Source organism: Carya illinoinensis, chromosome 3, assembly GCF_018687715.1.
Source record: "Carya illinoinensis cultivar Pawnee chromosome 3, C.illinoinensisPawnee_v1, whole genome shotgun sequence".
Classification (NCBI taxonomy): Eukaryota; Viridiplantae; Streptophyta; class Magnoliopsida; order Fagales; family Juglandaceae; genus Carya; species Carya illinoinensis.
The window spans coordinates 29,685,314-29,757,402 of NC_056754.1; the positions used below are offsets into that span (position 1 = coordinate 29,685,314).

A 72,089-nucleotide genomic window follows, 5' to 3' on the forward strand; every position below is an offset into this window, starting at 1 on the left:
AAAAATTAACAAAAAATAATTGAGAAATATTATTTTAATAAGATAGAGAAAAGATTGGGAATGTGATATATGAGATTTTTGAAAGATCAGTAAAATTTAAGAGAAAATTTTAAAAGGTGTGTTTTTTAGCCAAAATTTAGGAAAACGTATAGGGAAGCGAATGTGAATTGTAACACTCTGGTCCTGGATGGGGTCAAAGAGTTACCAATCATCATCTAAAATCATATCTCACAGTATAGTTAAAATCTCTAATATCTCAAGTACACATCGATCTTAGTGTTTTAACTCAACTATTCCAAATAATTAACTAGTAACACCACAAATTCTTAATATAAATACCAAGCTCTCAACATACCACGTCATTAGAACCTAAAAGATTTACTGAATAAAATTCTGCAATAACTATGGCATCCTTTTGTGCTTAATCTACTTTGCTCACATAGCCTTACGCATGCTTTATATATTTTTATCTTTAGCTGAAACATCCAAAATATTTGAAAATATTATGGAGATAAGGGGTGAGTTATCAATAACTTAATAAGCAAAGAATATTTACTAATATGTAAATATAAACAGTTTCATAGAGTTCAGAATGCAAAAATAAAACATTTTCGTTTCAATATGCAGATCTAAAAAACTTGTTATCAGGATATCAGAGCGACATTTCAAACTGACATATTCAAAAACCCTTTAGCATAGCTGACTGAACATTATGATCTTATCATAGCATATTATCTCATATCACTATATCATATCAGAGATCATATTTAACCTTTGTGATAGGATTGTACTATCCCTGGTGGCTAAATTATGTAGTATCATAATACGAATCTTCCCCTTATTCATTCTTGGAGGTCCAAGTGTGTACACAATAAAGACCACGTAGAAAAACTACTTTGTTTTTAAAGTGGGTGCACTCATATGAGATATGTTGGTATCAGCCCTATAACAGAATCATAATCATTGTATCAAAACCAAAATCAGAATCAGAATCAGAAAGTCAAGCCAAATGTTTTTCAGATACCACATTAAATCAAAACATAGTACTAAACAAATTCATATCATTTCCACATAATCAAAACAAATTCAGAGCATCGTCATATAACATGTACATAATTCCCAGATTTCATATTCACTCTTTCGGGCAGTTCAAAATCAGTATATCAAAATTTTGCTCATGTTTACACTAGTCATGTCAGAAAATACTTTCTCTTTTATATAGATTTCATAAATAATGCAGAACACATAATTGAGGTTGTTTCCACATTTCCTTCCAAAACATAATATGCATTTTTTTTTTTTATAAAACCAACTTCAATTCATTTTCTTTTTATACAAAGTCTAGCATAGAAACCATTTTTACCTGAATTTTTTAACTTTTCTGAATCTTTCCACAATTGTGTCGAATGAATATTAATCGTCACCTATACAAAATACTAAATGTTACTAAATTTCTAAAGGACTTAGTAAATTCTCCATTTACTTAAATTCATACTACATAAATAGATTTAATAATTATTTAGTTACCATAAATCTAATAAATACTATCATCATTAAATATATTCTTTAACTTATTATAATATAATTTTATCAAATATGGAAAAACAACTTAAACTCATTTTAAAAATTAACTTATCATATTTAAAACTCGTGTTTATAAACTATTATTGAAATCATAATTTAACATTACTAACAAATAATGTAGTAGGAAAACGTAAATTTCTTAAACAATAGTAGTTCATAAAATATCATTAATAATACTTATATTAAAAATCATTTTTTTTTTAAATAGGGTGGTGGGAATCAATCCTTAATTGGTTATCTTAGTGAGAAATCAAGGTGTTGCCAATTGATCTAAATGACCTTGGCCTTATATTAAAAATCATTGTATACTACTAATCATATCTAATTTAAGACCATCAAAGATTTATTTCATATAATAGGCTCAAAGTGATTAAAATAAAAGATTAAATGCTTGCAATTTACTACCAAAATCTAATTGTAAAATTAATACTAAATGATATAATTAAAGCCTTTAAATATTTTATGTGAAATCAAGTTTATGGATTAATATATTTATCCAAGTAAAATTATGCCTAATTTAAAAATGCTAAACACAACCCAAATTAAAATAATACATCAATTTCTTGATACAATAAAATAAATCCCATTTAAAATTGCTAAAATAACTTCGGTAAAGTATAACAAATCCAATTTAAACATCAAGCTCACATGAAGTCAACTTATTTAAAATGTTCTAACAATTTTTGAATTATAATAAGCTTTAAACCCAACCTGATTTAAAAACAAGCCCATTTTAGAGATTTACAAACAAGCCCATTTTAGAGCATTCTTACTTGATTATCTACATGTAAAATTCTTGTACCTTTTAGCTATTATGACATCAAATACGTCCACATTGGATTAAGGAAACACTCACTACAGTAGCAAAACTAAAATCAAATTTGATAATTATTATACTTATACCAAATATTTGTTTTATTATTTTTTATAACACTCTCTCTCTTCTCACTATTTACATCTACAAACTTTTATCAGTCTCTTTAAATTAAATAGTAAAATATGATAAAATAAAATAAATTAATAATTAATAATTAAATATGATAAAATAAAATAAATTAAGAATTAAAAAAATTAAATATCTTTTAAATTAATAATTACTCATTACTATATAATAAATAAATAGATAATCCAATTTAGAGATTTGATATGAATAGCCAAAATCAAATTCATCTTATATAATTTTATTGTTATATAATAAAAAAATAGTTATTCCAATGTCGAGACTTATATAAATAGAATACCCAAAATCTAAATTCATCTTATATTCATCAAAATTATCCTTTACATATTCATAATCCATTAACAATGCTCTTAAAACTAACGACATCCCACAAAACTCAGCATACTGTATGGGTGTTTTGGGAAACATGATAAATGGACATGGGCATTTTGATAATTAGATTCACCCTTGTAGATGCTAGGATTACGAGAGGGATAAATCTCTTCCCATTTGAGAAAAACAAATGTGAGAGAGAGAGAGAGAGAGAGAGAGAGAGAGAGAGAGAGAGAGAGAGAGAGAGAGAGAGAGAGAGTTTTACCATGGGAACAACATAAAGGAGTGGCAATGGTTGTGACTATGGGAGGAGCACCAATCGTGTTCTTCTAGCAAGGAAGTTCCATGAGTGGTGGTTCGTAGAGTTGGGTGTAGTGGCTGGTGGGCTTGCGTTGTGGGATGAGGTGGTCAAAGTGAGGGTGAGAGGCCAACGAAAGGGAGCTCGGTGGTGTATAGATAGTGAGGAACCTGAGATGGCTTCTAGTGCTGCGTGGAGGTTGTAACTCATGGTGTGGAGGAGGGGTGGTTGTCTGCGGTGCATGCTTGTTGCCCTATTTTGGGTTGTCTAAAACAAGGGTTTGTGCATGAGTTAGGCCATGTGCCTAGGTTGTTTTCATGGTGGTTCCAGTGTGAGGCAGTGCCTTGTGGGGTGGCTTCCATGGTTTGCTTAGCTGTGGACGTGGTATCGTGCCTTAGGGGTGCTACCCGCACCATGTGGTGCGAGGTAGCCCCCTCCCCGCACCTTGCCCCGCATGGTGGGGGGTGGGGTTTTCCCATCCACTCCCCGCCCGCCTCATTTTCACTTTAAATATAAATTACATTTTATTATATTTAAAAATTATTTATAGATCCAAAAGTGATCAAAAATATTTTTTAGATCTAAATTGTAAATTTAAATTTTGTAAATATGACTATAATTTAAAAATTATGTAATTTTTAAATTTGCTAGTGCATATTTTATGTAAGTTGTAGTGTAATAGTTTTAAACTATATAGTTTTTTAATTTGCTAATGCATATTTTGTAAACATGTCTAACAAATTGTAATATATGTATTTGTATATATACAATTTGTAAAATATAAAGATATATTTATATTGATATATATAAACATATATTTATATTTTTGTATATATATAAATATTTATGTTTATAGGGGGCGGGGCGGGGCGGGGAGGGGCCCTCCCCACCCCTAGCCCCTAGTGGGGGGACTAAATGCGAGGCGGTGTTGCTAGTCCCGCCATGCGGGGGCGGGGCAAACTGGGGCGGGGTAGCGGGGTGTGGGGCCCTGTTACCCACCCCTATCGTGCCTTGTTGAATAATGCATAGCTTCTGCGTTGGGTTGGCGAATGTGCCTGGAGGAGCATGCGGCAGAACAAGGTGGCTTTGGGCAGTGACGGAAAGGAAAAAGCCACAGTGGGGTGCTTCATGGTGGAGACTGCAATGTGCTATATGTTGGCTTTCGATGTGTGCTACCCGGTTGCTTTGGGTGTTATGGCCTGAAGGTGCATGGGGTTGGGTAGGGCTTGGGCAAAGAGAGAGAGAGAGAGAGTGAAATATAGAAAGGGAGAATCGATGGGGGTGAGGAATTAACTGAAAAGACGTGGGAAAGTTGATAACAATGAGGAGAGAAAATGGAGGGGGGGTTGGTGGAGCAAACTGTCGTGGTGGGAAGAAGAGGGAAAAAGATTTTAGCAAACGACACCGTTTTGCTTCTTAGCTATTGGGTTCTTCCTGGGCTTGGGTCTAAATAGGCTGATTCCCATATGAATGCTCTTACATGCCATAATGTAATGCCCCGGTTCAGCAGGAGTCGAAGAGTTACTTCCTATCACTTAAACCCACATTTCAATAATATAATTATAGACTCCAAATTCTCAATATCATAAGGAAATTATGATTCAAACTAATTTTCTCAATATAATAAATTTTCAAAATGCTAAGTCTTCAGAACACAATAAAATTTTTTAATAAACTTCGTCAATACACATATAGAAACTCTGTAAATTTAAACCATTATTCTTAAATCATCTCACCCAATGTTTTATAATCTGATTCTCAGTTGAATATCTAAAATCATTTGAAAAATATTGTGGAGATAAGGGATGAGTTATCAATAATTTAGTAAGCAGAGGACATATACTAGCGTGTAAACATAAGCATTTACATAGTACAGTATGCAGCACAAAATATTTTTCAGAGTTATCATGCAGAGCAAAACATGTTTTCAAACTTAACAAAGCAATGGTTTTAGAAATATTCATATTCAAAGGTACTTTGACATAACATAACATAAGTATCATCATCACATCAAAATAGAGCATCTCATAAAGTAGAGACCATGTATAACACCCGTAGTAAGGTTGTGCTATCCTCGATGGCCAAACCGAGCAGAGATAGAAATGAATTTTCTCCTTATTATTCTCGAAACTCCGAGTGTGCACACAGAAAAGACTACATTCAGTCTGTCCAGTTTCTCCGGTCCGGACCGGCTGGCTTATAGCCCTACTTGTTAGAGCTAGGCTCACTAATTTAACGCAGGTTAAATTTGCTTTAGTTGTGGGCCCGTTCGGCTATCAAAGTTAGATTTGTCGCAAACGTGTGTAATGTGATTGGTGGGAGAGTTTCTTTTTATCTTTTTGGTGATGTGGTAAAGTTAGGTTAACACAGATAGAAGAACAGGACACAACTCAAGTAGAGAGAACTAAAGTGGACTTTAACCATTTAAATGAAATAAAATAATTTACAAAACTTTATATGATTCATTAAATTTATTTTATAATAAAAATAATTTTACAATCAGATCAAACTCCATCAAACTCATATGATTATTTTTGTCTAATTTGATTAGTGTATTTCTCTTTAGTTTTGATTCCTCGGCCCTTTGCTATAGTCTACAAATGGAAGCTCAAGTAATGATACCTACACAACATATTTCATAATATGTTTCACAACACATATTATAATATATGGATATTTTTGTTAATAAATATTACTTTTATAAAATAATTTACAAAAATATCTCTCATTTTAAAACATTGTCTTGTAAGAGCATTGACATTGGTTTCATCCAAAGCCCAACCAACTGCAAAATATAGCCCAAATCTTCCAAAGGCAACTGCATTGGCTTCATCAAATGGATATGTTGAAAATTTTGAGCTATAGTAAAGCAGACACACTCTTCAGATCATTAGCATTGGACTAGTCAAATGCCAATGCAAGTCTATAATTTGGCTACATGTAATAAATAAATAAATAAATAACTTCCACATTGGACTAGCCAATGTCCCAAAATTCAACATAAGAGCTATAGAAAATTATGAGACCTCTCCATTTTTGGCGAGTTACTATTTACCCTCCATCTTATTATTTTTTTTCTTTTCATCAATGTCTCCCTCTCTTTCCCTCATTCTTTTCTCTCTCTTCAGCCCACAAGCTTCCTCACTCTCTTTTCTCCCTCGTTTGTCTCTCTTCAACCCGTAAGCTTCCAGAAGGTTGTGCGATCTTTTCCATGAATCGGCTTGGCTCAACTCTATTTGGAAACTCTCTCTTGATCCTCTGTGCCTGACTGTCACCAACTCCTTCTCCATTGCAATCGAAGCCATTTCTCCACTACAATGAGGTATTTTCTTTACCCCCTATTATCTCCTTTTTTTTCCCTTGTTAAATTCCTCTATTTTCCCCCACTGCAAATTGGTTGATTCCTTTGGTTTCCCCCACTGTAACAAGTTACTATAAATCGGCTTGAAGGATTTTTGTTTGTGAGTTTTTGTTTGCAACAAGTTACTATAAATCTTATTCTTTTTTCACTGTGAGTTTTTACATTGGATTTGGGTTTTTTGTGCATGCATAAGTTTGATCTTGGTATATAACCATGGTCTAGGTCGAGGAAGGCCATGATTTTCAAGCTTTGATGCTTGTCAAAGTTGGGTGTTTTATGTTCCTCTTCATATGTTTGTGGCAACAAATTTGGTTAAAATACATGGGCTATTCCGTTTAGAGACAGCTTTTGGTGCTTTCATTCCTTTGGCAATTTTTTTTTTTAATTTTTGTAGAAATATTCGCTGTTTAGCAATGGTTTTCTTTCCAACATTGGTTGTTGTGTTCTGAAGCTACCATATTTGGTTGATTAAGTGGTCCTTCTTGTTGTTAGCCTTGTTACTTTATTGGGCGGGACTAGTATTAGTGTATGAAATTTATTTTTGGCTATGACTAGGAGAAAAACGAATGCATTGAGTGTAAGCCAAGTTTCTTTTTCATTCCCACATTCATTTTTTTGGACAATTAGCATTGGTTTTATATGACTTGGTGCTCATTGAGATAAAATGAAACCGATGTGTTAAGTTCCTTTCAATGAATAACTTGTTCACTTATTTGCATAGAAGCCTATCCATGATTTGCAGCTTTTACTTATCTAACATAAATGCCAATGCATGAGAGGTATTTCTGAGTCATCTCCTACAACCCATTTATATGTATTTATTCCACATGGTGTGGCATAATTATTATTTCCTTGTTAGTTATTTTTAGGGGGATATTAATTTCATTGTCCATGTTGAATTTCTTTAATCCACTCACATGTTCTTGCTGTCATGTTGAATTGGTTGTCTCAGCTTATTCACATTAAAGAGTACATTGCATTCTATAGATAATCTAAGGAGGCAGTACATAATGTTGATGAATTGGCATGGTGGGTGCAAAAAAGCAGGGAAACCAGTGATTACCTGTTGCTTCACTGTGAAGTGGCTAGGGTTTTGGGGACAGCAATTTCCAACTTCTTGGGACAGAATGGGTGATGTCATTTCAACTGATGCAAAGTCTTACTTTGTTGTTATTATTATTATCTATGTGAATTGTGATGTAGAAATTTGTGGCATGAGTTTTCGGTCTTTTTTTTTTTTCTTAGAAGTATAAATCTTTATATTGTATTCATGTACTAACTGATTTACACAGTTAAGAATCTCCTGAGGATGGTCCTCCATCCAAACTCTCTCTTCATGTACAGTTAAAGCAATTTTAGCAAGGTTATGTGCGACATTGTTACAATTCCTATTAATATACAACACTAACCAATCCCTTATATTCTTCAAAATAGTTTTAAGATCTTCAATCAATTGCTCGTGCCACTCCCAACACACTTCAGAACTATTAACAGCTTTCACTATAGACAAAGCATCACCTTCCAACTGTACCTTCTTGAAATTCAATTCAGCACACAACTTCTTGGCCCTCCATAGAGCATAGACCTCAGCTAGCATTGGATTAGAGACATGTACTCTAGGACAGCGTAAAGAAACAAGAACTTCACCACAACTGTCACGGATCAACACCCCAATCCCACCTCTGTTCTCATTAATCTTCCAAGCCGTAGCCCAATTAACTTTCATCACATCTCCCATAGGTGGTTTCCAGTGAATAACCCTGTTACTAACTGAACCCCCACCCCCAATCCTTGCATCATTACTTTCCTTAGCTTGAGCCAATTGATATTCTGTCAAACAACTAACAGCTGGGTTAAACACTTCATTTGGTCCTTTAAACCTTTTATAAAAAACCAAGCTATTTCTCCTCGGTCATACCCTTCTCATCACCACATCCATAACTTCCATCTGATCTCTAGGCAATTTTGAGGACCAGTCTAACCAAAGCCCAAAAAGACCCCTTCACTACTTGACCATTTATGCACTAGACTCCTCTCACAAGCCCATACATCACTTGCCCCCTGCAACTCCACAAAGCATGGCAAATTGATTCATCCATATTCTTGCATACTGGATAGGTAGCTTCTTTAATAATAGATCTTTTCATTAAATTCACTTTTGTTGGCAAACAATTAGAGATGGCCTTCCAAACAAAGATTTTCACAACCCCTGGGATGTTCAGATTCCATAAACTCTTCTATACCTCATTTGATCTACCAAACATTTTCCCTTTCTCCCTTCTTTTTCTACTGATTTCTAAGTGATATGCACTTTTAACATTATACAAACCATTTCTTGAGAAACCTCATATCTGCTTGTCAGGTAAACCAAAAAAACTGATGGGTAACTTGCATACTATAGCTGCTTCTTCTTCATTTAGCACTTTCTACACTAAATCCACATTCCATCCTCTATTTTCAACTGTAATCAACTCCTCCACCTTTGCCTCAACATGCAAAACATTGACTGGAGACTGAATTTTAAAAGTTACAGCCCTTGGAACCCACTTGTCCTCCCAAATCTTTATACTCCTCCCATCCCCTACTCTCCAAACCAACCATTCTCTCAACAGATCCAATGCATTCTACAAACTTCTCCAGATAACTGTTTAAACCCTAAAGAAGCATGCAAAATGTCAAAATGTCTGAAATATTTTTCTTTTAAAACCACAATAGCCATAGAATGAGGGTTCATCATCACCCTCCAACACTGCTTTGCAAGAAGAGCTTGATTAAAAGCTTCTAATTCCTCTGAAATCCAAATCCCCATCAGACTTAGACCATCCCATCTTAGCCTAGCTCATCCACTGAATTTTATTGTCCATTTGCTTAAAACCCCACCAAAACTTTGCCATTTGAGAGGCTATCTCATCACATAACTTTTTTGGCAGCTTGAAGACACTCATATAGTAAGTGAGAATTGCTTGGATGATTGCCTTAAGCAGTACTTCTTTTCCTGAAGGTGATAGAAACTGATTCTTCCAATTACTCAATTTTTTCCACACACAATCCTTGACAATGCTAAATGATTGATATCTAGAACTACCAACCATAATTGGCAGCCCTAAATATTTTTCACAATTGTTTTGTACTCTAGCCCCACAGTCATTTATAATGGCATTCCTCATTTCAACACCAACTGTAGGACTGAACAAAATTGTTGTCTTATGCTTATTTAAACTCTGACCAGATGCCTTTTCATACACCTCCAATATCCCACTAATTTTCCTCCATTCATTCCATGTGGCTTTCCCAAAGATTAAGTAGTCATCTACAAACAAAAGATGAGTCATTTTAACTCCCCCTCAAGCCACTGCAACACCTTTAAGTTCATCTTTCTATTTTGCTTGCTCAAGCATATAACTTAATCCCTCAGCACATAATAAGAAAAGATAAGGAGACAATGGATCTCCTTGTCTTAAACCTCTTGAAGGAACAATAAATTCCCTTGGCCTGCCATTAACAAAAGTAGCATAAGTCACTGCTGAAATGCATTTCATTATCAAGTCTGTCCATCTTGCCCCAAAACCAAGCTTACTCATCATTGCCTCTAGATATCGCCATTCCACGTTATTATAGGCCTTAGAGATATCAAGTTTCACAGTCATGCTTCTTACTCTACCATTTTGCCTACATTTCATAGAATGTAAGATCTCATATGCTGCAATAATATTGTCTAAGATCAATCTCCCAGAAATGAAGGCACTTTGGCATCTTGAAATAATTCCATCCATCACCCTTTTAAGCCTATTAGCAAGTCTTTGCAATGATCTTGTAGAATACATTACAAAGACTTATAGGCCTAAAATCATTCTCAGTCTTTGGATCACTGACTTTAGGAACCAATACAATAAATGTCTGGTTAATACACTCTTGCAACTTGCCTTCATTCAAGAATCTTAAAATAGCTTCAACTCAAGTCATTCCCAACCACATGCCAAAAAGATTGGAAAAAACATGCCCCATAACCATAAGGTCCTAGAGCTTTCACAGGCCCCATCATTTTTAGAGTCACCTTCACTTCCTCTATTGTAAATGTCTTCTCAAGAAACTCATTCATAGATTCAGATGCCCTAAGCTCCAAAGCAGCAATATAGTCATTAATAACTTCTGTAGATGGCTGTGCACTAGAGTAAATTTCTAAAAAATGGTCCTTCAAAGTAGCTTCAATACTCTCCTCATTATCCCTCAGAACTGATTGGTCATCCATAATTGACACAATCTTATTTTTTCTTCTTCTTTGATTAGCACACTCATGGAAAAATCTAGTATTTCTATTTCCCATCGTATACCAATTCCTTTTAGCATGCTACTTCCACCTTATATCCTCCTGTTCCAATAATAAACTCACCTTATCTTGCAACTACTTCAACTCCACCATATCCTCCTAAGAAAGATCCCCTTGTAACTCCCTTTATCGACATTTGTTCAATTTCTTTAGCTCTCCCTTTATCTCTCCCTTTAAAATAGGATAACAAAGAACCACTACATAATTGTAGTCTAGCTTGAACTCTGTATAGGTTCTGTAATTGACATTCCCTTTTCTCATCCCTGCTTAATTGTCTGCTCACAGCCTTCCTGTTTGATCCAGCAAGCCTCAAACCTAAATGGGAATCTTAGCCTCCTTTTACTATGCTCACCATCAACAATAGAGAGTAGAATAGGCAAATGGTTTGAACATCTTTCAATTAAGGCCTCTACCTTCAGCTCCTTAAAAAGAGATCTATATCTCTCATTAACTACAAACCTGTCCAGTCTTTCCTTTGTAAATGATAAATCATCTTGTTTATTTGATAAAGTATAAGCACTCCCTCAACAGCCAGTATCACCTAAACCACAATCCTCCAATGCTTCTCTAAACATTTTAAGTTGACCCTCAGGTCTCCTTTTACCTCCCCACCTTATTTTGCCATAAAATTTCATTGAAATCTCCCCCTACACACCAAGTAGTAGCATTGGCAGGTTTCAACTGTCTTAATAAATCCCAAGACAAACCTCATTTTCCTGTTTCAGGGTGGCCATAAAAGCCTATAAAGTACCAATCACCTCCCTCCCTGTCTCCTTTAACCAATACATTGACATGCCAACTCAAATATTTAATCAATTCAACAGCCTTCTCATACTTCCACAATAACACCAAACCTCCTTTCCTCCCAACTAGATCCACAATTAGGCAACCTTCCATGCCTAACCTTCTATGCAAACCAGAAATCATACATGATCTAGTTTTTGTTTCACAAACAAAAACTATAGTGGGCCGCTTATCCTTAACCATTATGCTAAGATCTTGAACTGTCCGAGGGTTCCCAAGCCCTCGGTAGTTCCAACATAAAATATTTATAATGCCAGGTGGTGCTACTCAGCAATATCCACCCCTAGTCTATTATCAACACAGACCAATTCAACATTACATTTGATTCTCTTTTTAACCAATAGCTCACTATCTTCTTCAACAACTCCTTTTCATTAAAGAGTGAGGACTAGACTACTTATCTGACTCCAGCCTAGCTCTAATTCTCTACTTCTATCTTGAAGCCTTCTTGCTATCTTGAGACTGCTCAACAGCATTAGCACTCAATTTTCCAATCAACGGTATGCTTTCAAACACAATGGTCTGAACATCATTCAAATTCACATAAGTTTCTGCCACTTCCTTGTTTACTTCTTGCATCATCACTAGAGATTATACAACAGTACCTGGGGCTTCAATAACTTCGAACTCTCAACCCTCACCTCCACTTCCTTCTCAACAGAGTTTTGTCTGTTGATCCCCCCATCATTCTCCATATTTGTAGAGTTTTGTCTCGATTGATCCCCCCTTTCCTCACTCCTAACATTTGCTTGCTTCTCCCCACTCTTGACAGCACTCTTCCACAATTAAAGCACAATCTAGACAACTTTTCATACTGATAAGGTACCCAATTTTTCCTGCCATCCACTACAATAGTGCTCCCTTGAGATATAGGTATCCTTAAGTCACATTCCACCCTTACTCTCAGACACCTCCTCCAAGCTGAACCATCCTCTTGAACATCCACTTTCATAACCTCTCCCATCGACCTCCCTATTAATTCCCCCCATCTTCTAATTTATAAAGCTCAACGGCAAATCCAACATTTTCACCCATAGACATGCATGATCGAAATCTATTGTGCTAGTTTGTGTTTCTGCATCAAAGTCTTTCAAAACAATCAAATAATTGTCAAAGAGCCACGGACATCCATCCAACACTCTCAATTTGTCTCTACAAGTAACAAAAGTAATAACAAAGCAATTACTCCCAATCTCATGAAATTCCAGTGGCTTACTAACCTTCCAGACTTTCTCCATCATAGACCTTACAATTCCCTTCCCTATCCTTCAATTCAAAACAATTTTCCCCACCAAACTTCGTTTGCCCTTCAATTTCATCGATCTAATTGAATTTTATTGTATCTTAATCGGACACTCCTCATCATTCAACTTCAATTGCCTCCACACTTCCTCCATTTCCTCCATCATACTCCCCTGCTCACAATCGCAAGCAAAGAATTTCTTCCTTCCTCAATTGAGAACAAAGACTACACCTTCATCTCAGACTATTTCTCAAAAAGGAAAACGGAGAGAAAACTTTTAGTACTTCCCAATGTTATTATGAGTTTTCGGTCTTAGATGAGGAAGAAAGTTTTAAAATGACTTTTCCCACTTATTTTGAGAAATTAATGATCACATTAAGTCACTTTGACAGTTTTAAGATAATAAGTAGTTCAATGTAATCTTGCAAAGAATAACATATCTATTATGTCCCTTTTGAATATTTTTTATATGTTTTATTCTTTATCAACATTTTCTTTGTGCCTAGATTGTGCTTCCATTTTGAGTACTCAAAGAAAGGAAAAATTCTGAGTCTTCATTCTTTGATGTTTATGCAAAAAGAATAGCTTCTCAGTATTTATGTCGATGCCAGTTATGGAGGTTTCACATAGTTCAGTGATGATTAAATATGTGGAGACATATACACACTAAACATATATATTCTACAGGTTTTATTTGTTCTAAATCTTGTGTGACTACAAGGATGAGGCATAAAACCTGACTACTAGATGCATAATTACTGTATAGAGATTTTACAAAAATAATAAAAAAAATATTAAAATATATAATATTATATTATTATTTTAACTTTATGATGACTAATCCTATGTAGATCACCCTCTTCAAAAGTTTTGACTATAGCTAAAATCTCAAATTCTAGTCATAATTTAGACTTGGCAATAGCTAAGCCATTATAGACTTCTAGCCATTGCCAATGCTCTCATATTTGGTGTGCTACTATTCACCCACTAAATATAATTTTGATTCCAATTTAATCCTAGAACCACCTCTTTTCCTTTCCCACTCACTTTCTTTTCCTCCCCGCGTATTTTCTTTACTTTCTCTCGCATTCTGCTTTCACTTTCAATGGGCACTAAGGGTGGTTCGAGCGAGTTGAGGGTCAGTCCTGGTGGTGTTGAAGAAGAAGTGGTGGTGAATGATATCCGGTGGTCCAACAGCTCGAAATTTACTGTGAAGACCAGCCTCAAGTTGTCGGTTTGCGCATTCAAGACAGTACTGGCTCGGAATAGTGATGTCCCAACTGATCAGCAGAGAATAATTTACAAAGGTCGCATCTTGAAGCATGATCAAACCCTAGAGAAAGCTATGGTACGTGTCTCGATTCCTCACTTTCTCAATGATTCCGGAACTCCCATTCCTAGAATACAAAATAAAATAGAACTTTTGTAAATCACGATGCCAGTGAGGCATTGATGATTTAGCACGTTCACTTGCCAAAAAACGTAAAACTCATTTTGCATATTTGAAGATAAATAATTAATGAAGGCGACAAGGAGAGAACCATTTAATTTTATATAGAACACACTCACAGTCACAGGACTCTTATGAAGAAACTGCACTATGACCTCGCTCTGTGTCTCGAGCAGAACACTCTGCAGACCCAGTAGATTCACGCACACGTCTTTTTTTAAGAGGCTTGATGGCTCCCCTTCTTCAGATAAGCAACTTCTCCGCCTGCTATTGTGTGTGGAACCCGAATATCCACTTGTCGATTGTGAGTTTTTAAGCAGGATACTTTGTGTGGAAAATTGACGGGATGAATTTGTCAGTGAAATTCCACTAGATTTCTGAAAATGTCTCAAGTTGTTGGAAATGGGTTTTCGACTTTCATTAGGATCTGGATAATGGACAAGGGAAACCAGCCGTGAAATCTTCCCAACTGCCAACACATGAACCATATCATGGGAGTGCTCCTAAACTCGTTATCAATGACAACACTAACAATAACGCTAACAATGACAATAACTACTAAAACAATCAAACAAAAGATCACATCAAACAAACATAATTACTCTCAATCTATGATGGGTAAACTGACAGCCAGATGAAAGATGTAAAACTAGATGTTGACGACAAAACCTCACAGGATCAAACACCAAGAAACAATTATTCAATGTGATAAGCATAAATAAATTGATTAGATATGCATTCATGAACGAACATCATATTGAAATTCCTCGTCGTGCTTGCATGCATGGGGGGAAGGGGCACTAGGCATGCATGCATGCTGGTGGGTGAGCCTTGCCCACACCTCAACGCTAGCATCACCATGCATGCATGAGCAAAAGTCAAGAGCACCACACTAACCTTGGTGTAATGCCTCAAAAGAGGCCCAAACCACATCTAGGTCTATACTTCAAAATGACTAATCAATGATATAATTAGAACCCCATTGGAACCATTATAAAAAGCATGAACTTCTCATTCCTACGCAATATAAGATCTCATACATCATCTACCCTTATAAGTCAATATGAGATATCACAAGCTTCCTCCCTTAAATAATTGACATCCTCCACAATCCAATCTGTTGTAAGTGGCACGACTTAAGTCTCACATTTCTAGTCAGGATATACTCTTATACCATTTGTAACCAAGGGTGGCCCAAGCCATAAGGAAGGCCCAAGCCACATTTGGTCCTATACTCCAAAAGGACTAGTCAACGATACAATTGGAGTGAAACTATTATAAAGAGCATGAACTTCTCGTTCCCAAACAATGTGAGATCTCACTTGTTCCCAAGCAATGTGGGATCTCATACACCATCTGTTCTTATCAGTTAATATAGGGTATAACACTTGGCGTGCCCATTAGGGTGCGCAGCCACCTAGGAGTGCCTGTGCATGCAGGGCATGCCTATGGGTGGTGGTGTGGCCGAGGCTAGTGTGGTGCCCTTGGCATGCCCATGCATGCACGACGAGGCTAGCATGGGAGTGTGGGCGAGGCTCACCCAATTTTAAAGACCTCATAATCAAAATAGATGCCAAAAAAATTAGCCTATGATATTCCTACACAGCACTTCCTTTCCTCTTCTATGACCTTCAATGCTAACTTAAACCGTTGGGAAAACAAAGCAAACCAAGTCTCGACTGGAACCTGACAAAAAACCTAATGTTAAATCTCTATGCAGTTTATTTTTTAAAAAAATAAATAAATTAAAAAAAATTAAAAAAAAAACCCCAAAAATGAAGTGATTGAAGCACATTTATATATCAACAAACATAAGATAAGACATGTAGAAGCTACTGGTGCAACTTCATTCATATGGCTTAACTTTGGATGAATCTCAAAAGATATGAGAAAGATGTGGAAAAAGTAGAATAAGGAAAGCCTATTTGCATGCATACCAATTTTTGACTCTGATTCAGAGGAAAGAAAAACTGTTGCATTTGACTCTTGAGCCGCAAAGCTGACAAGATCAAAAACTTTTCCTGCATAGTGCACAAAAATGAATCAAACTAGTTCCAAACACACGCTGCAAGCATTAAAAGCATATCTAAAGGTAGCTACAATAGATGCTAAGAATGAAATTAACAAAACAAAACTAGTTGCTTGGACTGGAGTACACCCTGCCACTATCAAAGACTTATATTTACCAGATGAATCCTCAAAACTGCCCAACTTTCCATCATGATGAAGCTTGAGTGACAGCTCTTGCCCGTCCAATCCAGGAAGCTGCAATACCCATATATCAATTAATAAATTCACTGCCCAGACGTGTTGATATCAATGCTATGAAAGTCAAATCCAGACAAGCAATTCATGTTCTACTTGAGATGACTGATTGAAAGAAGTTAATTTGAAAAATAATAATAAATAAAAACAAATTGGCATTGATGGCATTAGCCCATCAAACCAAGTTGTAAAAGCATTCACATCAAATACAAGTAACTCTTTGAAGTTTGACAAATCACAACATCGACATAGGTATTACAGCATGTAAACAACCTTGCATCATGCTGTTTTTTAATTCATCTTTTTACTTCAACCCTGATATAAACAAATTCTCCGGAATGTGGAGTCCAAAGACTAAAACTTACTTCTTTACTATTGGGCCACTGAATGAGCCAAAGTTCTTTGGAGTCTGTCAAACTAGGGTCGATAAGTGGTTCCTTGGCCTCCACATGAAAATCTGGAGGAGGTTTGTAACCTTGTTCATTGTCAGAATCCATTCCCTCAATCTCCAACTGAAAAAAAATAAAAAAATAAAAAATAAAAATAAAAATAAAAATAAAACTCAGACTGTATTTCCAAACAGTAAAGCAACTATCAGAGTTAGTTAAGAAATAACAAAAAACACAAATCTGCGCCAATAATTTTGTCAAACACCTTTTTATCAATACTAACTTAAATCAATTTTACAAAGATCGGCCCCTTGGATCGCTGAGAACCCATATATATGTTTTGATTTTATAATTCCCGAACAAAAAAGGAGAAAAATCAATAAACGCAATATCTCACCCCCACTACATCGTCTAGAAATATTTGGGCTTACCATTGGGCGCAACATTTAAGGCTAGAGCTATTTGGGATAGGGTAGTAGAGAAGATTGAGAAAAGGTTGACTGGGTGGAAACGGATGTATTTATCGAAAGGAGGTCATCTCACCCTTATTAAGAGTACCCTTACTAATCTTCTTACTTATTATCTATCCCTATTTCTTATGCCTATAGGGGTGGTGAATAGGATCGAGAAATTTTTTAAGGTGTTCCTTTGGGGAGGAGAAGAAATTCCATTTGGTTAAATGGAAGACAGTATGTGCCCCAATCGAGTAGGGGGGGTTGGGAGTGTGTGACTTGAGAACTTTTAATAAAGCACTGTTGGGGAAATGGTTGTGGAAATATCAATCAGAAGGGGGATCTTTGTGGAAGACAATCATCGATGTTAAATATGGAGCGGTTTGGGATGGATGGTGTTCAAATGAAGTGAGAGGGAGGTATGGTGTGGGTTTATGGAAGTTTATAAGGAAGGGGTGGCCATGTTTTGAACAAAAAATTTGTTTTGTAGCAGGTGAGGGCAACCGTATCAGTTTTTGGCAATATGTGTGGTGCAAAGACCAGGCTTTGAAAAGGGCGTTCCCGACTCTTTATAGTATTGCAGCAAATAGGGAGGTTTCAGTGGCGGATATGCATTTCTTTTCGCATGGCTCTCATCAATGAAATATTCTTTTTAATAGGAATTTTCATGATTGGGAACTAACTTATGTATCAGATTTTTTCAGCCTGCTATACTCCAATGGATTGCCAACGACACAGGGGGATAGAGTGAAGTGGAGGGCTAATAATAAGAAATGCACGGTTAAGGCGTATTACAATATCTTGATAACACAAGATCATATTCCGTTACCCTGGAAAAATATATGGAGGTCCCGCATGCCTTCCAAAGTTGCTTTTTTCGTATGGAGTGCTGCTCTTGGGAACATCTTGACTACGCACAACTTGAGGAAGAGGGGTTGTGTCATGGTAAATTGGTGCTATATGTGCAAAAAGAATGACGAATTTGTGGACCACCTACTATTGCATTGTGAGGTAGCAAGGGGGTTGTGGGATGAGATCTTTCAAAGGATTGATGTTCCTTGGGCGATGCCCCTGAGGGTTGTGGATCTGTTGGGTTGTTGGAGGAAGTTGCAAGGTTGTCATCAGGTGGCTGCAGCGTGGTAGATGATTCCGCTATGTATCATGTGGTGCCTTTGGTTAGAGAGGAATGCATGTTGTTTCGAGGATAAGGAACGAACAAGAGAGGAGCTGAAGAATTTTTTTCTGCACACTCTATTGTCTTGGTTTTCGGCTATTGTACTAAATGGGGATAATGCTCATGAATTTAATTCAGCATAGCTAGAATGTATTTAGGTGTTCTTCTGTACACTTCCGGTGTACATGGCTTATACCTTTTTCATTCATTTCAATAATATTTTCTCTTACCTATAAAAAAAAACTACATCGTCTAGTGTAATGTTGAGAGTGTCATGTTTTCTAAAACCCAAAGTGTCAACTTTCTGGTTCCTTTGCAGTAAGTTTTATAGGCAACCAAACAGAGTCTATAGAAATAATTAAGTTAGACGGATTTCGTAGGGGCCAAGGAATACCAATATTATCAAAATAGCAATAATCAGAAGTTCAACAACAGTTCTGCGGATCTGTGTATGTGCTCTGGTTCTCTCCCTCACCTGCCCTACAACCTAAATTGCAGTGCTTTTACTTCATTTATGGGAAAAGCCTACCCTTTGTTTATGTTTATATCAATTTTTTTATTAGATAGGTAGTAGCAAAGGTCGAAAACCAACCACATTAGAATCTCAAGGATAAAGAGGTAATTTTTCTCATCAAACACAAGCCTCAAGGATCAAAAGATAATTTCTCTTTGCTCTTCAAACACAAACCTCAAGGACGAGAATGTAATTTCTCTCAGGTGATGTAGTCTTTTAAATACCGCATTTTCTCTAAGTTCAAAATACAGAGTAACTCAAGCCAGAAGGTTGAAACTTTAGGAAATGATGATTGCACCAAACTGTGCCCAATGTTGGTAAAAGCACACATAAGCGCAAAGCACTAAGGCCAAAGCTGCTAAGCGCATTTACAAAACATGTGCGTTTTTTAGTGAGCTTAGAGCACAAAAACAGCACTTTTTACTTCTTTATAAAAAGAAAATATATAGTTACCTCTTGTATACCTTCTTGTGTACTTGGGCTATGCCTATTATTATTAATACTACCGTTTACTTATAAAAAATATATATATATAAATGATCTGTTTTAACTACTATTACTCTCCTGGATTTTTTATATTACCAATCATCAAAGGCATCACCCATTCCTAGTTGTCGAATCTGTTTGGCCAAAACCTCCTAAAAGTCCAAGCAAGCTTTTCGCACAGCCTAAAATTTCAATTTACAAATTGCTATAAAAAAAACTGTTGTATAAAAGAAGGGGGGGGGGGGGGAATCTGCTGTAAAAAAACTGCTATAAAAAACAGAAATGAAAATATGCTGTAAAAAAAGCACCAAAATCAGTGTATAGTTAATCTGTAATTAATCAGATCAAAACCCTAAATTAATCAGATCAAAACCCTAAATTAACAGCTCAATAGCTAGCATCTACAAAACCCTAAATTTTCACAACAATTTAATTACATTAGGGTTCAACAGAAAAATGCTAATCAAATCAGTTATCAGTGTAATGAAATCAGCTCAATCACTATAATAGCATACTATAATATATATGTATATATCAACTATAATATGATATTTATATAGTATACTTGATATTTTTCTGAACTGCATGTGTGCCTAGTTCAGAAAAATACTGCCTCTTATACAGATTTTGTATTTAAATGTATTTCTTATGGACATTACTTTTAGAGGAATTGATATTCGAAGAGGATCCAATTTCTCTTATACAAAGAATTTCATTGTCTACCATTAAATGCTGCAAGATACATAATAGGCATCAAAACATGACCAACTCCAGATAGGATCATGTAAAGCAGATCATATTATCATGAACTCAGCCATAAGGAATATAGCTCCTTAGAAAACAATTTTTTTTTTTTTTTTTTTGATGTCGGGGAACCTCTCCAAGGCAGGGCCCTTTGGACCCACCCCTGCAGAATAAACCCCGGTCCCGTGCACCGCACCCTCGGAAGTTTCCCTACACGGAACTGGTTAAATCGCTGGCACTCCTTAGAAAACAATTACTTTTGGTTCTCAGTATTTCAAAAGTTTAAAGAATAGATATGGTTCCTAAATTCCAAGAACCACATGACAAGATATATTCACATGTTCACTTCCCAGGCAATAATAAGCATTCTTTTTTTTCTTTTTTTTTCTTTTTTTTACTGGAGAGCAGGGCAAATAAATTTACCTTCAACCTAACTAAATGATTTTCTATCTCATCCAAATAAACCTGAATCATTAAAAATAAAACTGAATCAAAGCAATAATTCAAGAAGAAGAAAATGAATTCATCTAAAAAACAAGTACCCCTAGAACTAATAAATTAAATCCATGCTACGCCATGGCTAAATTTGACAGCAGCAGGCCAAATATCGCATGGCTAGCCTGCTGAGTCTAAAATTTAGAAATCACTTTATGTAATTAGTAGAGTGGTGTAGGCAGCCCAAATACAAACTTGACCCACGAGAAGCAAAGCTATTGAGAAGGAATGCTCCCTGTGAATTCCAACCCTATTAAGTTATCAACTAATGCCTTGTGATACCTTTTGTACTATTTTAATACGGGTATGAAATTGACAAACACAGTTAGTAACCAACAATCATGATCGTCTAACTGAATAAAAACAAAATTATAGAATCAAAAAAAGATAAGCGATGTGTACATATGAACATTACAAGAAGAAAGAGGCCCACAAATAATAAGGGCGAAGATTTTGATTTTCAATCTAAGGCTCCCACAAATTTTTGCAGTTGAATTTAAGGCTCCCTCTATTTCTTCAGTAAATAAGAACTTGATTATGTATCTATCTTTCTGCATAAATGAAGAAATCCCTATCAAGTTTACCGACCCAATCAAACACATGTTAAACAACCGATTGTCTCAAACACTTGAGTTGATGGAAAGGGGTGAATTCATTCACTTAAACCAAACACATGAAATAGTTTATGGAAATTAAATTGTGGAGTTTTAAATCTGGACCGCTCAATCAATACCATTGGTAATTAACAAATTGTTCAAAAGTTTAAGCTGATGGTAATATCACAGAGGCAAGTAAATATTTACCTTTGCAGAGTGGCTTTGACGAACCAGTCCGTAGTTCAATCCGCAGAACTGCCCGTGAGAGAGAGAGAGAGAGAGAGAGAGAGAGAGAGCGTGGTGAGAGAGACAACAGATCAAAGTGGACATTCGAAATTTGGACGCAAGCCAGATCAGACAAAAACCAAAAAGACCATCAGATCACAAAAACCACAAAAGCCATCAAATGACAAGCAGATTAGACAAAATCTGTGAGAGAGAGAGAGAGAGAGAGAGAGAGAGAGTGGTGAGAGAGAAACCCCAGGCGAATATCAGTCGGTGAAGATTCCGAAGTCGGTTTCCATCGAACGTGAATAAGCCTGGGTGAAGAGTCGATAGCCACTGAGATTTTCAAAACTTCATTGTTTAACAGTAAACATAAGCATAGCATTAAAAAAAAAAAAAAAAAAAGGGGAAGAAGAAACGACCATTTCACTGTTACAGTTCAAGCACAGGTACAAGGCCTCAGCCATTGAGTTGGAAGTGGGCCGTGCCCATCTTATGCTTAGTTATTTTCATTACTTTTGGGGCTCTTGTTGTTTTCATTGAATTTTAGTTGTAGTGTGGGTGGTGGGCTTGCGCCCTTAGTGCAGTTCTCATTTCAATGGTTATTTGAGTATTCTTTTCTAGGCCCATATGGGGTCAACCTTGATAAAGTATAGAAGTCTTTAGAGCATCTTCATGAACTTGGCTAAATGAAGAGATTGGTCAAAATTTGAATAATACGTATCAAAAAAAGGCCATATTGGATTGAACATATATAAAATAATTTAGACTTCAGCTGCAGTGCTTAGCCAAAGATAGATAACTACTATTCATTCATTAAATATTAAAATATTAATTTTTCATTCCAAACAAATAAATTAAATTAATTAGAATATAATTAACATTTAACATTTAGAATATAATTATTATTAACATTTAATAGTATTTTTTAAATATTAATTTAATATAATATAATTATTATTAACATTTAACAATACTTTTTTTAATATTAATTTAATTAGAATATAATTACTATTAACATTTAATAATGCTTTTTTGTAACATCACTTTAATATAATATAATTATTATTAGCATTTAATAATACCTTTTTTAACATTAATTTAATTAGAATATAATTACTATTAACATTTAATAATAATCTTTTTAACATTAATTTAATTATAATAAAATTACTATTAACATTTATAATTATTATTAATTTAATTAGAATATAATTACTATTAACATTTAATAATAATTTTTTGTAATATTAATTTAATTAGAATATAATTATTATTAATTTAACTAGAATATAATTATTATTAACATTTAATTGGTAGAACTACAAAATGTGATAAAATAAATTAAATAAAAGAATTATTAATTTAATAATATTTTTTTATTATATGGAGAATAAATAAATAATCTAATGTGAGGATCGAATTTAGATGGAATAGGCAAATACAAATAAGTATTGATAATGGTTAAATTTGAAAATGAATTTGGCCAAAGCAATGAGGATGCTCTAAAGGAGCGGGGGTTCTAGAAAAATTATTCTAGAATGATATAAACATTTCTCTCTCTCTCTCTCTCTCTCATTTTATTAGAGGAGCTCCCCTCGAAGAGTGCAAATCAATATTATCTTGTTTTAATTCTTGAGATGTGTTATAATTGGTATAGAGATCGATCTCTGTGTTATCAATCATGGAATTGATCATAGAATTACTTTTGCAATTGAAACAAACCTACGAAGTGTTTCAGCAGCAACTTGAAAGATTTGGGGAAAAATTGCTACCATGAAAAAAAGAGACCAACGCAACTATAGATGCGGTGGCGAATGAGATTTTGTTAGCAATTGAAAATATTCCAAGAATCAACCGAGGTTGAGGCGGTGAAATAGTATCCAAAGAGTCTGATTCTTGACAGTGAAATATCGTAAACTTCAAAGGAACCATGGGATTTATCTCCAGTCTCTAAGGTCCCTGATTCTGATCCTAGTGGAGAAACTTCAAAAGATCTTTTTATGGAGCAATCACTTCGTGCATTACAAGAAGAGAAAAGAACTAGCAAAAGAGGCTGATCCAGATGAGATCTCTCTTTCCCATATTCTCATAAATCCCTTTGAAAATATGGTAATCTATGTTCAATTCAAGAAGAGAAGAGAAGCAACTCTCTGCTGAGAAAATATCCCAAACAAATGGCCACTACTCCTATGGCATCTGCCATGGCCAAAATGCATCACTTAGTCTCTATTTGTGTGTTGGTTCAGGGAATATTGGGTCTATTTGGTTATGGGTTAGCACTTGTGTGGTAAACCCTTAGCGAAATTTGCACTGAACCCTCACCCACCCACCTTCCATTCCTAACTATTGCCGTTGCCCTAGCCAGAAACAGAGGAGACCCAACATTCGGCACCATCAGCAAGGATTGCAACGTTCTTAACCATGGTGATCCATTTTCTCAGAGTTACAGCCCTTGGTTTTGTTGATATGGCTGCTAAGATTATTGAAGCACCAGATTCTTCAAAATTACAAAAAGACTGTGACAGCAGTACATCAACACGTAAAGCTGCCTCTGTACAAAAATAACAAATTCTCATTTATGGAATGCTCTGTAATTATTATGCATAACATAAAAATGATGAGGTGTACAGTGGAGATTTAATCTTGTATTTTGTTTGTTATAATTTGGGATGTAATGTTGGCAATAAATGCTCACAACTTGAGCACTATTGTATTCAAGGAAAACACAATATACTGAATATATCTCTGAGAAATTTCATCTCCTTTCTGGTATTTTGACAAGTACACTTTGTTCCTTTTTTATTCATTCTTTCAAATTCTTATTATGGTATCACGAGCATAATCCAGGACTAACATTCGACCTTCCTAACCTGCTATGGCCTCTAATAAACCCACCTCATCTTACCCCACCACCATCACTAACCTTTCCACAAGTTTAGTCACAGTGAAGCTCAATATCAACAATTTTCTTCTCTGGAAAGCCCAAATTCTACCCTTTCTTAAAAGCCATCGTCTCTTCGGCTACATCAATGGCATTGTTCCTTCCCCTCCACCCACTATGGACAGAAAACCAAACCCCGATTATACTCACTAGGCACTTCAGGATCAACTCATTCTCTCAGTTACTGATTCTTCTCTGATCGACAATGTTCTTGCTCAGGTACTTGAATGCAAAACTTCAAGTGAAGTCTAGAATACCCTTTCTTTAATTTTTCTGCTCAATACTCTGCTTATATTATGCGGACGCAATTCCAGTTAGATACATTGAAGAAAGGCTCTAAAACCATTTTCGAGTACTTACATAAAGCTACCGCACTCTCTTCCACTCTGAGTGTTGTGGGTCATCTCCCCTTCAGAATTCAATATCTACCTCTTAGCTGGTCTCAGTTCTGACTATGAATCTATTGTCACCTCCATTACAACCCGTCCTGAAACACTTTCCTCTTCCCAGGTCTTTAGTTACCTCCTTAATCATGAGTCAAGGCTAGCACACAAAACAAACTATCTACTTTCTGCTAGTCCAGTTTCTGCTAACTAAACCATCACTCAGTCTTCCCCTTCCCCTCTGTCCTCTAACAGAGGCCGTGGTCATGGAAGGAGAGGACGTGGTTGAGATCGAGTTCGTGGTCCTCCCACTCCTCATTCCAACTTTTTTCCTCCCACCTCCTCCCAACGCCCAACATGCCAAGTTTGTCACAAATCTGATCATTCTGCCATGTCTTGTTGCCACTGATTTAATCATGCTTATCAAACTCCTCCCCTTGCCTCACTCCACACCAACTACACTACCTTACCATCTGTTCCCCCTTCAATCGTTAATTGGTTTCCTGATGCCGTTGCTACTAATCACTTTACTTCTGACTTTGCTAATTTGAATCTCAATTCTACTCCTTACATTGGACCAAATCAAGTTAGCATTGGAGATGGATCTGTCCTTCCTATTCAAAACACTGGCATGGTTGAGAGTTTTCTTTCTCTTCTAGAAAATTCTTACTTAAACATTTATTACATGTGCCTTTGATCACTTGAAATCTACTCTCTGTTAGACAATTTTGTCATGATAATGCTATGTTTTTTGAATTTCACTCTTGTGGTTTTTTTGTGAAGGATTTACGAACCCGGGAGGTACTTCTTCAAGGCCATGTTAAGGATGGGCTATATGTTCTTCAAGCTGATGCAGAGGCTAAACCACCAATACAGTCACCTCTCAAACACTTTACCCCTTCTTCACCTCATGCATTAATTGGAGAATGCACTTCATCTCAAATTTGGCACTACCGTTTGGGTCACCCCAACCCCAATATCACCTCGCTTACTATCAGAAAATTTCATTTACGTACTTCTACTACTATGTCATCGTTTGTGTGTCCTACTTGTTTACAAGCAAAATCTCATTTTCTTCCCCATCCCCCATCTCTCATCTCCTTCCCATTCTTCTTTTCCTTTTTCAGCTTTTATTTTTAGATGTATGGAGACTAGTGCCTATGTTGTCCACCAAGAGTTTCAAATATTATCTTTCCATTGTAGACGACTGCACTAAATACATCTGGTTTTTTCCTTTACATTCTAAATCTGATGTTGTTCCAATCTTTCTTGCTTTCCTACATTATGTTAGTAACACTTTTTCTTCCAATGTTATATCCATTCAATCTGACTAGGGAGAGGGGGTGGGGGGAGTTTCGCCCACTTAATAATATCCTTAAACTTTTTGGTATTTCCCATTGAATTTCCTACCCCTATTCTCATCTTCAAAATGGAAGTGTAGTGCGCCGTCATCGAGACATTGTCAAGACAGGCCTTTCACTTCTAGCTCATTCTTCCATGCCCTCTATGTACTGGGTTAAGGCGTTTCAAATAGTCACCTTCCTCATTAATCGAATGCTTACCTCACTCTTAAATAATATGATGGGCCCCAAGGTGGATCAAGCCTTAGAAATCCTTCGCAAGTTTCAGATGGAGTAATCACATGATCGAAAGCCAAAAAGAGTAAGGAAGCAATGCAATGATTGATGTAATCCACTTAGGATGGGTCTAACAAGAACCCAAAATTCAAGATAGGTTTGAATGATAAAGATCCAGTTTTGATTAATTTGATACAAGTTATGGAAGAGAGTAACATGACTTAAAGGCATTGGGCACTTGAAGACGTTCAACTTAATTAATTCATTTAAAAGACTTATTTTATTAGTTTAGAATAATTCAGTTTATTATGAGAATGATTTAAAGGCATGTTAAAAAAGTTATCATTTTGTTGAACTAGGGTTTCAATTGGGTTACTGTAGTGCGGTACTATTCACAGTACAGTAGCCACGCCACTGTTCACTCAAGGGCATTTTTGAAAGAAAGGTTCACAAATTTTAGTTTAGAGTTTTATCATATTTTGGGAAAGGTTTTTAAACGATGTAACCAACCACTTCAAAGAGTTAGACATTATTGAATTTTTATTTGTGAGTTGAGTTTACTCATCTTATTTTTCATTAAACTTTTGAACTTATTAAAGGTAAATTACAACATTTGTGACGTTCCTCCTTTTAATCAGAGTTCTTGAGACTGGTTTTTCAACAGGTCTAGATTTTAATATAATCTAAGTTCTTAAAAAGAGTTCTCAACGAATCTAAATTCTCCATCCATTGACTTGAGTTTGACTTTCTTGGGTTTGCTTTTCCAATATTGTTGTTGGATTTCAAAGCGAATCGATTGGGGTTCACATTATTTAGTATTCAGAGCAAGGTTTTCAATCAGGTCTAATTCTATCTTTTATCTATTACATCTTTGATTCTAAGTCTTCATTGTTCTAGCGTTATCAAAAAAATAAAAAACAAAAGTGCAGAAATTTCCTTGTTCCTAGGGCTAAAAATTTCATCATCTGGAGTTTCATTGATTCTCTTATATTTCCTTATCAATTTTCATGTGTTTGAATTTAATTGTTTGATTGTCACAATTGAATATTGTTGTTTCTGATTGAATTGGTGAGAGAAAAAAGGAAAAAAATCAAAGAGAGAGAGAGAGAGAGAGAGAGAGAGAGAGAGAGAGAAAGAAGAAGAAGAAGAAGGAAAAGGTAGCATATTCGAAAGTTGTTACATAGTTACAACAAAATAGAAAGAAAGAAATTTGTTGATTGGCTCTTGTCTTCAAAGGGGCTGAGTTACCTCTTGTTACGTCATTCTAGTTGTTATCTTGTTTTGTGATTACTCTTTCTTTCGTATCATTTCCTTGAATCTTGTGTAATTTTATTTTTTCTATGTTTTCTCTTGTTCTTGTTTCTTGGACCTAATTACTAGTTAGAATAAAACAAGGTTACATTATCTTGATTGAGTTCAATTAGTTTTTAAAGAACTTGAATAGAAAAACTCTTGAGGTAAAAGGCAAGAGAGAATATGAGATCATTATTGAAAAAAAACTAATTAAGAGTAAAATACGAGTGAAGTGTCATTATTTAAACGTAAACATGTAAGGGGGTGTGTGAGGTTTTTACTAACTAACATTCTTTTTGGCAGACAATTCATTTTTTGCGTTGCACTCCATGCAACAAAACTTTAAAAGGTTAAATTTGGAATTGAGGGAAGTGGGGGATACGATGGATCAACAAGGTATATTGATTAGAAATCTGCAAAGTGTGAGAGATAGGAGGAGACATAAGTCTAGTATTGAACATGAGTATAAGAATGAAGAGTATAGTGAGTCTCTTATTGTTAGGCATGCTCTCAATACACAAAATAAGATGGATGATATAGAGTAGCAGATAGAGAACATTTTTCATATTAGATGCCAGATCAACAACAAGATATGTAGTATGATCATTAATGAAGGGAGTTGTACTAATATGGGTAGCACTACTCTAGTTGATAAAATGAATTTACCTACCTTAAAACACCATAGACCATACAAGTTGCAGTGGTTGGATGATTGTAGGAAGGTTAGGGTAAATAAGTAAATGCTAGTATCTTTTTCAATTGGAAAGTACCAGGATGAGGTGATTTCTGATATTGTGCCTATACATGCTAGCCATATTTTGTTGGGGAGGCCGTGACAATGTGATAGGAGAGTGATCTATGATGGGTTTAGAAACATGTACAATTTTGAAAAGGATGGAAAAACAATCAAACTTGTTTTTTTAATTCCAACTTAGATCCATGAGGACCAACTGAAGTTGAAAAGTACGGTTGATTAAAAAAGAAAGAGTGAAAGTGGGGTTAATCAAAAAAGAAAGAAAGAAAGTGAGGTTGATCAAAAAAGAAAAAGAGAAAGTGAGATTGATAAAAAATAAATAAATAAAAAGAGTGAAAGTGAGATTGAGAAAAAAAGAAATAGTGGGGTCAAAACCTCAAGAGAATGAGAGTGAAGAGAACAAAGAGAGTGAAGAAAAAACAGAGAGTGAAAAAAAAATAGAAAGTGAAAAGAAAAAAGAAAGTGAAAAGAAAAAAGAAAGTGAAAAGAATAAAGAGACTGAAGAAAAAAGAGAGAGTGAAAAGAAAAGAATGAGTAAAAAGAGAAGAGATAGTGTAGAAAATGAGAGGAAAACAAAAAAAAAGAGTTTTTATGCTAAGACAAGTTTTAATACTAATGAACTTGACATACATTTGCCTAGTATTGTTGTTTCTTTGTTGCGGGGATATGAGGTCATGATTCCTAGCGGTGTGTTTAGTGGATTGCCACCTATTAGAGAGATAGATCATTAAATTAACTCCGTGCCAAGTGTGACAATCCCTACCCGACCTTTCTTTCAAGAACACGAGTCCTCGATACACTTGAAAGGACAATGTAAGTTGTTGATTAGAATGCATGCTAAGTGGAAGGAATGTATTGAGACTTTTCTTCATGAAATCAAATATATACATGGTAAGGAAAATCTTGTATTTGATGCATTATCAAAAAGTTTTGTCCTTGTCTTCATTTTATATGCAAAGTTATTGAGATTTAAATAGGAAAAGAAATTGCATGTTATTGATGATGACTTTGCTAGTGTGTATGGCGTATGTGAGAAAGCATCGTTTGGTAAGTTATATAGGCTAGATTGTTATTTGTTTAGAGAGAATAAACTTTGTGAATGCGTGAGTTGCTTGTACATGAATGTGGTTTGTTGGGACATTTTGGTATAAACAGGACTTTAGACGTGTTGCATGACCATTGGTAGGAGTACTACTTGCCATTCATTGAATTTGCTTATAGTTGGAGTGGTCATTTTGGTACAAAAAAAACTTTAGATGTGTCTTATGAGCATTTGTGGGAGTATCATTTGTCATTAATTGAATTGTTGCATAAACATTTCTTTTGGCCTAAGATGAAAAGAGACGTCAATCGCATTTGTGGTAGGTGCATTATATGTAGAAATGCCAAGTCTGAGGTTTTGCCACACGGGTTGTATACACCCTTACCTGTTCCTAGTGAGGCATCGGTAGACATATTTATGGACTTTTTTTTTAAGATGCCTAGGACAAAAAGGGGTAGAGATTCTATTTTTGTGGTTGTGGATAAATTTAGTAAAATGACACATTTCATTCCATGTCATAAAACTGATGATACCACAAACATAGCTGACTTGTTTTTTAGGGAGATAGTACAATTTCATGGTGTGCCTAGGAGTATGGTTTCTGATAGAAAAGTTAAATTCCTTAGCTACTTTTGGATGGTTTTGTGGGGAAAATTGGGTACTAAGCTTTTATTTTCCACTACTTGTCATCCATAGGTGGATGACCAAACTAAAGTAGTTAATATGACCTTAACTTAGCTCTTACACACTTTTGTTCATAAGAATTTAGAAATTTGGGAAGATTGTTTGACATTTATAGAGTTTGCATATAATAGGACAATGCATACTACTACTTCATATTCTCCTTTTGAAGTTATTTATAATTTAAATCCACTTACTCTTTCAATCTTTTTGTTTGTTGATGACAAGAGTAACTTAGACAGACCTTTTCAAATTCTTAAGAAAATTAATGATACTTCATATCCAGTGGATCTTCCTGATAAATATCATGTGTCTGCTATTTTTAATGTTACTAATCTTTTTCCCTTTGATGCAAGTGGAGATTCGAGGTCAAATCCTTTTAAGGAGAGGGGGAATGATGGCCCCAAGGTGGACCAAGCCTTAGAGATCCTTCGCAAGTTTTAGATGGAGTAATCACAAGATCGAGAGCTAAAAAGAGTAAGGAAACAATGTAAGGATTGGTGCAATCCACTTGGGACCAGTCTAGCAAAAGTTCAACATTCAAGATGGGCTTGAATGATGAAAATCTAATTTTGATTAATTTGATACAAGTTATGGAAGAGAGCAACATGACTTAAAAGCATTGGGCACTTGCAGGCGTTCAACTTAGTTAATTCATTTAAAAAACATATTTTATTAGCTTAGAATAATTCGGTTTATTACGAGAAGGATTTAAGGGCATGTTGGAAAAGTTATCATTTTGTTGAACTAGGGTTTCAAGAGTGTTACTGTAGTGCGGCACTATTTACGATATAGTAGCCACGCCACTGTTCACTCAAAGGCATTTTTTAAATAAAGGTTCACAAATTTTAGTTTAGCATTTTATCATGTTTTGGGAAGAGTATTTAAAGGATGTAACCAGCCACTTCAAAGAGTTAGACATTATTGAATTTTTATTTGTGAGTTGAGTTTACTCATCTTGTTCTTCATTGAACTTTTAAATTTATCAAAGGTAAATCACAATTTTTGTGGCGTTCCTCCTTATAATCCGGGTTCTTGAGATATGTTCTTCAACGTGTCTAGATTTTAATATAATATAGATTCTTGAAAAGAGTTCTCAACAGGCCTAGATTCTCCATCTATTGACTTGAGTTTGGATTTCTTGGATTTGTTTTTCCAATATTATTGTTGGGTCTCAAAGCAAGTCAATTGGGTTTCATATCATAATATTTCTCCATTTCAAGCCTTGTTCAAACACGCATTAGATTATTCCTTTTCACGTGTATTTGGCTCTGCTTGTTGGCCTAATTTAAGGCCTTGCAAAAAGCACAAAATGGGTCTATGTTCCCAACTACGTGTCTTTTTTTGTTACACTCCTGATCACAAATCCTACAATTGCTTACATGTTCCCTTTGGTCATATATACCTCTCTTGGGACGTCAAATTCGATGAAACATTCTTTCTATTTGCTTCCTAGGCATCACCTACTAATTCTAGGCCTCTTACTCGTCCCAGTCCCTCTATGCCCATCTATCCACAATTCTTTATCTCTCCCATGGTTTCATCTACCCAACCCATATATCCTGCAAATAATCATCCCACCAATACTCTCTTATAGCCTAGTTCTCCTACTCGATCCATATTTTCACCTACTCGAATCCTCTCTCCTTCCTCCGAAAGCTGTTGCCCTTCCCCTTCGTCGATCTCTTCTTCTAACCCTAACTCTCTACCCTCTCCATTGTTAGCTACTCCTTCAATAGAACCCTTACCTGCCTCTATCTCCTATACTCACCAAATCATAACCTGATCCAAAACCAACACCTAACCCCCTCTTGTTAGATCAGACGGCACCATTCCCTGGCCAACACCTAAATCGGCCTCCCTCACTATCTCTAAATCATCAACCATTCCAGAAGAACCCTCATGCTATACAAAAGCAGCTAAATACCCTGAATGGCGTGATGCTATGGCCATCGAATTTCATGCACTTCTTCAAACCTGAACCTGGGATTTGGTACCTCCCTCTCTCACCTAAATATCCTTGGTTCCAAGTGGGTTCTCAAGACTAAAAGGAAGGTTGATGGGAACTTGGAGTGATGAAAAGCTCGTCTTGTTGCTAAAGGGTTTCATTAGCAACCTGGTCTTGATTACTCAAAGACCTTCAGCCCTGTGGTTAAACTTGTCACAATAAGGCTTCTCCTTTCCATTGTTGTAACTCAAAACTGGCCTCTTCATCAGCTTGATATACAAAATGCCCACGAAGACTTGGAGGAGGATTTAAATATGCATCAACCTATTGGGTTTGTAAATCATGATTTCCCACACCACATCTGCAAGTTATGTAAGTCTATTTACGGGTTGAAACAAGCCCCTAGGGCTTGGTTCTCCAAACTGAGCTCCAAGTTGCTTTCCTTAGGTTTTCATGATTCAGTTTAGAATTCTTCTTTTTTTATTCTTTCTAATAGTTTCAATTCCATTTATATTCTAATTTATGTTGATGATGATATTGTGACTGCTTCTAACATTTCTTTGAATCATGATTTTATTATTTCACTTTATGGTGACTTCCCTATCAAAGACCTTGGCATGTTACATTTTTTTTTGGGTGTTGAGATTAACTGTACTTCCTCTGGTTTATTCATATCCCAAACTTGTTACATCTCTGATCTGTTACATAAGACCAACATGCACAAGTCTAAACCAGTGTCTACCCCTATGTGTGCCACTGTCAAACTCTCGACTCTTGATGGGCCTACCTTTGAAAATCCTCAGCTTTATAGGAGTGTAGTAGGGAGTCTCTAGTACCTGTCCTTCACACGACTTGACCTTTCTTTACAATCAACAAAGTGTGTCAATTTATGCACTGCCCTCATGTCTCTCATTGGTAGGCTGTCAAGCGTATTTTACGCTATCTTTGTCTTACATCTAATTTTGGTCTCCATTTCTCACCATCTTCTTCTTTTAAACGTGTTGCCTACTCAGATGTCGACTGGGCGGGGTGTCCAGATGACCGCAAATTAACTGGTGGCTTTTGCAAATATTTTGGCTCGCACCTAATCTCTTAGGGCTCTAAAAAGTAGCCCATCATAGCTCGTTCTTTAACAGAGGCTAAGTACAAAGCTGTGGCTAACACCATTTGTGAAATTCTTTAGATTCAATCACTATTAAAAGAACTAGCCATTTTCTTACTTGATCCACCAATATTGTGGTGTGACAACTTAGGTGCCACTCATTTATCAGTAAATCGTGTATTACATTCAAGAACTAAACATGTTGAACTTAATTTTCATTTTGTAAGAGAAATAAGACTTGTAGTTGAGACACTTAGAGTTGTGTTTGTTTCAAGCAAGGATCAAGTGGCTGACATCCCCACTAAGCCACTATCCCCAATTCGATTCAACCTGCTCTACTCGTCTCTGACTATCTCCCCTGTGCTGCTTGAATCGAGGGGGACTATTGAAGCACCAAATTCTTCAAAATTACAAAAAGACTATAACAACACTACATCAACGCGTAGAGTTGCCTCTGGATAGAAATAACAAATTCCCATTTATGGAATGCTCTGGAATTATTATGCATAATAGAAAAATGATGAGGTGTACAGTGGAGATTTAATCTTGTATTTTGTTTGTTATAATTTGGGATGTAATGTTGACTATAAATGCTCACAATTTGAGCACTATTATATTCAAGGAAAAACAATATACTGAATATATCTCTAAGAAATTTCATCTCCTTTCTAGCATTTTGACAAGCACACTCTATACCTTTTTTATTCCTTCCTTCAAATTCTCATTATAGGCCAACAAAGGTATCAAGGTGGGAGATGAACTTATTATTGATGGTGGAATGTCAGAGTTTGAAGTAATAGAAAAGATTGGGAGTGATTTATGTTGTAAGTGCACTAACCCTGGTTTATTCCTACCTTGAGCCAAATGGGGCTTTTGGAGAGATGGGAAGTTGGTGGGGAGGAATTATGGGCTTCATACTCTATCAACTAAGGATTGGGTTGACATTGAATTTAGAGTTTTTGAAGGTGTCAATTTTATGACCATGTCGTTTGTAAATGATTCTAGTTCTGTTAGACATCTTAAGAACTACCTCTCCACCAAATCATCTGCATCCACAAAGGTAGTGGCAAAGATGGAAAGCTTGGAGTCTCTAGGGAAATTGGAAGTAATAATAGAGGCCTCAGATGGAATCATGGCGGCTCGGGATGACCTTGGAGTTGAGATTCCACTTGAACATATTCCCATTTTGCAAGAAGAAATAGTTCATCTTTGCGGGCAACTAAACAAGCCAGTAATTGTAGCTTGTCAACTTCTCGGATCCATGGTTGAATATTCCACCCCAACACACGCTGAGGTTGCAGATGTTTCTAAAGTAGTAAAGCAGAATGCTAATGCACTGATGTTGTTTTGTGAGTCAACTATTGGTTTATATGGACAGAAGGCTCTTCATGTCCTGCAGATGACCAGTAGTCGAATGGAATCCTGGGGTCGTGTGGAAAATCAACAAAGTTGTCTCCATTAGTATTTTGTCCACTTGATACTAAAGGAAGGTGTGGCTCCTCGACTGTTTGATGAAATGCCTAAAAAGGCTCTTGCTGATTAGAACTCAATTATTCATGGATACATTAAGAACTTGGATGAAGCAATGGATAATTCTGGCCTTCAAGATTTGTTTAAAAAATTTGGCAATTTTTTGTATTATAAAGTTGCCATGTCAGAGGATGGGAAGAAGAATAAATCCATTACACTTGCAATTGATGGCACAAGGAAAAATATAGAAAGTGGGGGATAACCACAATGATGTTGATGGTTCCATGGTGGGTCAGGTGGTTATTGGTGTCATTAAGGGTTCAATTGATGTTGGATATCTACTTAAATATAAGGTTGGGGACAATGGAAAATTTACCATTATTACTTTTGAAAAGTACCTTTCGATTGCACTAGATACTCCCAGAGTTGTTGGAGTATATCTAGAGATTAAGAATCCAATGTTTATTAACCAGCAAATGAAATGGCAGTAGCAAGTGAAATGGCCTGGTGGTAAAAGATTTGAAGAGAAGTTGGTGGAGACACTCAAAAAGTATGGATATACAAGGGTTCATATCTGACAAAAGAGTGGTTGACACAACCTGTATTCATTCAAGCAATTGCCCCTACTTCACTTATATATGCCTCAAATCTAACAGGATTGCCCAAGATTTTATTAATTGATTATATTATTGTTCCAACTCAAGACACTGAAGTCATACTGAGAAATTACTTCGGATAAGTACTTTGACTACATTAGGAAATATGTGGTGAGCATTGGACCTTGGAAGCATGTTAAAGATAATTATCTGCAAACACCTACTAATCTTGTTGCTCAAGTACTCATCAATGGTGGGGTTTTTGTGGAACATGGTGGGGCAGCTAAGACTAGGAAATTCGTTTTTGACCCTAATGGTGGGGGTGGGACTTTTGATATCAATTTCTTTACAATTAAAAATGGTGTTTTTGGGTCTTTTGCCCCTAATGACGAAACTCATCTCAAAGGTGAGGAATCTTATTATAAAAAGATCATCATGGGACCTATCAAGAAGACTAGGGAAGATGCCAAACTGGAGAAGAGCCAAATTGATGAAATTTTGATTATTGGTTGAAGCTCTAGGATTCCAATGGTTCAATAGCTTCTTAAGGTCTACTTTGAAGCTATACTTGCACCATGTGGGCAAGGTGCTTTGAAAGGGAAGGGTTTGTCACAATCTAAGCACAAGTACAAGGCCTCAGACACTGAGTTGGAAGTCTATAGGTTGTGGGGCCATGGGCCATCTTGTATTTCAATAGTTATTTTCATTACTTGTGGGGCTCTTATTGTTTTAATTGGATTTTAGTAGTGGTGGGGTAGTCGGCTTGGGCCCTTCGTGTAGTTCTCATTTCAATAGTTATTTTAGTGTAATTTTGGTCTAGGCACATATAGGGTCAACCTTGTTGAAAGTATGCAGACTAAATGTAAGGAGTGGGGGCTCTAGGAAAATTATTTTGGAATGATATAAAATTTTCTCTGTCTCTCTCTCATTTTCTTGGAGGAGCTCTCCTTGAAGAGAGCAAATTAATATTATCTTGTTTTAGTTCCTGAGGTGTGTAACATTCACACAAATGGTAGAAACAACCCAGCTTAGAAAAATCAAGAATGAAAATCCAACAAGCAGAGAAAATGAAAATAAAATTCAATGGAGCATTTTTAGTTTGTAAATAAAATTCACAATGCACCGGGATGAGGAACAAAGATGAAGAACTGATAAATATAGAGTGCTAGAGGAAAATTTTCTTCCTCTTCCAAGCCCCACTTCCGATCTACCTCTACTCTACGGGTGAGAACAAGCCCGAAGACTTTGGTATCCACCCCTCACAACAACCAACCTGAAGACTCTTATATGTAAGGAAGTGAACCAAATCCAATCCCCCAAGACACAATCAATCATTCAGGGGCACGAGTGTAATAAAAACAAAAGAAACAAATAGCCAGAAAGTATAATACAAGAGTCAAATGGTGCGTATTGGATGAAATTTCTATTCATCCATTAGTTTGCACTTTTATATATGAATTTTGCTGCGTACAACCGGCGTCTGCAACCACCGTATAATCGGCCGACGACAGCATTTAACAGAAATTTAAAAAAAGAAAAAGAGAACTCATCGGCTAAAATTTGGAGTTTGATATTTGGCATTTCGCATTTGAAAAGCCATTGGAAGAAGATAACTGAGAAGAAGCAGAAGAAAGGAACATTTCGCATTTGAGAAGCCGTCACATTTCGCATTTGCTCTGAAAAGAAGAAATAGAAGAAACATTTGGTTGGGCATTTCAAGAAGAAACTTTGCAAACTGGTATTAGTGTGGACATTTTGACTGAAATGAAGAAGCCATTGGAGTAGAAAAATGTCGAAACCCGTTTTGACGGAAAGGAAAAAGACCAACCTGCTCGCGCTCTGCTTTCTTCTCTATACTTCTTGTAGCCAAGAGCACAACAACTAGCTTGGCTTCTGCATAATTTGTGATTTTTTTTTTTTTGAAAATTTGAATCCATTAATCATAACGAAATTATAAATTTGACTTATCAATACAGAAAAATTTCGACTATAAGCCAACCTACGCATCTGCTCTGTAGCACCCCCGCACACTAAGTAGCGGACATTATCTTAACTTCTAAACCTCTCCGAAGAGAGAAAGCCCTTTGTACAAAACAGAATGACCAGCTCCTCTGACCTTCTAAGAAGGTGGATTAAGGGACACCACTGCTTTAGACACTAACTTCAAAAGCATACTCCTAATCTATTACTAACAGAATAACATAAAAACTACACTACCATACAAAACCAGACCACCACAGAAACCGAGCAGCAGCGAGAGCCTGGCGGCACACCCACCCCAGACGACGGCATCAGGAGCCCAAGCATAGCACGAGTACCCAGCTCGCATGCGGACCACAAAACCTCCATCAGAGGTTGGTCGTACGTCCACTAGCCGTAACATTGACTGCCTTTCTTCACAGCACAAGCCTCGGGTTGTGTCCGGTCAAAAAACTCCATCACCCGCTCGGTTTAAAACAAGTAATACAAAACAAAACCCAGAAAAACACTGACGGGCAGACAGATGAAAACCAAAAAAACAAGTAATACAGACAGAGGAAAAACAAAACAAAACCAGTGGTGCGTGCAACGCAACCACTCTTAGAGGGGGTCCGACGGTTTTTCGATGATCACCTGGAGTCTTAGGACCCAGAAAAGCCAAGTTTTGAGTCGACAAGTGGCTCCTCGGTGGCGCGTGACAGCCACGCTTTGGTTCTGTCTGATATTTCGTCCTGCATGTGCGGCCTACGCTCCCTCCCTTCTGGCACCGCGTTTGGTGGTCTTGAAGATCGGAAACTGTCCAACATTCTGGTGGGTTGCGTGTTGAAGGTCGGCAGCTGGAAACGATCCCGTCGGAACCCCCCTCCTTTATTTACCTAAAAACACATAAAAACCCAAAACAAACGGAAAAACGAACATAGAAACAGCAAATAGAGAGAAAAGAAGAGGGAAGGGAGGAGGGGGGAGGAGCCGAAGCTCCCACCCCCGTCGATCAATCTGGTCTGTTAGGGTTTTTTTGGAGAGAGAATAGAGGGTCGCGTTTGTTTTTTTTTTTTTATAATAAAAAATCTCCCACCCCCGTCGGTCGATCTGGTCTGTGATCTAGAACATATGTGCAATTACCTATTTTTCAGTTGCCAAAACCCAAGGGCCAAGGATGTGAAAATGAATGCTTTTGATGTCTAAATGAAGGGACCAAATGTTTGTTAAAGAGAGATGATTGCACTATAGTCAAAGCCAGAATTCCAACAAATCAAGAATTCCAAGAAGCTCAATCCACCCCTTTGACGAATTCCTTTGCAGCAACTTTAATGGAACTAGCTCTAACTCTCTAAATTTTAGAGTCAATTACATCAATGGGGACTGAATAATCAAAATGGGGCTTACGGCTAGGGAGAAGGGATGAACGGAAGAAAGAAGAAAGCTTATTGAAGGAAAAAGCTTAGAACAAAAAGGTAGAAGTGAGGAGATGTTTTCAGTGTGATTTACCTTTTAATAAAACGGTGTGTTTCAATAAATGAAATCCTGCAGAAAATTGGGAATGAATCACATTGTTTAATTTATCTGATATGGTGATTACATGTCGGTTGTATATAGCATTTTTCTTTATATATACTAGTAGAAGATGTTACATGCCTGAGGCACGTATGCCCAGTTGAATATTTTCTATATTTTTATCTTATTAACAACACACCTCATTAATTTACAAAATTTTTATAAGTAAATAAAAAAGTTGAAAATTTAACTAATATGTAACTTTTTTTTTCTTTTAGCCAATCACTCATAACTTGAAATCTACATTAGATTATTTATCACTCTCTCTTTAATAATAAAATATTATTATTCTTTATTATTAATATTTCTTTAATTAAATTATATAGATGAACATTACTCATATTATAATTTGTTATAGGATTATGGCATTATCATTTTACTTTGGACGATGCATGATGGAGTTTGCAAATAAAATAATTCTGGACCTCATCTCGTATTTTATATTAAATTTATACTTTTCCTATGGTAAAATATAGATTTTTTATATATATATATATTAAAAAAAACTGTTCTCATTTTACCTTACTTTTATATACCACATTATTAATTTATTTCTTCTCCAGTCATAAAAGGCGTTGCATCCAACATGAGTCCATATATCAGACTTTTTATACAAACTATTATTTTATATATACCTACATTACTATCATTTATGTTCAATCAGCATAGAATAATTTAATTTAAAAAGGATTGAAATCCAGCCATTATGTGATTAATGGGATGGTAATCACACGTGTAACAAATATTAAATAATAATATTTCATTTTATTTATTTATAACATCGTTTGCAACATTAAATAGATCGAAATCCAGCCATTTTATAATGAATGAGATGAGATAGTTTGATTTTGTGTAATCAAACTAATTCCTATATTTGTCATAGTGATGACGAGGATGCATGCATTACAAGGGCTATAGGCATAGGCTTGAAACAAAACTCCATCGTTAATGATTAAGAAACAAAAACTAGGAGGTAAAAATGAATGAGATTAAAACATGTGAGCATACAATTCAAATAGAATCAGTTCAACTAATTTCAAGAAAGACACACATATGAAAGAGATTACAACCCAAGGTAAATAGATATAGCTTAAGTACATAGGAAGTATATAAGAGACAACACCTTAATACAAGATAGGAACTAGAAAAGGCTAAAAGCAAATCACAAAGATTTTCTCCATTCAATACAAGAGCCTTAGCCCAAATACACAAAATACTAAAGAAAAAGTCTCTTAAGTTCTCCCATTGAATGTTTTCTATCTTCAAAATACCGCTCATTCATTTCCAACTATAAGTACCACATCAAACACGAAGGTATAGCTTGTGCAAAAGATTCATCACATGCTTAGGCATCACCCAAGCAATACTCATTTTACCAAAAATCTCATTCCACAAGGTCTTAACCACCTCATAATGAAAAAACAAATGATCAATAGATTTATCATCTTTCTTACACATGAATCACCAATCCTCAACAAATAATCCACGCTTTCCCCAATTATCTGTGGCCAAAGTTTTTCCAAGGGATACCAACCAACAGAAAAATGCCACCTTACTAGGCACCTTAGATCTCCAAATGCATTTTCAATGGAATTTATTGATACAATGATAAGTTAAAGCCTTATAAAAAGAGCTAACTGAAATTCTATAATTTCTAGCATGAATCGACATCAAACTATTTTCCCTTCCTTGAACAATCTTCATATAATATAATATTTCAAAAAAATCAAAGACGACATTCCCTTTCCAATCATGCACATCTCTAATAAAATTGACATTCCATTGAAGATCATAGTTTAACAAAAATAAAGGAATTGGCCACTACAGCGCCTTGATTTCTAGCAATCTTAAAGAGGGAGAGATAAACATTCTTTAGTGCAGAATCCCCAAACAAATATCATACCAAAATTAATCATTATCTCACCACCCACCTTGTATTTAAAATGATTGACTAATTGCCCCCAACCAATCCAAATAGACTTTCACAAACTGACCCCACACTTCTCTAACTTCGTTAGAACACAAACTCCCCCACATCTCCCATTTCTAGCATCAACAATATTTCTCCATAACACATCCATCTCAAGATACCTCCGTAGCCATTTTCCAAGATGAGCTTTCTTAAAAAGTTTCAGATTTCAAACCCTGATCATCCACAAAAACTGGTGAGTAAATCTTATTCCAACCAATCAAATGAAAATTTCTTTCTTCCCCATTACCTCTACACAAGAAATTTTTGAAAAATCCTCTAAATTCTATTAGCCACCCTTAAAGGCAAAGAAAAAAGAAAAAAGAAATATGTATGAAGATTAATCAACATGCTCTTTATCAAAGTAATTATTTTCCCTTTAGACAAATACATATTTTTTCAACCAGTCAACCTCCTCTCAATCTTCTAAATCATAATGTTATGGACGTGCTTCGGATTCCTAACCTCCCGTAGCCTATTGCAAGAAGAGAGAAAAAGGCTCAAAGGTATAGGGACACCTGCAATACCGAAGTTAGGAGAATTTTTGTAATATTGATTGTAGATTAGAATGAAAATATTTGCATACCTTCTTGAATGCAAGTTGATGGAGAGAGAGAGAGAGAGAGAGAGAGAGAGAGAGAGGAGGGGGGCAATGGGCACTCTCTGGAGACTCGTAACTGCTTTATCTCTAATTTGAAACCAAATTGAGGCTCGTTATTTAAATTTTCCTCTTGTTACTTGCAATTTATCTAATCCATATAGAGCTATCGAAATATCTTGGCCGTTGGAAATTAGTAGCTTCTGATCGTGGCTATGATTTATAGCCAGCCTGGTGTTTTAACTGGTGCCCAGGTATGGCTTGCCCCCTAGTCGCTTAATAGGCCCAGAGAAAGGAAAAAGAAGCATGTCTTCTCCTCGCAGCATTTCAAATCATCAAAGATTTGTAAGTTTCAACTAAGGAAGATTATTCCATAGGTAACAAGAATGCCTCAAATTCAAAATATTAAAAACCAGATTCCACCAAAACTTTTTCAAACTTAGATGAGTTAATTTTAAGACCATACAACTTTTTTTTTTTTTTTTGTCACGACCAGACAACTTTAAAACATAACAAACGTTATTCTTAAAAAAAAAAAAAAAAAAAAAAAAAAGAAAGTAAGTGTGGTCAGCAAAGAGACTTGGATGGAAGATGTACGGGTGTGTTAAAAAACGTGGATTTCACTCGAAATGCCATGCAAGTCGGCCATGCCTCTTCTCTTTACTCTTTTGTCTCTGCTTCGCAATGCCGCTTCACCTTCCCCTTAATCACAGTAACGATCACATTTCCATTTCTACCGTTAACCCCCCCCAATCCCCGATCGGCTGCACTTCGCTATTTCTCTTCGTAGCCCAAAATCCTTCACTCTCTCTCTCTTGGAAAATGGCAAAAACCCTTGGCTTCTCTTCTCTCCTGCTTTTTTTGACCCTCCTCGACGTTCCGCACTCTCGTGCGTCGATCCCGCAGAAGAGAACCGTTTCAAGGGCCCAGAACGGTGTTGTGGGCACGGAGCTGTGGTGCGTGGCGAAGAACAACGCGGAGGACGCCGCTTTGCAGGCATCTCTGGACTGGGCCTGCGGGCCCGGTGCCGCCGACTGCGGTCCTATCCGGCAAGGCGGTTCCTGCTACGACCCGAATGACATCCAGGCTACGGCTTCTTTTGCCTTCAATGACTACTACTTGAGGCACGGCTTGACTGACGACAGTTGTTTCTTTGATAACACTGCCGCCCTCACTTCTTTGAACCCTAGTGAGTACCAAAAAGTTTTTTGCATCCCATATATTTTTCATTCTAAGCTTTTAGTGTTTGCTCTTGGGATTCTTCAGTCCTAGTTTGATTGGATATGTTTAGAGGGCTACTCGAGCTAATTTTAGTAGCCCCATTAATATTTTCATCAACTTCGTTTAGTTTGAATCCACTAAGACCAAGTGAGAAAAATTTCTGGGACCAGGGCTTTGGGATTGGAAAACTTTCGCCCTTCTTTGGTTATTCTTAAATGGTGAAGGGTTTTTTATCAGAACTTCTTTTCAATGTTTTGATTGCAGGTCATGATAAATGCAAATTCCCATCCAGGTAATTGTTCTGAGTTTAGTTTCATCTATTTGGTTCTGTAAGTCAGAAGATTATTTATTGGGAAAAATCAATGCTTCGAATGGTAAGACGTAATTCGCGAAGTTTCTGTCAATTGAGGGAACTGCATTAGAAATGCACATAATTTAGGTTTTATTCTAAGGGAAAAATTCAAGATTCTGTTTTGGGCATTCTCACTTTTTCTGTGGAACTTGATGAAGTTTACGAGTTAATATACTAGGAACTTAGGAAGTCCAGGGCATGGTTACCCATGCTGGATCCGTGTACTGAAGGCAGAGGCTAATTTTATTCTTCCAAGCTAAATTATTTCAAAACCCAGCTAATGTGTAAATAGTTATCAGAACACGCCTCTAAAGATTTGGACGGCACAGTACTATTGGGCTTCTAATTTGGAACCATGCCATGTTTTTCCGTCACATTGTCCCTTGAGGTTACAGCCCAAGTAAATTTAACCAACGCGAGATGAAACATACCCTTTCCTCATATGTTATTGATAATGGTCGTATTTCCAAGATTTACTGCAATATCATAACAGGGTCTTTTGGTTTTCTTGATTGTGAATATTCACGCATTTTTTTTATGCAGCTTGTCGGTGAACAATGGAGGCCTTTCCAGTCCCACAACAACAGTTGGAATGGGGCCAAGTGAACATATGAGCGGCTGCACTCAGATTGGTCAACACTGGTTTTGGCCTGTTATTACCTGTCATATGTTCATTTTGATTACATGGGTTGTTTCACAATGGTAAAGAACTACTTTGCCCTTTTTTCCCTTAAATTAAGCTGTCAGTGAATAGTAAGGCAAAGGCCTTTTTTCCCTTAAATCCGCAGTATATATTATATTAGGTTAGTGATAAATGAGTCTTGTTTGTCCTTTACTGTTATGTTTTAGCTTTTTGAGATTTGTAAAATGTTAACTAAATCAAGTTGATTTAAATTATTGTGCCTGCAGCCAAATGGGATTTTATGGGTTATTCGTGGGGAATACATATGTGAACCCTATGGATGGCTTAGATACTGATTCCTAGAATGATCCCGTGCTTGCTTTTGTAGGTTTTTAGCAATCTCAGAACTGATATGACTACAGTTATGCATCCCATTGTACATTGGAAATTTATTTTATGCCTTGTTTGAATTATGATTGTTGCTATATACTAGAATATATATTGGTGGCAGTGTACAAATATATGTCTACAACATAAATACAGTAGCCATGTTTGTAGTGGCCAGTTGGGGGGGAACAATTTCAATTGCTTAGAGATGTTGTGGTTCAAAAGATTTATTTGAGGTGGAGAGGTTTGCAGAATAATTTTGAATGACCTCCTTTTCATCATCTTCTACTTCTGCAATACAGCTCTATAATATTTCCATCCACCCTTCACCGATCAAAAATATATACACATTTCTATCCACTCTTCGAAAAGCCTGGAAATCTTTGAAGTGCCATTTCCCTGAAACGGTCCATGGTTCATCTCATCGGCTTATTCTATTATTGGGGTTATCAATATTTGTTAATGTTTGCTTCTCCATTCTTCTTTGATTAGTTGCTTTTACTCGTGTTGGAAGATTTGTACCTCAGTGGTGTCATACCTCGCCATTTTGGTAAACAAACGCAACAAATAAGTGGAGCAGTGTGAACCTCTTTTTGGCGACCCACTTATTGTATAAAGAAGCTACAGCTCATGCACCAATTTCTTCACTAACCCATGAATGTGTTGTTTAAACAAGGATAACATCTTTTCGTGGAGCCCTCATCCAGAGCTGGTTTGCTTTTTTTTTTTTTGGGTTCTAAATAAGTGACTGAAATCCCCTTGTCATAATTGGGGAAGAATTATCAGAAAGAAAATAGTAAAGGGGAAAGAGGCAAGAATTTAGTAAGACAAATAATTTATTAAAAAAAAAAAAAAACGCTCGAGGGAGAAAGGGATAGATCAGAGGGAGAACTAAAGTAGAAGATCATTGGAGTCCTCACAAGATGCCTCTCATTTTAACATAAAAGTCATTATCAGATTGAATGCACATCCGGATTACCCATAAACCCCACATTGAATCTCTCTCTCTCCCTAAGTGAAAAGACCATTGTTTCCATGCTGCAGTTTTTTTCAACTCTCTGGCTATCGTCCGCCTGCACACATTGTCAAGGCGATTTTCTAATAAAGTGTGCTCACATGTCATAATTTTACCATTTAAATGTTGTGATCCACACACCGGCTCGAGAATAGAGTAATCCTAAAATTATTAAAGATTAGGCTGAAACGGTGGAGGGAGCATGTGATGTAAACTTCTCCATGGTTTGTCAATATTTTCCCACCATAGTTGAAGTTCAGAAGTCAGAATTGGGTTTTTGTTTTTGTTCAAAGTCTCTTTCTTAACTACGTGGGAAAATATTGACCTCGCAAGAAACCACAAGCCTGAGGTTTGTTATTTGGGAGGTGGATTATATATCTACACTCTAATGCAACGATGTTGATTTATTCTTTTAGGGGTTGGTTTGTAGAATATGTGGCATCTTAATTGGAAGGCTAGCTATATGCTTCATTGTTCATCTCTCCCTGATACAGGGTAATTTTTGCTTATGACATAAAATTAATTTTTTGTCTTAAATATTAGGACTTCTTTTATATTCGATGAAAGGGGCATTATTCATCAACTAAAAAGACTGACTGAAGAACAAATTTGAGAGTAGTCTATAAAAATAATTGACCAAATTACTAAATTTGGAAGGAGATTGATGATAATTTGGAAAGATTTCCCATGAAGCCTATAAACTTGTTGTATATATGTTGGCCATGAAGCCTTTAAGTTATCATTTCTCACTAATTTAATAACTTGAATATTGGACCAATAATCTTAAATGATTAATGTTATACATCATATTCATTTTACTTTCATCTTACTATATAAGATGTAACACATTTATCACCATTAAATGATAAAGAATAATAAAATAAAAGTGTTACATCTTACATGGTAAAATGAAAGTGAAATAACGATAGCGCGATATTTAGAATTTTTCAATCTCAACTATTGCATAGCTATCAAATTATAGAAAATATTTTAAATTCAAGTTGTATTCGCAAACAAAAGATTACATGTGGTGGGTTTCTTTCCTCCCCACCTTGATCTATCTCTATTTCAGGATGAGGCGGTCTTCCTAAGGTGTGGTTTGGATGGTGAGATGATATAGGATAATTATAATAAATGAAAGTTGAAAGTTGAATAAATTATTATTATAATATTATTACTGTTTTGAGATTTGAAAAAGTTAAATTATTTATTATATTTTATATGAAAATTTAAAAAAGTTATAATAATGAAATGAAACACATTTACTATCCAAAACGAGGCTTTTTAGTGGAGATAGTATATATTTTTGAGGTCAACGCCTGTTTTGGGGTTGCCTCTTCTCAATTGGTTTCAAAGCTTATTATGTGATTGTCCCTCCTCAATTGATTTTCGGGTTCATTTTGAGATAAAATGAGATAATGTGTGATAATATCTTAAGGGCCAACATTAATATTCGATAAACATTGTATGATATATTTCATATGTTTATTTCTCTTTCACACTATATTCTATAGTTCGAACAATAATTCAAGAGGATTTAAATTCAAGACGATCGATGGAATCTAATAAAGTAAGCACAAGACAAACTCAACCCTCGATTGTCCCTCCAAAACTTGTTTCTCCACCTATATATTTTGAGATTCTTATCTATCAATCAAATTTAGGGACACATATTGATATTGTCTATTTTGTTCATTTTCAGAAAACTGTCATCTCATTTTATCTCATCTCATCTTAATTATTATAATGTTTTTAAATTCATATACAAAATAAAATAAACAATACAACATTTTCAAATTCTAATACAAAAATAATATTATAATAATATTTTATTCAACTTTCAACTTTAATCTCAATTTATCTCATCTCATCTCATATCTAAAAACAAACAAAGACTCTTGTAAGGATAAAAATTTAATTTGGTCCTCAACCTGCTCTACTTGTTATGGAAGCTCTATTGCTATGTAAGAAGCTGTAGCAGCTCAGTGTACACGTCATGTGCAAGTTGCACCCTAGAATTAATATATTGGAGTCATGGTTGGACTTTTTTTACATGTTAGATACAATTATTAAATTATACAAATGTCGCACGCTTATTATAAAAAATAATAAATCTTATTATTAAAAATTTAAATTTTTTTAATATAAATTCTATGTTTATTAAATTTTATTTTAAAATATAAATAATATTTACCTAGTCTATAACTGTGCACAAAACGGGAATTCTATTGTTTGTGATCATGCATTGATTTTTCCAGTCTTTTCTTACAGCGTACTTACAAGGGTCAAACTATTAGAAGATTAGCCCACAAATGGTTCCTCGTTCCAAACTGGAATTTCCAAAAAGTGGGCCCTCAAATAAAAACGAGTTTCCTTTCCGCCCGCAAAATTAATCTAAATGCAACTTGCATGCGTTCACACCCATGACAATTTGAGTCAAATTTTGCTACGTTTCAAATTCCAACAAATCCACACGTGTATATATATATATATATATTAATATATAAAATAAATAATAAAATTTAGCTCCTCTCATCAATTTATAATTTTAAAATAAATAGTATACTCATAATATATATAAAATTGAGTTTTCTTATCAAATAATATGTGATTTTTTTTGTCTGAGCATAATCAAAAAAGGTCGTAAAAAACCACAAACACATTTTCTAATTAAATAAATCCTAAAATAATTAATAAATTAACAATGTATGACTGTATAACGTACCACTTGGATGCAAGTCAAGGATCAGTGAACAGCCACCCTTAACGTAAATTAATTAATTCAATACATATCATGCATGTGTTTTTCTTTTAAGATCAGCTAAAATTATTTCATAGTTATGAAATTGAAAATGACCTCGATCACCAGCATTTTATGACAAGTATATATGTCTTCATGATTTTGAGTAATGCATGGTAGATATAATTTTAATAATACGTGCGAACTCTTAACAGCTAAAACTACAGAGTTAATTAGTTATGAGCTTAGTTTCAGATCATGTATTAAATCCCATTTAGATGTTAAGCGGAATTAAATTTTTTATAAATAGTAATGATCAGTCGAAATGGTAGTATGAGTTTTGTTAGACTCAATTAAGATAAATTTAGATATATTTAAATATATATTTGTAGAAAGTTAAAAAATATTATAAATCCCATATGTAAAAATGTCTTAAGTTGAAAAAAGTTTAAGTCTCACATTTAAAGAGATTTTGAATTAAGATAAATTTAATAATTTAATATTTGAATATTTAGATAATAATTGATTCCAAACGGTGCCTTAAACTCCTGACCTTTGTGTGGTTTTTCAAAGTTTGAACTTGGACTAATGGATTTCCACGTAAATTAAGGGTCAAACGATACTGTTAGGATTAATTATTCAAAATAAGGTCAATCTTTCACACCAACTATACTGCATCTAAAGATCGAAGACGTGTGTACGTACATCAGGAAGAATCAAAGAACAGATCATCATCATCATCATCGTCGTCGATTCATCAACAATTGATTATCTATCTATATATATTTTCTAATACCGATTGATTCCTTTCATTATCAATACGTATCCCAAAGGTCAACAATATATATAAAACTTATGTGATCTCAAAAAAAAAACTTAAAAAAATCATCGGCCGGTCGATTTTATTTTTATAGCATATATAATTAAATATTAGTATCACTTCATGATCACATCACATCACATGGGGAGCACCTAATTTTAATTTATATATATTGCCAGTTATAATTATCTTTATTATCCACCTTGTAGGTTACCAAACATCCATCACGTCTTCTAATTTAGACCAAGCAATTAATATTAATATTTCATAAACAATATTGTCTATAATAACAAGTCTCTGACCTTTTATTTTTTTTTATTTTTTCACTCCCCTCAATCTATGCAGAAGTATATAGAGATTCAAAAAAGTCTGACAACGTACGCGTACACTTTTGCTGAATATATAAATATATATATATATATATATATGTATGTATGTATGTATCATTGGCTCCAGATCTATATATTCGGTTAGAACCAATTGTATATCTATCTGATGACGTATACCTTATACTCACTCATATTGATCTCTAATGGAAATGGAAAATCATGTATTTTTCCAAGGAAAATAAGAAGTAAAACCAGTACCGTCTTATTACCTGAAAATTAATTACTTACTGTCTCTCTAAATCTTCTATGGCGTCGTCTTCACCGCTGCAAGAATGAATTATTCTGGACGATCTTTCCCTACTAAGAATCCTTTTGAATGAGTTTAATCGTGAGGTTGAACCGCTAGCCTTTTCTGTTGATTGGCTGCAACCATCAGATGTTCCTTCTTCCATGTATGAAACTCCAGGATTCTGCAGACTGCCCAAACGTGGATCCGTGGGTGCGGTAATGCCTCCGGCTAGACCTGCCGGACCCTCGCGAGACACGGGCTGAACCAGGGGCTGGGCCTCGGTTCGACAAATGGGACACGTCGAGTGTGAACCCAACCACTTATCTATGCATTCCGCATGGAAAATGTGCTTGCAGTTTGGTAGCAACCTAGCCATTTCCTCATTCGCTAACCTGCTTAAACACACCGCGCACTCCGTCGCCGACTCATCATCCTGGTCATGATGATGATCTCTGTCATCCCTTTGCTTGAAAACAAACACGGGCAACGAAGCGATGACAGTTGCATCGAGTCCGGGCTTGGGTTGCTGGCTGGAGCGGGCATGAGCGACGGTTAACCCCAGTTGACGGATGGCTGCTCGGCGACGTGCCTGGCGGCGTAGCACACACCTCGCATATATGTGCAAGGCAATAACCAACAAGATCACCACCGATAATGAAACGATGGCCACGAGCATGATCTTGCTATTGAAATCGTTACTTACTTTTCTATGAGGGGATAAATTAAGGTGTGGCCATGGTCCGTTTTCATCATCATCACTTTCTTCGAGAAACCGCTTAGAGGAGGAGGAAGGCATGGTGGGATTTGCGATGACGGAGGATTTGGGAAGATGAGAGGAAATGAGCAAATTAATATGTTGTTTGTGAGAGAAGCTGTGTGCGTAGGTTGTGGGCTTTTGTGTGTAAATCAGGTGAAGATATCTTGCTAAATGCGTGGAGGACTGGGTTTCTCAAAAAAATAACAAGAGAAAATGGAGTAATTAAGTAGAAACACACCATCTTTTCAAAGTGGTTGACTGCTGAATGTTGACTTTCCATTTCCTGTATTTTGCTCTTTAATTAATTCATTGTATTTCTCTCAATTACCAAAAAAAAAAAATATCCCAAGTTTAGGAGAATTCAATTAATACGTACGTACGTTAATTTCCTTAATTTTGAAGAGAAAATATATATAATACCTCGACGGATTGATATATATATATCTGAGTTTTAAACCTAAAAGATTTCAATTTTGGATGCCAGCAACGCTCAGTATTTATTGCTTTTAAAAATACATATATATTGTACGTGTAAATGCTGTAACGTAGGCACGCACACGTGATGAGTGAATGTGATAAATATGGTAAATTCTTGAATAATGTTGAAAATATTAAGATGCACGGTTCAATTTGAAAATTACAGCAAAGATCTCAAAAACTCTTAACAATTTCAAAATAACTTGACAAATTTAGAAAATCATAATCCATGCATTATTTATCTTTTCATGATGTAACACGTTAAAATCATAATTGAGTTATTCTTTTTTTAATTCGATATACCGAGCATACCAACATCGTATTATTTAAATAATAAGATTTATATAATTTTTAATAATAGATCTCACTTTTTTTTAAATCGATTACACGGTATTTATGCATTTTACGGTTGTATGTAGAATTATTTTATGTATAAAGTTAGTGCTTATTATAATTATCCTTAGACATTAAAGATATGGGAATCGAAGAAAATGAAAATATATAATCATTTTTACGTATTTTTTATGCACTCTATTAATGTAATTGATCAAAATAGTTATTCTATATTAAAAAAAAAAGTGATGCAGCCAATCATATTAATAGAGTGTACAAAAAGCATGTAAAAATAACTGTATATAAAATTTTTAAAAAATAAAACGAGAATTAGGATTAAGAAGTTATGAAGATTGAAGAATACGAACTCATATCTAAATAATCTAAATCAAATAATGTATTTTACGTTTTCGTATATATCGATGGAATAGTATAAATGTTGACAAATCTTAGAAAGCAACAAGCTATCTTGAATATTGAGATATAAGGTCATGACTTTTTGAGAAAGGTTTTCACACGAATCCTGTTGATTTTCATTAATTTTCCACCTGATCATGATACCCTTCTATTTCCTCTGTTTCTTGGTCTCTTTGCTCTCTTCCATAAGCACTTGGTTTTAACTGGGTAAACTCAAAGAATTGACGTTTCAACAAAATTTTGGTTTATTTATTTATTTTTATTGACTTTCCCAAGTTGAGAATTGAAGAGAAAAAAAAAATTATATTTTGTTTGCATGAGATTACATGATCTGGCTTTTTGGTCAATAAATTTTAATTACAAAAACTCACTTTTCTTGTAGTATAGAAAGACAATATTTAGTATTGTAAACTCAGTACATATTGTGTTTTACTCTTTTTGAATTGGATTATCTAATTATTTTAGACAAAAAAAAAAACTAAAGAGGATCTGTATCCCTCCTCCATGAACGTATAAATCATGAATAATGTTATAGATCACGCTTTCATCTCACTAAGTAAGATGTATACTTTTATTATCCCTAGTGGATAATCCTTTATTTAAAAAAAAAATAGAAAGATTGATTAGTAATACCACTTCATTATAATGGAATGAAAATGAGACGTGAATGTGGTGTATAGAATTTTTCATAAAAGATATTCCTTAATTTCATATTTCTAGCAAAAGAGTCACAATCAAAACAATTATAATAAATTCGAGAAGAAAAAGAAAATAAGTGAATGAAATGTTCATGTGAGGTACATGATGTGATGACCCGCTTTTGAGTGCATTTTCGCGGAAATAATTGTTTTTATTTTAATTAATATATCAATTATTTTATTTTAATTTAATTGCGTTTTAAAAATTGGGTTTTAATTTAATTTAATTTATTTGAGGTTGTGTTTTATTTCTTTAAGTTGTTTTGTAGTTTTAATCTTTTTTGGGCGGTTTGTCTCGTTTTCCCGGAGTGAGGATTGGACCTCATCTCTTTTCACATCTTTTTACTTTTTTCTCTTTTTCCTTTTTCTTTTTCCCTTCTTTTCCTTTTTTTTCCTTCTTTTTCTTTTTTATTTTTTCTTTTCTCTCTTCTTCTCCCGCGTTCGGACCCCCCGTGCTCTCTCTCTCTCTCTCCTCCCTCTCCCTCGCGCCGGCTCTCTCTCTCTTCCAGCCCATCGCCGTCCGGCCACCAACCGGACCCCCACCGGTCCCAAAAGTTCCCCCTCCCTCCGGCGCACCACCCCTCCGAAAGCCACCCCCAACCGGCTGCCCATTTGGCCGGAAAAAGCCCAACAATGCCGCACGGATTTCACTCCGATCCGCCGCCGTCGCTCCACCTCCGGCCACCATTTCTTCACCACTTCATCACCGACTCCTTGCCGTCCTAACCCACCCATTTCCGGCCTCCAACGACCACCGGAACAGCTCCTACGAGCTTAGTTTCCGTTTTGGGTAATCCGGCCATTCCGCCGCCACCCACGGCCGTTCATCACTTCCAATAGCTTCACAACCATCCCTAGACCATTCCCTATCAATCTCGTGTCCTAGTTTGTCCCCGTTCAAAAGTGGGTTTTTCAGACCCACGGCCACAGTGAATTTTCACTGTGACGTTGCTGTTTTTCCGCCGTTTGCAATGCCGCTTGTTTTCTAAAATTGCCGTATAGCGCTGTAAGTATTTTCCAAACCCTATTTTCAGATTTAAATATATATCGCTCATTCAATTTATTTACTGTTGTTGATTGTTGATTCCGGACTGAGTCCGAGGAGTTTCGGGGGTCGGATGGATGGAAGACGGAGTTGTCTGTTTAATTGATTTATGTTGGTTGGTTAATTTATTATGCATTGATATGGCATTTCATGGTGCATGCATGTGTGTTTTTGTTCATGTGTGAAAAGCCTGTGTATTGGCGTGAGTGGTTTTACGGGTGCGTGTGTATCACGAGCCCAAGCCGGGATGGGTTATTATCTCGGTGGAGCTCCTCTGGTCACTCGAGAGCGGAATAAACTGAGTGATGTCCCCTGAGTTGTCGAGAGAGATGACGGGAGCGGGGCTAGGGGATGCTTGGCTACGAACGCGCCGGGCGCGGAACCGGGCATCGCCCTACTCACCGACTCCGTGGCCCTTCGCTGGCGAGGGTTAGAGGATGCTTGGCTACGCACGCGCGGGGCGCGGAACTGGGCATCGCTCATTAGGTGTCACATGCGTGGTGGTACTCTACGGTGTGACACTGGAGTCAGGGTGTGCGGATGACCCCTAGGGGAGGTCATGGTGCATACGGTTAAAATTGGATAATGGTTTATGAGGCCAAATGTGACTTTTGGCGTGGGCCAGATGGATTTCTGGCGAGATATTGGGCCAAATGGACTTTTGGCGGCCAAATGTGACTTTTGGCGTGTTTTTCAGAAAGGATATGCTTTTGGGCCAAATGGGTTTTTGGCGTGTGTGGAAAACTTGGGTTTTATGGGCTTTGTGCATTGGGCATGGTTCATGCATCTTGTTTGAGTTCTATGTGTTTTTATCTGGTAGTGTTTGGGTTTTACTTACCTGCGGTACCATTCGTGGTTCCGTAGCTTTTGGTGCAGAGTTAGAGGACGAAGAGGAGGAGGCTGAGCCCGAGGATGCGGCTCCGCCGGGTTGCTGATGATATGTTTTATATTTGTTTAAAACTGTATTTGTGGTTTTTGTAATATTTTATTTATGTATGTTTTAAACAGCCTGTATTATGTTAAGAAAAAAAATTCTGGTACTTAGTTATGACTTTCGTTATCCGCTGCGTCTTTCTCTGTACATATCTGTTGCCTTACACACACTCGGCACCCGTCGATGGGATGGTGACCCGGGTTGTCACCATCCGGACGTCCCAATTTCCCCGTGTTCGGGCGTGGGGATTTGGGGGCGTCACACATGATCTAAAAAAGAATATATTATAGGTAGAAATATTTTAATCACAAAGAAATTTCATAAAAATAAACCAACCTTTTAATCACAAAGAAATTTCATAAAAATAAACCAACTAACAAACTGGTATGGCTTGATGTAGCGTTTGATTGTAAAACTATTTTTATTGTAAAGTAAGTCTAATGTATCATATGAAACATAATAATTTCTGAGTTTATTTTTTGTGAGATCTCTTTGTGGATCTACTGTTATAGCACTTCTCAATCAAATATTGTAAAACCACTCTCCATGGAAGGGGATATAAATATATTTCCTTAATTTCATATTTCTAGCTTAGAGACCTATCCAAATAATTTAATTCACAACATATTCAAAGTCTCTAATAATTCCAAGAAACAAACAAAGTCTCTAACAATTTAATATGCCTACAAGGAGTCATTAGCTAGTAGCATAAAAATGAGGGCGTCTACTAAGAAAACCTTTAAAATGACTTGGAAATAAATATGTTCAGTTTTGCTTGCCGTGTCAAAGGAGAAAGACTTTTTTGTGCAAAATGCTCCAAATAATTTCATTTTCTCATTAACTATTAGACAGCTCTCTACTCTTAAACTACACCCTTAACCATGTCAAATGGTTCATACAACGGTCTAATTCATCAATCAAGACAGTTGGACTTTCATCCGATTAAATGAAGGATCTCATACACTACCTATCATCAATCTTATCATATGGGGGTATTACAATCTACCACCCTTAAATTCCCGATGTCCTCGTCGGGCATGTCTGTTGTAGGTGGCACGGCTCAAGTCTAACATTTTTTGTTGGGATAGGCTCTGATACCATTTGTAACGACCCAATGGAAGGCTCAAACCACACAGCCTATACTCCAAAAGGACTAGTCAATGATATAATTATAATTTTATTGGAACCTTATAAAGAGTAAGAACTACTCATCCCCAAGCAATGTGGGATCCCATACACCACCTACACTCAATCTTAATATATGGGGTATCACAATGCTGCTAAGAGAAAGAAGAAAAATCAGATTCTTTAGGTGAGGGACTCTCAGTCTACTCTTAGAACATATCAGGTGGAGATGCAAAATGCTTTCCAAGATCACTACATAGGGGTGTACCAGTCAATCAACCTTACACCAGAGGCAATAGAGGGATGTTTACTTCTTCTGGAAGGGCGAGTAACAGATGAGATGGATGAGTGTTTACATAAGGATTACACCAGGATGGAAGTGGATGAAGCATTGAACCAGATGACCCCCTTTAAAATCCCCAGGTCCTGATAGGTTTGGGGCATGTTTCTATAAGCCATATTGGGACTGAGTAGATGATGAGGTCATTACAACAGTTCTAAATTTCTTGAATGGTGGGCAATTAGACAATGCTATTAATTTAGCTTATATTGCCTTAATTCCAAAGGTTAAAAGCCCTATGTGAGTTGGAGATTATCAACCAATAAGTTTATGAAATTTTTTTTGCAAAGACTCTTGCTGATAAATTAAAATAGGTATTACCATAAGTTATTTTTGATAATCAGAGTGCTTTCATATCAAGAAGACTCATAACAGACAATATCATATTAGCATATGAAGCCCTACACAGGATGAAAACTAGACAAAAAGGTCAAGAAGGGAGTATGGTCCCAAAATAGGACATGTCCAAGGCCTATGATAGAGTCAAGTGGGAGAATTTGAAGGTAGCGATGAAGAAGATTGGCTTTGGTGAGAAGTGGATAGACCTAATAATGCAGTGTTCAATATTAGTGAATGGACAACCTGGTGATAAAATAATTCCTACAAAAGGTATTAGGCAAGAAGATCCTTTATCTCCTTATCTATTTCTTTTATGTAGAGGGGGCTTAGTTCCATGGTCAACAACTCTGAAAGAAATGGTGCTATAAAAGGGGTATTTGTAGCAAAAGGTGGAGCCAATATCAATCATTTGTTTTTTTCATATGATTGCTTACTTTTGTTAAATCCAATATGAAGGAGTGGAGCAGTGTAGAATAGATATTGGATAAATATGAACTTGCATTTGGGCATAGGTTAAATATGCAAAAGAATTCTATTTGTTTTAGTACTAATACCAGGCCAGTAGTAAAAGACCATATTGTTAAAGAAACAAGAGCAAGAGTTCGTGGGGATTTTGAGAAATATCTCGGTTTGCCTATAGTGGTTGGAAGATCTAAATATAATTCTTTCAGAGCAATTAAAGAAAGTGTTTGGAAGAAGATTAATATTTGGAAGAACCATTTTCTTTCTCAGGCAGGTAAAGAGATCCTTATTAAACCTATGATACAAGTAATCCCAACATATGCAATGAGTGCTTTCAAGCTTCTAAAGAAGTTATGCAAGAAACTCTCAGCCCTTATGGCAAGGTTCTGTTGTGGACATTAGAAATAAGATATGAGAATTCAGTGAAAGAAATGGAGTAAGATAGGCATATCAAAAAGTGAAGGAGGGTGGGCTTCAAAAAGATTGAAATTAGGCCTTGCTCACAAAGCAGTTCTAGAGATTACTTACTAATCCTAACTCCTTGGCTGCAAAATTCATGAAATAAAAATACTATAAACAAGATGATATTTTGACTATCAAACTAGGTGGAGGTCCTACACATATATGGAGAAGTATATGGGGGTCGAGAAATCTGATTCAATAGGGCATCAGATGGAGGGTAGGGAATGGTACTGATATAAAATAGAGAAATGATACTTGCAGCCGTGAGTCTATAAGTGCCGCATAATTACTTTGAAAAAAGTGAATAAATACAGGATCCACATGAAAAAATAATAATTTTTTACTAGTAAACCTGACTCTTTTTTAAAACAATTACATAATGCTTACACAGACTGTATATAGCATTACTCATAAAAATATGGGTGATAAGTGGTTGCCCACACCTAGTTCTTTTAAGGTCCAATCTCCTACGAAGACTTTTTAATAAGGAAGCAACAATGAATGAATTAATAGATAATACTAAGACCCCATTTGGATAAGCAGTTAGTCTCATCTCATCACATCATATCTCATCTTATCTCAATATCAAAATACTATTCAAATACAAACATTTTTCAATTTATCTTTCATACTTTTTCATCTAATCATTACTGACAATTACAACTTTCTCAAACTTCCAAATAAAATACAAAAAATAAAAATTCAAAACTTTTAAATTTTAAAAAAAATTATATTAAAAAATTATATTCTAACAACATTTTAAGTTTATAATATTTTTATTTAACTTTTTCTCTCTCATTTCTCAAAACAATACGAATCTTAACTCAAATTATTTCAATACTATTCACAAACAATCTCACTACTATTCTCATATCTCATTTTATCTCATCTCATTTAACTATTCAAATGAAGCATAAAGGTTGCCAGAATATCAACTCTATTAAAGAAGCAGTGGATGGAAAAGAGGCATAAGTAATAAGTAGCCTACCTTTGAGTAAGGAGTCTAAAGATAAACTGATATGGAGCCCTAACAAGAATGACATATTCTTAATGAAAGTGTCGTCACTTGGTGGTTAATAAGAGAAGAGTGTTGAGATGAGAACAATTGAATAACAAAAGGGATTTAGCTGGTTGGTAGAAAATTTGGAATATGACTATACCAAATTCAGGTAAAGTATTTATCTAGAAAGCAACTAGTGAGGTTCTTCCAACTAAGAGGAATCTATATAAAAGGAAAGTCACTTAAACCTCTCACTAAAAGCAACTAGTGGCAGGAGACAACCTGCCACGCATTATAAATTTGTAGTGGAGATTTACTACTCATCACTCCCACACCATATACCATGCATATTTTTATTTTTTTATAATTGTTTTTAGTTTTATTCTTCCAAAACAAATTAATTATCTTACTCATCATCCATACACTACGCATTTGGTAAAAGAAAAAAAATGTAAAAAATTAAAAAATTATGCGTAATGTGTGCTGTGAGGATGATAGTAAAATTTTTTTTGTAGTATTTGGGAGGAGATAGTGACAAGATTACAGAAAAATGAATTGGAGGAAGCTATATGTGTTTTCAGAAGGATTTGATTCAAAATAAAAAAATATGTGTTTGAAGATAAGTTTGAAAGTCTCAAAGCTATTTTTAGTGATGCAAAGAATCACTTAGGAGAGTATCATCTGGCACAAGTTATGCTAAGGGAGCAAACAACTATGACCAGTTTTTAAAGCAAATTGGGATGCAACTTTAGATGAAAAAAACTAAAAATGGGGAGCTGGAGTAGTTATTACGAACTGGGAAGGAGATCTAATTGCAACTTTATTCAGGCCTCAATTTTTTGTCTCTCACTCAGTAATAGTAAATATTAATGCCCTATGGAGGGTTATGCAGTTATGTAGGGAAATTGGTTTAAACCAGGTCATATTTGAGAAGATTCCCTATTTGTTATAAGGGATATACAAAGGTCTAAGGAGAAGTTGTTATGATATGGCCAGTGATTGAAGACATCAAAACAATTTTCAAAGGTGGTGTAATTTGGAGAATCCAGTATACAACAAGAGAAGGGAATAATGCTGCTCATCAAATGGCCAAGTTAGCCTTGTCATGTGAAGAAGAGTCAGTTTGGTTAGAACAGGTTCTGGATTTGATTAAGAGATGTATTCATCATGAAAAGCATTGTAATGACTGATCTTTGGTCTGATGAATGAATAATGCTTTGATTTTTTTTTTTTTTAAAAAAACATATCAATAGTTGACACGTCAGCACGTATGGTTATATAAGTAAAATTATAAATATAAATATCATTTTCCATTTTAGAAAAGGGAAGATATGTATTAATCACGCTCAAACTTAGACTTTATACCATGCACCATAAATTATTAAAACAGGTACATTACAACTTCGAGCACTAAAAAAGATACAATGTGCACTCCACGTTAAGCTTCAATGGTCCATATTATATTATGTCACCAATTTTGCACTTATTTTTAACATATTTCAAATTCGAGAATTAAATGAAAATTCCATTTAATATGGTTATGATATTTGGTCATTGGAGGGTGTAATGAAAATTGTAATACTATATAGTAGTTTGGGATGTAAAATTTGCATCACCTATATTTAATAGATACCTATTAATTGGATTTGATTAGATAGCAAAACGAATGTAGAAGATAAACTTATCTAGGATCCTTAAAAAAAAGGATTATTCTCAGTTAAAAGTGTATACTATGTGAAAATTGAAAGGAAAAAAGCAATATAAGATGAATCCTTAGGGGAGAGTGAGATGGACACTAGATGGAAGAACTTTTGGGACCTGAATGTACTTGAGTTGGTAAAGATTTTCTTATGAAAAGTATGGAATGACTTGCTAGCTAGAAGAAGGAACTTGTTTATTAAAAGAATTGTAGAAGATCCTCAATGCCTATTTGCCTACAAGAATAGGAGACTGTAATGCATGTTTTATGGCAATGCCTTGCAGCAAATGATATTTGGATAGTGGCTATGAATCCATTTTAGAAGTGGAGACTTGTAGAAGATGCTTTGCTTAATCTATGGGAAACGCTAATGCTTAAGCTAAACAAGTCAAAACTGGAAGAAACAGTAACAATAATGAGAAGATTATAGATTACAAGGAATGAGTTTGTTTTCAAAAATAAGTTTTACAGTCCTAGTAGAGTAATTAGATTTGCAAGGGAAGGATTGCAAGAAATCCAGCTAGCTCAACAGTATTTGAAAAGTCCCCAAAAATCAACAAATGCAAAGAAGAATGATCAGCAATGGAGAAAACCAAGGAAGAACTTTGTGAAGGCAAACTACGATGCAGCTCTGGACCAAAAAACTAGGAAGATGGAAATAGGGGTCATCATTAAAGATGAGAAGGGAGAGGTGATGGCTGCAGTTTGTTACCAAAGAAGAAACGTACATCAACCTGCCATAGCAGAGAGCTATGCTTTATGGAAAACGATAAAAATTTGTAGGGACTTAAACTTCAAAAAGGTTAATTTAGAAGGGGATGCACAAATTATCATCAATGTAGTAAATGATGAAAATGAAGACATTTCTTACAATGGGGGCATTATAGAAGATATAAAGAATTTTCTTTATGGTAGAACTAATTGGCAAGTGCAATTTCTATTAGGGGTGAAATTCGATCGGTCCAGACCAGGAAAACTGACCGGACTAACCATTTCGGCCCAGACTGGACCAGACCGAAACTTGGACCGGTTAGTCTCGATTCAATAATTTCTCAACTTTCAATCTTCAGTCCAGTCCAGAGGTGGGGTTTCCTCAGACCGGACCAACAAAATTGGAAAAATATATATATTTTTAATTTTTAAATATTATATATATATTATTTTATATAATAATTGTATAATTAATTATGTAATTTTCATCTAATTTATTATCATTAAATATATAAAATATTTTTTAATGAGTTAATTATATAATATGCATTAATAATTCACTTAATTTTAATTTAGTAATTTAAATAATTTTTCTATTAATTTATTTGCAAAAAAAGTAATAAAAAAATAGACCAGACCAATAGCTATCGATCCACTCTAGTCCTTATGGATGTTCAGTCCGATCCGGTCTAAAACAATTATGGATTGAAAATTTCAATCCATCACGTGGACTAGACCGAACTAACCAATTTACACCCCTAGTTTCTATATAGAGACAAAAATATAGTAGCACACACATTAGCAAAAGCAGCATTACACTTGGACTCTAAAAGAGTGAGGATAGAAGAGGCTCTAGAGTTTATAACAAGTTTTCTGAGAAAGATAAACATTGTAATAAGTGATTTTACATTTTGAATACAAATGGTTTTCTTTACTTAAAGTAAAAGATAGTAGAAATTCTATTATTCTCTAATAATAGTTGAAAGTAACATTGTTAATTGAAAAAAAAAGAGAAAAGAACATGGTTATTTCTCCATCATTAACATTGTTCTCTTAATTTTTTTTATTCTTAATTGGAAAATTGGTTGGTATTTATTTTTCCTTTCAAGTGAAATTAGGAGCTAGCTGTGGGGCCTTGCACCCCGTCCACCCACCCTCAACCATTCGATCGTTGCCTAGGTAGGGTGTGGGCCTCGTCCATCAGATGTGGGTTGTGGGATATCCGCTCGCATCTTTGGCCTAGTGAGGGTGGGGGGCAAGCTAGGCCCATGCTTGCCTATCTTTTTCCCCATCCATCTACACACACACACACACACACACACACATATATATATATATGTATATATATCTCCATAACAGTGTCATTTTAATAATAAATGCCTAAACCCAAAACCCCCCTCCTTATTGACACCGACTCTTTGACTCTACCTCTCTCACTTTGTGAGAACTCGGACTTTGCCAAGTTCCTGTTCCTTTTTATTATTATATGTTATTTAGAAGATGTCTCTTGATCTTTTAGGGTGACAGATGAATAAGTAAAGTGTTGGAAGAAAAGCCTTAGTAGGTATTATTCTTGAACCTTGAGGATTCTTAGATTAGAAGGCTTTAAGGAAAGAGAGAAAAAGAGAAGCCCAATAAAGCCCATGTGGAATTCGGCCAGCAAGGAAAGCATTAGGGTTGGAAGGCCCAAAATGTTTCTCAAGGCTTGTAGTAGGCGCCACATATGGCAAAGTGGAGTGTAGTTTGCTTGCTTGGCCAAAAACCCCTTGATCTCCCCTAGATGATCCTTTGCCTTCCCCAACACAAATCTCTTGGCTTTTTCCATGCAAAACCGTCGGTTTTTCTCTTTCTCTCTTGCTTTTCCAAATCCTTCTAGAACAAGTCTTTTCCTCTTCCCAAGTAAGATCTCTTTGGAACCCTAAAAGTTTCTCTCTTACTCCACACATGTGTGACAAGTGGCAACATCTGGCCTAGCCCTACCAAAGGGGTGTGTAAGCCCTAGTTTAAGTGACATCAATCTCCACTCAAACCTTCTAGAAGCACATGCATTCAAGACAAATGTCTCAACATGCCTTCTCCCTAGGTTCCTTGCTTGAAAAGACCAAAAAGTCCCTTAATGCCATGGTAGCCATGCACATGGTAGGGGAGTCCAAGGAAGATTTGAAGAGTGTTTTACCTTTTAACCACTAAGTTCAATGTATCTAGACAATAGGAGAAGGGAAAAATGGGAAGGTGAGGCAAGATGAGGTTTTGGTTTTGGTACTACACGCCACCCTTGGAGGGGGCTTTTGGGCTTCCTATGCAATCCCATCAAGGGGGAAAGGGAAGAGTCTCTTTGCCAAGTGGCATCCATACAAAAGGCTTTTGGTTCTTTCTAGAGGAATAGAAGGTTTTCTATATAAAGGGGTAGCCAAAAAGGTAGGAGGTCCTTTTTGCTTCAATCTTCACTTTTCTTTCTAAGAGTTTTCGGCACACACCATTTCTCTCCAATTCATACACTTTCTCACCAACCATATGCCACCATTTCACTTATACTAATTCGTGAATCCTAAGGAATCCCCCTACACCATTCAGCTAGAGGAAGAGTTCAAAGAGGTGAGAACGATTCCACATTTCCTTTACACACACACACACAGCCAAGAGGAAAAAGTCACCATGGTCATTTGGTTTTAGGGTTTTGTTCACAACCATACTTTCACTCTTGTAACTAGGGTTTTCTCTTCAAGGAAGAAGGAACCCTAGATACCTTTGGTATTTTGAGCAAAGGAAGCACGAATTTTGAAGGTCACGACCATAACCAAGAGAAAAGCTAGGGTTTTTAGTCCTCAAGAGTTTCCGACTCTAGGGTTTGGTTTGAAAAGCATTTTTCACAAACAAAGGTGCACATACATGTCCACCCTCACTCCAAAACTAGGATCTTTAGTGGTTTCTAATATGTATTGCATGTATTTTACAGATTTGTGCTAAGTATATGCGATTAGATTTTTTGTAAGTAAACTTCCAACTTACTTTGAAAAACTCTTGTATATGTATAATAAACTCTTGTTTGTTACTTTTTCAATTGAATCTCGTTATGTTGTAGAATGTTTGTTTGTGTTTGCTATAAAGATGAAATGCCATGGTTGGATGATGATATGTTAATGTATATCTTGGATATGCCATGTTTAGGGTTTCGGTTTTAACCTAGTCATATGCTATGTGTGCTTGTTTTGATCCATGAATGTGTGTAAGCATGTGGTTATGAAATGAGTTGATGAAAATCCATGTTTGGAGGACTTGTATGTTTCAGCCAAGGCTATTTTGAGAAGAAACCGAATCTGTTTTAGGTTTGAAAGAGTGCATTTTATATATGTTTACATGTATTCATCCTATGATTGCATGTTCTAATATTTTCAAGCCATATTGTGAGATGTACATTGTGTTTTGGCTCATATGTGTTTCGGTTTATCCATATTTGCATGAGTTTGATAAGTTGCTATGTCATGTTCCATACATTGGAGTGTATACTTTTCAAAGTGAGAAGTCTAAGTAATTTTTATCATGACCTCAAATGCTAGGACGGGAAAATGCCCTAGTGAAACTCCTTGTCCACTCTGGAGTATTTAAAGTCGAGTGGAGACCTCTGGGTCGATAAAGTATAGTCGATGGGTCTCAAAAGGTTCATATGAAAGAATACGTGAACAAGATTCAACCTAAAAAGCTAGTAGGTGAGTGTTACGGTGAAGGCAAAATATGCAAACTACTGTACAAAGAGAATGTTCATGATAAGACGTAGTCACTTCAATCAAAGGGATTGATGGTTAATGCGGTAACTAGCGGGGAACATATGATGCTTAGGGGAGCCGTGAGGTATCCAATCATGTGAATCATGAAATGAACAATGCATTTGAGCCCTATGATATGATGTGCTATGCCATGAAAGGTTATGATATGGTATATTATGATAAGTACAAAAACCCAAGCTCAAATGATATGGATTCGTGTTAAGAAGTCCAAAAGATAAAAAGAACGTTTATGAGAAGTTGAAGTTGCATGTGTCAAAGTTTCTATGCAAAAGTTCATGTTCATGCATTTGTTATAAACTGCCAATGTTTGTGGTTTGCTTATATATGCTTGTGTTATTTATTGTACGTTGACTGGTTACTTATTGAGATTTCTTGAAATCTCACGGTGGTAGTTTTCACTACCATTTTCCCCAACCAGAATGTTAGAACTAGATGACAAAATGGAAGAGGATGGCACCTCCAAACAAGATAGTGCCGAAAATGGAGGCTACCTCTTATGAGCCCTCGATCCCTAAGCTTTTGGAGTCCATCGACAAGACCCTCACTAAAGTCTCGCAACTTATTGACGACCTTAAGCGACTCAGGAACCTAAGCAAGGATCGGTTCCTTGAGAAGAGAATTAAGCTGGAGAAGCTTTAGTCTTTTGGTGTTTATCTCTTAATGGATCTTTGAAAATGAGGCAAGCTGGAGCATGATTTGGTGATAGTATTCTGAAGGTATTTTGGAAAAAACAATCTTTTGGATGGTCTCTTGTTTTGGGGAAATGATTTCAAACTATTACTTCTTTTGGAAACTTGTTTATGGAAGCATTATCTTTTGTGATTTTACATTGGTACCATGTTAAATTATTTGCCACCATCCCTAAAGTAGTTTTAAAAAAAATTTGTTGCAATTTACTACATATTGCTAGATTATAGGTGTATTGCATCTTAACTGTAATGTACGATGTGTATGTAACTTGTGTTGTATGTCCCGACACTTCAGTCACTGTCTAATCTCAAGCGGAGGCTGGGGGCATCACACACTCTCTAACTATCTTTGAGACTCTCTCTCTCTCTCTCTCTCTCTCTCTCTCTCTCTCTCTCTCTCTCTCTCTCTCACACACACACACACACACACACACACACCCTCACTATTAATGTTGTTGGCATTTGCAGCTTAATCTGTCTATAAGCACTCCTAATATTTTTGCATTTTCTCTTGAGTTCTGAACCTCAGTAAGTATCTCAAAAGTTGAAACCCCTCTATAATTGTGTTCAAACTTTGAAGGATGAGACTTATCAATGGATTTGGTGGATGGCATTGTGTTCTGTGCTCTATAGAGATTGGATTGTGATTTGTATCTTATGTATATTAATTTACGGTTTCAATTTGAAGTCTTAAATTAGTTTTGGGGTTCGGATTGAACACTTAGATTATTTTAAGGTGTCACATTGGATTGTGATTTTTATTTGCTTTATGTTAATTTAGGGTTTCGATCCAAAACTCTAAATTAAGCTAAGGTTTCACCTACTATGATTTGGGGTTTCAATTTTGATTATGGATATGTTTTGGGTTTTAGCTTTGAAATCCTAAAAGTGTTTTGGGGTTTCAAAACTAAAACTCCAATCAATTATGATGTTTAAGATTGTATGATTTTAATTGTTTTGTAAATTTTGCATAATGTCAAGTATTTGTGAGTTCATATGAATGGATAGTGAGTCAAGTCCAAGTATTAGCATTAGTGCTAACTCCCCTATCCCTACTCCTACCACTACCACTAGTAGTACCCCTCTACCCACCTCTACCCTTGCACTCATACTCATTTCACCAAGTTAGAGGGTAGTGATCCCAATGACCCCCATGCTAAGCATACCTATGACTACAAAAGACATGGTACATCCTAATTGAAGGTCCTCTTAGACCTCGTTTGGTTACACAAATAAGATAAGATAATTATAAAATATGTAAATAATAGTGAGATAATTTGTGAAAAGTAGTTAAATGGTTTGAGTTAAGATTTTTATGGGATTTTGGAAATAGAGAAAAAAAAAAAGTTGAATAAAAAATTATAAAATTAAAAGAATGTTAGAATATAGTTTTTTAATATAATTTTTGTTTTTGGATTTGAAAATGTTGAATTAGTTTTTATGTTTTGTTTGGAAGTTTGAAAAATTTTTAATGATCATTTAATAATTAGATAAAAAGTTAAAAATTTGAAAATTTGAAATTGAAAAATATTTGTGTTAGAATGATGTTTTCACATTCAAGCATGCTCATGAAGCCATAATAGTAGGCATACCTTCCCCTCACTTGCCACAAAGGACAAATGTGGGAAGGAAGCAAGCCCACGCACAAAATGACTAGACGACGATTGGCATGGCCAGCAATCACCCTGCCACTAGTTCGACACCAAGTACGGCCCCTCCACAATGCATTGGCAGTGCTTGAAACTACCTTGACCGAGGTATATAAACTCGTCCCGAGTTCAGATAGGGGATCTTTGGAGAGGAGCAATTTCTATTATCACTCTCCCTCATCAAGTTATTTACATTTAGATACTAACTTCGGTATCAAAGGTGTCCCCTACCATCCCGAACCCTCATTCTAGTGAATTATGCAAGTTTAGCAAGTTGTGCAGCAGAATTGTCCAGAATACAAAACATGATGTTAACAAGGTTCATAAAGATGCGTTCATGAACCTTTCCAAAAAATAGTTATACGGCAAATGTATAAAGATGAGTCAAAAACATTTTACAGGTCTCTAAAACCTATTAAATCTAATTTAAAATATTTTAAGAATAATATTTTAAAATTTATATAATATTTTAATCCGATGTCTTATATCACCATGGCAATTTTTTTTTTTTAAAATATAAAAGGGAGGTAGAAGTAGGTGGAGTATCATCACTATAGCCCAATTTTGAGATGTGTCCTAGTATAAATTGTATTTTTTTAATATTTAAAAAAAATCAATATATTAATAGTCACTTTCTTAATTATTAAATTAAAAAAATTTAAATATATATATATATAAACAGTTAAAATGAGAAGACAAAGCCATAAGACATTCTATCATTTTTCTTTCATAAATACAAACAAACATTATATTAATTTAAACCGAACAATGTTTTCACAGACAATTATGATCAGATCGAAGAACTCCTTTAAAACCAATGATGAAAATAGCATTTAAAAAACTCCTTATTTATTTTTCAACTCTCATTACATACCCTAGAGAGTTTAGCTACTCTTAATTCTTATACCTCATACTTGCTGAGAGATAAAAAAAAATATATATATATATATATATATAACATAAAAATAAGCATGTAGTGTAAAAATGATAAGCAAAATTTTTCTACCCTACAAATTAACGATCTGTCAGCTACTAAATTCCCATTAAATTTTATGTAAAAATAAAATGAAAATCTTACAAATTCGGATAATTATTTGGTATTGGAAAGGTAGAAAAATGGGGCCTGTAACCAATGTTGGGCCTGAATATGAATGAACCTTACATACTCTGCATTCAATCTAAAGGTCCTCAATTTCTACAAAATATTTTACAAGACTGCTATTACACTGATCTACTTCGACCATCTGAAGCCAACCACACAGCAGACTTTTGAGTCTCAAGAGCGCACACCTTTCTCTTTCCCCACCTATAAACCACATCAATAATACCCTCGTTAATATATGAAACGATAAAGAGTGATTCTCTGACTCAGAACTTTTAGTTCTTATTCCAAATAACCACAGTACGAAGAGTGCAAGTCTAAAAAAATGATAAAATGAGGAGAGAAAAATGATTCCAGAGAGTTTTGTATACAACAGTACAAGAACAAGCTCATAGATAACATCTAAATGATGTTTTTCATTCTGTATTTCATCATAATCTCTGGTCCTATTAGTTGATGTGTCATATCTTTGTTGGCTTTAGCCTTGGTTTGGATAACAAAGTCCTTCCAAGTCCTTTCATCTCATCCCATCCCATATTAATATTCAAACATCACAAATATAAACGCTTTTTAATTTCAAATCTTCAACGTTTTTATCTAATCATTATCTAATTATTACAATTTTTTCAAACTTTTGAACAAAATATAAAAAACAATTCAAATCTTTTAAATTCTAAAATAAAAATAATATTAAAATATTATATTATAATAATATTTTAATTTTATAACAGGAAATGAGCACTGTAGTAACAAGAACATGCATGGTTCTCAACTCCCGCTCTAAAGCCCCCACGCTACATGTATTGACAAAATAGTTTAAATAGGCCAGAGAATAAGGTTAAAAGGAAACTGCCAAGGTCTGAAACATTAGTTGACTAATGAACTGTTCATTACAACTACTTTGGAGACAGCAAACATAAAACAAGACAAAAACCAATATTCTCTTGTTGGACGTAAAAGAAAACAGCTCATTCTTGTTTAACTACAGTAGAGACATCATTCAAAACAGTTTACTGAATATAGTTTTGCAATAAGCGTGGTTAAAGACATAATTTTTGAGTTAAAAATAAAGCGTGGCAGGAATTAACTGTATTCTACTTGTGTTCTCAACACAACAGAAGACCAGAATCCAGCTTGGATAGTCATATTACTTAAACAAATGAAGCACGTATTAAAAAAAAAAAAAAAGTTGAGCTAAAACAGCCAGAAGTAATGAACAGTATATCATCCAATAAAACATGATAACACTGGAAATTTATTTGTTTAGTCTTAAGAAAAACAAAGTGATGAATCCAAACGGATAATCTTTTCCAAAGGTAGACCATTGAATTGGCCTCCTCTCCTATAAAGTTTTCACATAATAGGACACCCTAGAGCTCAAGGAAAAATTAGCCTCCTCTCTATTTGCATTATTATTGGTTTAGAAAACAAAACATCAAAAAAAAAGAAAAAAAGAAAAGGCGTTTTTCTTGTTAAATTCTCCATTGGAACAAACATAAATAGCATAAGAAGAAGAATAATAAAAAAACCGAGAAATTGGAATAAAGGGAATTTAAGTACAGTACCCAATAGTGAGAAAAACGGTTCAGTTCAGTGCTTGTTAAATCAATGGCGGGAGTTGGTACGCGAAGAGGATGGCCTATGGGCACTCTGCTCCTCCTCACCCTGAATTATCCCTGGAATGCAAAAGCTTGGCTCGCTCACAAACCGGCTTCCAATGATCGAAGACTGATGAATTGGCTGTGTTTTCTGCTGGTGCGACGCGGCTGTAGGAAGATCTTCCCAAGCGCGAGCCGACGGGGCAAAACTGGACTGAAGGGGTCCCCTCTGTGCAAATGGTGAGCCTTGGCCCAGCAATGCTTGCTGTGGCAACGCGGGAGAGCTGAAGACAAAACCACCTCTGTTTTCTGCGCTTGCGTCGCTGTTCCAAGCTACCATTCTCTGGTAATTGGCGTCGAATCCGACCGAAGCCGACCCCGCGAAAAGGGTCTGGCCGTTTGGAGCTGAATGGTCCTGGAAAGAGTGGAGGGATAGGCCAAGATCTTGGGTGGGGTTGGAGGCGCTTGAAATTATATGAGGTGGGTAGCTCTGGAAATTGATAGAGGAAGTTGCAGAACTTGTCGGGAATAAAGATTTCAAGGTATCTGTGATGGCCTCAGAGTCTAGACTTGGTGGAATGAAGGTTGAATTGTCATCTGGATTCTCAGCTAATTGCCGATGGAGCTGAAAGTTGTAGCCAGAAGACTCTGATTGTTCTGCAATTGTCATTTCTGTTGTGCCTGCATCTGGGTCTGGTTGTTCTGATGTAGCATTAGAAGTACCAGGCGGATGCCATGGTGGTAGCTCAGCTAGATTGTCAATGGCGGACTTGGCCTTCTTGATTAGCCAGTCCACCGCTTTGCTGGGCCGGTCGTAGCCTAGTCGATCTTGAACATCATAGAATTGAATGGCGGTGTGCGCCGAGAGCCGTACCCGGCGGTCGCGGAGACCTTTTGCAGTGTAGACCTTGCTGTGCCTGTCTTTGCGGCCAGTGGATCGGACAATGTGGCCACCTTGGACTTGGACTATCTCTCCTCCGGTGCTCTTCATGCCCATTGTTTCTGTGCTTTGCATAGCCTCTGGTTAGGTCAAAAATCTCTTTGTTGAGTGCTTCTGTTTGGTGAGAGACTATGCGTTCCCCATGTGATTGAAGGTGCTGGGGGTATTGGCCAAGGTCTTGTTCTTGTGGTACTTGTTGTATTGGGGCTGTAATTTTGTGGATAGGTGTCAGGGGAAACTGAAATTTCCTCTGGAAATCCAGATTCCTAGCCCTTCTGATTTTGCTCTTTCCAGGAACTTTTTGATTTCTTGTACTACTCTCAGTTGCTTCTGTTTGTTCTTGCTGTCGCTCGTTGCTACTTTATCAGCTACTGCCACAAACCCTGAAACCAGATACTGGTGCTAGCCATGCTATGTTGCTGATCCCAAAAAAGCCCTGCCATTGCAATCTTCGGATTCCACATCCCAATAGCATCAATAGATACAAAACCCACATTGAAAATACGAAAAAAATAAAGCAGTAGAATTTAGTAAAATTAGTAAACGGAAATTCAAAGCAGAAAAAAGTTTTATGATTAAAACTCATCTATCTGCATCTCTACAGAGAGTAAAATGACAAGGTAAAACAGAGCAGATGGGTGAGTTTCAACTCTCTCCATGTGGGTACAAAAATATGCTGGAAAATAATGAAAATTAGTATCCCAGCTACAGCTGATAACAACCATGAAAAATGGGAAAAAAGAAAAGAAAAAAGACTACAGAAGAAGGGAAAATAATATTTTATAATTGAAAAATTGACTGATGTTGTGAAACTAATCGGTACATAGTATGAGATGTATGAAGCGGGAGGGAGAAAATCGAAAAACTAAACTAAGGAGGAAGGGAAAAGAGGATTGTGGAGGAGTAAGATAGTAGAGACAATCGTACCTTTGGCCTATGAGAGCTGTTGATGCTTCTGCAGAGGGTGCAGGGTTTGGTGCGTTGGAGATAAAAATCTTTGGTCATCTGAGCTCCTAAAAGCACACAAATATAACATCTAGTCAGAAACTAACTCAACTAGTCATCTCTGTAACCCTACTCTCTCAGTTCCCTCTCTCTCTCTCTCTCTCTCTCTCTCTCTCTCTCTATGTGTGTGTGTGCGGGCGCACGCATGTGTATAAAATGTTTTTAACTTTCTAATGACTCCTTATAATCAGAACTGTTTGGTGAGGAGTTATGATTAGAGTCATGGTTAATAAAGACGTGGCTCTCAATGGCCACCTCTTCCCCACCCACCTTTTTGAAGGCTTTGATAATGATATCCAACAGCTTTCCTGGTTTCTCTCTGACTATACTTCTAAAGTTCCACCATTAAGATGTTGATTTCACTTAGAAAGAAAGGACAAACATCCCTCATCGACACTTACGAAGGCGACATCTCTCTGACTGCACCCTTCTTTTGCATCATTCGTTAAGACCCAAGAGTCATATGTGGCTTCCCAAAAATTATGAAACCAGAGGAAAAAACATGAACAAAATAAATTTCCTTTTGCTGAGGTATTACCCAAGTTTAATGAGATGGAGTTCACAAATGCAGTAACAAAAGAGACCATTAATTAGGCGTGACTTGTAATCGTCAAAAGTGACGTACACATGCTATACAAAATGAGAAGTATTAATATGCTCGAGATCAAGACAGATATACGCATTAGACATATGTATATGTTCTAATGAGAATGTAAACGTGTGGAATAACAGACCATTTAAAACGTTGGACAGTTACATTAAGGGCTAATTTGGATACTAGAGTATTATGAGAATACATCAATATTATTCATTATTTTATTATTATTTTTAATTACTTCTCACTACTATTCAATATATTATTACTTTTTCACTATTATTCACAGAATATATGAGATTATCTTACTATCCAAACACAACCTAAGTTTTCTTCATATTTTGGAAATTGGAGGCAAATTGGTTTCCCAGCATAACTTGTGAAGAGATGATAAATGTGATCCTGATTCCTGGCCCTAACTTGACTTGAAGTATCAATTTGATTGGAATAGCAATGTCATCTAAATACAGTTCTTCATGACTGGCAATGAAAGAACCGAAGAAGATTGGATCTAATATTTATTCTTTGTTTCAATCCCTTTTTAAGTTTGAGCTAAGAAGGTGTTCAGAGTACTATAGCTA

The 72,089-nt window shown here is 35.7% G+C and overlaps 5 protein-coding genes across 5 annotated transcripts; 2 read left to right on the forward strand and 3 right to left on the reverse strand.

Annotated features, from left to right (window-relative positions):
- Positions 1-13,550: 13,550 nt before the first annotated feature.
- LOC122304072 (mediator-associated protein 2-like) lies at positions 13,551-22,077 on the reverse strand. The gene is made up of 6 exons (XM_043116117.1): positions 21,663-22,077; positions 16,971-17,117; positions 16,527-16,605; positions 16,278-16,361; positions 14,460-14,809; positions 13,551-14,287 (listed from the first exon to the last, which is right to left on the reverse strand). Exons 1-6 carry the CDS (start codon positions 21,783-21,785, stop codon positions 14,264-14,266), a joined length of 807 nt encoding a protein of 268 aa, XP_042972051.1. The 5' UTR covers positions 21,786-22,077; the 3' UTR covers positions 13,551-14,263.
- A 12,309-nt stretch (positions 22,078-34,386) lies between these two features.
- LOC122304709 (pyruvate kinase-like) lies at positions 34,387-35,983 on the forward strand. Its single transcript, XM_043116979.1, has 3 exons — positions 34,387-34,836; positions 35,171-35,334; positions 35,632-35,983. The coding sequence occupies exons 1-3, from the start codon at positions 34,387-34,389 to the stop codon at positions 35,981-35,983; spliced, it is 966 nt and encodes a 321-aa protein (XP_042972913.1).
- A 6,195-nt stretch (positions 35,984-42,178) lies between these two features.
- On the forward strand, positions 42,179-44,041 carry LOC122304073 (PLASMODESMATA CALLOSE-BINDING PROTEIN 5-like). The gene is made up of 3 exons (XM_043116118.1): positions 42,179-42,760; positions 43,057-43,084; positions 43,688-44,041. The coding sequence occupies exons 1-3, from the start codon at positions 42,256-42,258 to the stop codon at positions 43,848-43,850; spliced, it is 696 nt and encodes a 231-aa protein (XP_042972052.1). The 5' UTR covers positions 42,179-42,255; the 3' UTR covers positions 43,851-44,041.
- A 4,958-nt stretch (positions 44,042-48,999) lies between these two features.
- Positions 49,000-50,298, reverse strand: LOC122305587 (E3 ubiquitin-protein ligase ATL41-like). Its single transcript, XM_043118182.1, has one exon. It carries the CDS (start codon positions 50,140-50,142, stop codon positions 49,342-49,344), a length of 801 nt encoding a protein of 266 aa, XP_042974116.1. The 5' UTR covers positions 50,143-50,298; the 3' UTR covers positions 49,000-49,341.
- A 17,000-nt stretch (positions 50,299-67,298) lies between these two features.
- On the reverse strand, positions 67,299-71,033 carry LOC122304075 (transcription factor TCP4-like). The gene is made up of 3 exons (XM_043116119.1): positions 70,836-71,033; positions 68,936-70,357; positions 67,299-67,574 (listed from the first exon to the last, which is right to left on the reverse strand). The coding sequence occupies exon 2, from the start codon at positions 69,981-69,983 to the stop codon at positions 68,976-68,978; it is 1,008 nt and encodes a 335-aa protein (XP_042972053.1). The 5' UTR covers positions 69,984-70,357; positions 70,836-71,033; the 3' UTR covers positions 67,299-67,574; positions 68,936-68,975.
- Positions 71,034-72,089: the final 1,056 nt, after the last annotated feature.

Bases quoted from the DNA above. Each gene is read 5' to 3' on its own strand.
- LOC122305587 (XM_043118182.1), bottom strand. From the start codon at position 50,142: ATGCCTTCCTCCTCCTCTAAGCGGTTTCTCGAAGAAAGTGATGATGAT.
- LOC122304072 (XM_043116117.1), bottom strand. From the start codon at position 21,785: ATGTCCACTTTGATCTGTTGTCTCTCTCACCACGCTCTCTCTCTCTCT. The intron at 16,606-16,970 runs GTAAGTTTTAGT...TGGGTATTGCAG, and splicing joins AGTGGCCCAATAGTAAAGAA to CTTCCTGGATTGGACGGGCA. The intron at 16,362-16,526 runs GTAAATATAAGT...TGCACTATGCAG, and splicing joins CAGTTTTGAGGATTCATCTG to GAAAAGTTTTTGATCTTGTC.
- LOC122304709 (XM_043116979.1), top strand. From the start codon at position 34,387: ATGTCGTTTGTAAATGATTCTAGTTCTGTTAGACATCTTAAGAACTAC. The intron at 34,837-35,170 runs GTGGAAAATCAA...ATGGTGGGTCAG, and splicing joins GAATGGAATCCTGGGGTCGT to GTGGTTATTGGTGTCATTAA. The intron at 35,335-35,631 runs GTTTATTAACCA...TGACTACATTAG, and splicing joins CTAGAGATTAAGAATCCAAT to GAAATATGTGGTGAGCATTG.
- LOC122304073 (XM_043116118.1), top strand. From the start codon at position 42,256: ATGCCGCTTCACCTTCCCCTTAATCACAGTAACGATCACATTTCCATT. The intron at 42,761-43,056 runs GTGAGTACCAAA...TTTTGATTGCAG, and splicing joins CCTCACTTCTTTGAACCCTA to GTCATGATAAATGCAAATTC. The intron at 43,085-43,687 runs GTAATTGTTCTG...TTTTTTATGCAG, and splicing joins AAATGCAAATTCCCATCCAG to CTTGTCGGTGAACAATGGAG.
- LOC122304075 (XM_043116119.1), bottom strand. From the start codon at position 69,983: ATGCAAAGCACAGAAACAATGGGCATGAAGAGCACCGGAGGAGAGATA.